The sequence below is a fragment of the Dermacentor andersoni genome, chromosome 10, assembly GCF_023375885.2.
Source record: "Dermacentor andersoni chromosome 10, qqDerAnde1_hic_scaffold, whole genome shotgun sequence".
In the NCBI taxonomy this organism is placed as follows: Eukaryota; Metazoa; Arthropoda; class Arachnida; order Ixodida; family Ixodidae; genus Dermacentor; species Dermacentor andersoni.
In genome coordinates, this window is record NC_092823.1 from 49605258 (window position 1) to 49664303 (window position 59046).

A 59046-nucleotide genomic window follows, 5' to 3' on the forward strand; every position below is an offset into this window, starting at 1 on the left:
CATATATCTGCCCCCCCCCCCCCCTTTTTTCTACTAGCCATACTGCGCGCCACTGCACCTATACGCACGTCAATAAACCTCACGACACAGAAATAAAAAAAAGCGCCAATCACCCATGCCTGCATGTTGTAGTGGGCCTAACCTAACCAAGCATGGGCTGTTGCTTTTTATAGTAAACACAGGCACCTTGCTCATTGCAAGTATGTATCATGTCGCTAAGCAAATATGCAATTTCATTGTACCACTATTTTTTTATCACATGGATATATCTGTTGAGAGGCAAGACAAAAAGCAGTCACTTCTCAGAACTAATCAGCTTTCTTAAAACACATTTTTAACTTTTCAATGACACTTGCTGCTATGTGTTTGTCTCCAGAGAGCATACTTGATTTGACTTTCCAATCAGAGACATTACATAAATATACCATGTTAAGATGACTGCCTGGAGCACGTGAGAATTTTCATCTTCGTGTAACATACTGTATCTTGATTTTGTTGACATTTGGTCAAATGGTACACCCAATATACCCACATACTAGTTTTCTTGTCCAAATAACATGCCAATGTATTTTGATTTTTTGGCATTGGCTCCTCTGCACTACGTGAAGTCGCGCTGCACTGGCTCTTTCACATCCTCGTGTCCTTGCAGCTGCCTTCTTGAGTTATATAAAGCGGGTGCCTGAAAAATATCGTATGCAAAAGTCAACACAAGGGCATAGTGCAAAACAACATCAAGACAGTCAAGGCCATGGCAATAAAAAAGTCTTAGCTCTTAGTCTTCCTAGTGAATGCATGCAAAACATCCAAATGACTGCAACAGTCAACTGCTAAACTAACTTCAATTTTTAGATTTTAGCAAAAAAACAAATAAACCACAGTTCATCCTTGTTTTTCATGAATGTTAGAATACTCCTGCTAATGAATAGAATATTGGTCATTTTCAGACGTCATAGGTCTGTCATGAGTCTGGTGTATCGCAAACACCACTTGTGACACATCCTAAGCACGTGCCCAGTGTGACCCCCCCCCCTCCGCACCATCCCTGGTTGTGCCCCTGCTGAAGCCATAATTTGAGGATTATAGCTGCAAACATGATGCTCAGTAGGGATGAAAATATTGTCCTTCAGCTCAATGGATATATGGATGTGCCTATAAAAAAGGGCAACAAGGCTTGTTATGGCAAGCTTACCCACATTTCAATACTAAAAAGTTCACTGCGGCCTGCATCTAAGCTTACTAAAAGGCATGAACTTATTTTCATGCATGAGGTGCGCAGTGGAGTTCATTTTTGACAGACCCGACTACTGCTGCAGTTTGAAATCTAGCATTTTAGATTCTTGTAGGCATGTAAAAGTTGCAGTTAAACCGCAGTTATTAGTTTATTACACCAACCTATTGTTCTGTGTACGACAGACTGGTAACACGGAATTAAAGCAACATTTTATTTTGATATTTTATTTCTCTACTAAAAATATTCAAGCGATAAACACATCTTGATCTGCCATGCTATAGCAAAATGCACACATTACGCTTGTAACCCCCAGAGGAAGGCTGATTTAGCTGTTCATATGACATAACTCTGACACACCAACTCATATTAGCAAATGCACAGGCATGTCCAAAACAATAAGCGTATGCAAAGCGCCCCTGCAATTGTAATTCCACACAGCAGCCGTTATATTCGATGCCGATGCGTAACTAGCTGCTCGACAATTCACCGAGTTCGTAGACATAAGCATCCTTTCAGTTTCGCACCGTGCACGAAAACCGCAACAGTAGACAAAACCAGACCTATAATCACACCATTTCAACATGAGCAAAAACAGTTCAGTCTTAGGGATAAACACTGTGAGAGCGATTTAGTGCGCGACGGCGACGAGCGACGGCTTCGAGCGACAAAACGGGCCGTCGCTTGAACAGGTGGCTCGGTTCTGGAAATCTAGAAATCGCCGCTCGTCGCCCAGAAATGCTATGAGCGACTTGCCAATAGCGCGAAGCCGGAACTGGATGTACATACATCGCTCAAATACTACCGATTGTCGCGCAGAACGAGCAAATGATTCAATTTTTATACGTGCAAGGATAAGAACGTACTGCAAGACCTCCGGAAATATTTCATGCTACTTTTTATAGTAAAATACATCAACGTAAATTACTAAAGCACGCGTCACGCGTGACTGCAGCCCTCATGCCGGCAACACCGGGGAGGCGTCGCTCAACATCGTCGCTCGCACGGAGTACGACTTGTAGGCGACGAGCGAACGCGACAGCCATCTCCGTCGCGTCGCTTGTAGCTGCCGCGCGCAAGACCGCTTATATGGGGTTGATACTTTTTTCAGCATAAAACATGGATTCCTCATGCGTTTTCAGTAAGTTCAAGATAACGCGCCCAACTGACCTCTTGCAGCATGCAGCTGAATGCCTGCGGCAAAGTTTCTAACTAGCACTGGTGCTGCACGTAACTTCAGTGGTCGCAGATTCCCCCTGCGCGAGACACCGCCAAGAGCGCGGTTTATTTATAAAAAAAAGCATGCTGCCAGCAAAATGACGCCTTCTGTTATGTGATTCCTTAGTTCAACAGCGTTCCGTACACAGTAGACTGCCAAACTGAATAAATTCAAACACACAAAACGCACGCTAATCACGCTCCGCATAGGCTCGGAATCACGGGCTGGTGAACTAACCGTTTTAAGCGTCCTCTCGCCTGGCGTCTTATTGAACATACCATAGTTCTGGCAGCGTTTGCGATTTTTAAAGCTCTTACGGACAACGGCAAAGTGATAAAATCACATGCAGTTATCGCGACGACTGGCTTTTTTGATTGACATCGAGAGACAGCGCGTACGCCTAGTCCTTTGTCAATCGCGTCGGCTAAGCGCAGCGACGACTTCCTGGCGATAGCATGACATATACGGACAATGTGCACCTAAGTTAGAATTCACTTACCGTGGAGGATTTGCTGTTATATCCAAGGCATGACGAACGACTGTCTAGTTCTCGCGGCGACGCGAGATCGCTGACATACGATCTCCCTTGGCTTGCCTTTGCTGCTGCTGTGCTGCTCGGCGGAGGGATCAGCTTTCTCCGGGCTGTGTTGTTCCGCGATCTTGAGCGCGCGCGCGCGCGGTGGAGCCACTCCGAGTGAAAAAGTAGAGCGCTCGCTACGCGTTCCTTTGAACTGCGGCGGCCTGTTCTCTTAGAAGCAAAACGATGTGTTCTTTGCTCAGCGTGCATGAATGATACATTGCCATGTTCGGGGCCAGCCACCTACAGTTGAAGCAGAAGATTACGCTACGTTTTGTTTTCTATTGCCGCAAGAGTCTCTCTTTTCTATTGTCGCAAGAGTCTTTTTACTCTCTCTCTCTGAAGGGGAGAGTGAAAAGCACATTTCACTCTCTCCTTGGTGACAGAGTGAACAATGCATTTCACTCTCCTCGACATTTTGCGAGAGTAAAACGACGCTTTGAAGAGTGAACCGGCAGCTTCACTCCTGCGATACCCTTCCTAGTTTTTAGAGTGTGCCAACAACATCTTTACTGAAGCCGGCATAGGGCAAACGGGACGCTGCCTTATTGAACGTTTTCGCGAGCATGAGTACGGTGTCAAGAATAAGAGTGGTAATCTGTCTGTTCATTGGACAAAGTGTGTCTGTGAACCGCGCCTAAAAGACACACGTGTGCTGAGAAGATACAGCGACCAGATGGGCAGGGAAACATTTGAGGCCTTTTCAATTTGTGACTTAGGAGCCACTTGCGTAAGCGCCCCTCCTAAAGTTCTTTCCGATAAGGAACTTAAGTTTCTTAAAAGCTAATTACTTTCGATGGTGTTTATATTGTGTATTTTACATTTTTATATTTTTACGTTTGACGCATGTGCAGCGGGAGATGACTGACGATCACTTGCCGTCCCTTTCTTCCTTTCTCTCTTTCAGACCGTTGCGAATGGTATTGTCACGTGGTAGTGACGGTGAAGAAAAGCAGCAATACGGTGGAATACAAAACTAGCTTTTATTGGGCGAACCTGTGCCCACAAAAACAGGCTACACTTATAGCACAACGATAGCGGCGAACAAGGTCGGCGATCGTCGGAAATCTGATCAGCGAGTCAAGCGCGTCGGCTTTTATACAGCAGTCGTCGAATGTTCCAGACTAATCGTTCGGACCCGCGTACCTTCCACAAAGTTCTACACCATTCGCGTCACACGATGAAATCAGATAACACAACGTTCGGCGACAACAGATAGCCGGGTAGAAGTATCGATAACTTTCCAGAAACTTCGGATACATGCAGGCGCGTCCCGTGCTGTGCGATTACATTTGTTAGGTGGCGAAACGTGGTCGCCCGATAAAGATAAGTACACGTGTCAGTATATATTTGTGTGGACTTCAATAAGGATGTTGGCAGTCAGCGCTGGTCCTATGCTCTCCTTTGTCCGTGTATTTTTGGCGATGCTTAAAATAACTGGCCCGTACCAACTAGCTCACGCCCAAACACTTCTAGTTCAACTAAGTGTTAAAGTTCGCCTCAAAATTGCAAGGCTTTCACTGTGTCCCAATATTTTTCCTTTTTGCCGCACCGTTATCCGATCAATCCAGCTCATCGCTTCTTACAACGCATCACCCATGTTAATGCTCTATACTCTCCACGTGGCCGCACCGTCACGTACCTTCAGTCGTTCTTTATCGAAACAGCCACCGAGTGGAACTATCTTCGCTCAAACATCGTCCTTCACGTCAACGCTGTTCTGTTCAAAGCCGCCGTTGACTCTCCGTAAACGCCAATTAACTTTGTAAACGTCTACTCCGCCCACCCCTCATGTAAAACTCTGTCTACATGGTCATTGAGGTATTTTCAATAAATAAATAAATAAATTAGGAGGCATGCAGACCAGCGCACACGTGAGTTCATCGCGGCCTTCGTCATTGTCCAGAGCAGTGCATTTCGCGTGAGGACAATGTCCATTCAATTGCTACAGAAGGAAACGCGTGTCTGAAATTTAACCCACTTGTTCGTGTGCTTATAATACCCATGTCTTTCAGACTTTCATTTTCCTTTAAGCGCTCTTTTTTTTTTTATTTTCTTGGCCATATATATGGTCCCAGCCCAATAAACCTCGTTTAAAATCCGCGCCCATTTCGTGTGTTGCCTGCTTCATTGTCTTCATTCGGTAAACTTTATTTCCCGAAAGAAGTCGGAGTTGATGTAGTCGGGACCCTCAATGCAGGGCTCCACTGGCCGTTGCTGCACTGTGCATGCATGACATGCTTCCTTCATTGCTTTGTTCTGGCACTGTCTACCATACCATACTTTATGGGTTTTCTTGAAATCAACGTACGCTACAGACACCCTGTTCCAGCAGCTGCACGTTTTGCATTTCCCTTTTTTTTTATCTCTCAGCCTCCTTCCCTCACACAGGGTGCGCACCCAGATGGTGGCTTAATTTATAAGTGCACATTCTAAGCCTGGTCTATTTTTTCTCTCTCTATCTCTTTGAGGTTTCTCAGGGAAAGCCAACCGCCTAACTACGACACCTCCATCTTCCGCATACCTTCACTTTTCTTTTTTTTTTTTGCTTGACGTTGCTTGCCACAGAGACTAGGTCCTCCACCACACAAGCAATATCTTGTTCTGGAAACAAGTATTTTATAGCAGCCCCAACCAGCACGAAATCTGTAAAACAGAGAGTGTTTGATTTGCACCATAGTATTCGAAGCTGTGACGATTTTTGTCACATATGGCACAATTAAGAGCAGTACTTATCTCTTAATAATATATGCTCTTGCCTATCTTTGTAAAGGAAAGCAAAAACGAGTTTCACTAGTTGTTCAGCACATTCATCCTCACTGATAGCAACGGCCATGTCTTTAGAGTTTAGTGCTTATCAACTTTACACACAGAGCGCCATGATTGAGCGATTTCTAATTCTAGTGCCTGCGGTTCTGCTTATATGATATCTTGAGAAAATATACATTCGACCAATTTCCCAGTCTGGCTAATCTACGCAAAAAAAGATTTTGGCTCAAGCAATATAATTCAAGGCATACTGTATGTGCCAGATTGATGCGGTCATGAGAAGTCAAATCAAGCTGTTGCATGTGGCGTGCTTTTTTGTTGTTAACATAGTTTTGAAAAATCCTTTGGGGCATATAAAATGAAATGTACAGGTAATATTATTATCACATAAATCAATAATACGTGCGGTAATGGCAATGAATTCTACATCTTGAGCTAAAATACTCTCAGAGGTAGACATTATTCGCATGAAAAGCAAAAATAAATATTTAGGCACCTAGCAAAGTTTTAATAATTAGCTCTTACGCTAAATACTTCACGCCACATGTGGTTCACGACCTGCAGCCAGTGACTTCGAAAGTCATATGCACTTAATACGCATTCAGAGGACGATACCAGTAGCGACATCTGCTTTCCCAAAGTTGATGACGAAACGCATTGGTGTTCCGGTAATTTTCGAGGATAAATGCACGAAACGACATTTCTTTAAAGAAAAGCATTGGGAACAACTGTTCACTTTCGTACTCTTTTTCAGTAGCTATTTGCAGCAGAGCGAAAACTGTGAGACATGCATATTCTTGCGAATGCAGATGTAGTGCCATGGTTGGAAAGCTGTTGCTTGAAAAATGTTCTCGAGACGTGGTCTTGCTACCAGGCGTCTACTTGGGAAGTTCTCTGCAGACCACTGTCGTGGTATTTTGGGTCATTTTTTTTCGGTTTGTAGCGCGGCTCTTAGGCGCCCCTTCTTGCATCGAGCGTCGGCGTTCCCTGCGTAATCGAGCGAATGAGCGCAGCGGAAGAAAGAGTGAAGGCGGAGTGCACCGAGGAAAAAGTAGCGAGAGCGAAGAAAGCGCCAGGGAGAAAGCGGAGGAGGAGGGCGTGGCGAAAGCGCGAGAAGGAAAGCCAAGTGCCCCGCAAGACACGCTCAGCGGCGACGATAGCTACGAGATGGCGATGGAGTAGGGCTCGTTGTCTTGAAGGTCTGTCTGCGGCGACTGTTGTGAATCGCTCCCAGACGTCACAGACGAGCTGCTTCCCACGATCTCCCAATTAGCGGTGCAGTGGCTCCACACTTCGCTCAGTTTGCAACGTACCGCACGATACAGGTTGTCCGCGCCAGCCAATATATCGCGAAATGAAAACCCGTATAGAGCTGCGTTCAAATTTTGTAATGAAGAGTATCGTAATCGTCAGGTAATTTTTTTTCGTAAAATATTTGTTGAGGCTCCGTGATACTGAAAATAGAATTTTACGCTTGTTCAAAACAAAACTTGCATAGAAATCCGTACAACGCTGCCCTGTAGATAATAATGTGCGCTTAAGAAGTACAATCTATTATTTAATTTCACACTAGCTACATTCATTACGCAGTCGGCCCAGCCATAGCAGGGCGGAAGACTCCCTCCTGGGTAGTTCTTCGTCGTTCCCAAAGATGGCATCCGCCGACTCGCTACTGTGGTATCGTTCCACGATGCACTTGTACCAAAAACGAATAAACTGATGCTAGGCACGCTTGGAACTCTGCAGAGGGAGAGCGGCACTGTTTCATAAACTCTGGTTAAGAAAGCGGCTACACTTACTGGACGCCAGTGACCGCACCATGAACACGTGGATGTTGCAGGAGTGATCGAGAAATGGCGCCACCCTCCCGTGTAACCGTGTGACACGCTGGCCGAGTGGTCATGACGCATCTTCCGCTTCCGCCGTCTGGGCAATCGTCGTTCTACTCCGTATTTCAAAGACCGTGTCACAAAGTATCCTGAAGACGCCTGCCTTGTTTTCTGTGATAGAGTAATCATGGAGTGGATTTTCTGCCGCTGCTATCACAACAGCTGATCTCGCTGGGTGAAAAGTGGCAAAAAAAAAACACGTCACTCCAAGTGTTCGCCCCATCCGTTAGATGACTAGACCGTCAGACAATTAGACTGTGGAATAAACTTACAGATAATGGTTAAATTTTTCTTATTCTTTTCCTCTAAAATTAAATATAAAAAGCTTTGCGCCTAAAAAGAACTTATCGTTTGCGAAGTATATACACGTGTGTATATTGCTTTACCGAGCAACAAGCTAACGGCACACCAGACGCGCGCATGCAAGGTCCATCAAAACAGGTCGCGAACCTTGGAACGAACAGCGTGCCGAAACCTATTGCCAGAAATATCAGTTAGCGGTGAACGATTGAAGCGCAACTAGGTGAGGAGGGGACAAGTACGGAAACTCGAAAACTTATATGAGGAAAAGATGTTCGAACATTTTTATTCAGAATACTGTCACACGAGTAAATATGCCGTTTGAAATACCTTTGCTGCGCTAAAACAAAAAAAAATCTACTTCCCAATATGTTATTTCGTTTTTTCTAACACCTATGGAACAGTGAGTCGGGCGCAAGACTTGTCAAGACTGTGCAAACCAGCTAATATGTCATGCAGAATGGCGCGGCGTTTTCATCCGAGTTTATTTCGTTGCGTGTTTCTTGAATGTGCCGCATGCGCTTCACTTCAAATTTTGCGTCACCTAACCCACGGCATTTATTGGCGAAAGGTGAGAGTACTGCTTTTGGTTATCGTGCAAGTTTAACGCTGCCGCATTCGACGCGCTGTGTCTCGTCGTAACGATAAATGCGGAACGCTTCTCGAGGAAACGTCGTGCTATGCTCGTTCACTCTCCGTAACACAGGCACTGCGTGACCGACGGGCCGCAAGATCAGTTAGTCGACTCTTTTCTAAATCGTAATATGGGGCATTGTTCTCTTTTCTGATAACTGTTGAATATGAATACATGGTGTAGCCCTTAATTGCAAATGATTCTTTTAAAACATTTCGCATATGTTGCTATACATCACGACTGGGTGCTGGTCATTGTACTTTTCATCCGTGGAAACATGCTTTGTTTGTTCAATTATATTGATTGCATTATTCCAGACGAATAAAACTGAAGTTGCTTTTGAAACCTTTCTGACACTCTCTTTGATTTCCATCCTATTAGCTCACCTTTCTGAGAAAACAACTAAGGAAGCTTATAGCCTACTAAGATGGGCGAAATGCGATAACAACCGTGTACTTAGATTTAGGTGCAAAGTGGTTTTGGTACGTAGAACCCCATATTTATTTTTTTAACCTACTAAGGAACCTAATAACAGCCTAATTATGTTCACATTAAGAGATACGCTATTCCTGTAGTTTAATGACACACTGGCACTTCAGTTGACACGAGTCCCTAGCTCAGCTCAGCCTCAAGAGAAAAGCAACTGCTGGTGTAGCGGTCAAAGTGCCGGAAGCAAAAGAAAATTCAAATATTCGCGCCAAGTGGCACACTATCTTGACGTCACTGCCATTTCCGGTTGTGACGTCCATCTTATTTTTTATTCTTTTACTCTTTTGCGTGCTGTTGTCCCCTCTGGTACGTAGATGGCGATGATTACAACGAAGTAAGTTACATAACCTCCTTGGTTTCAAAGAGCCGCCATTTTCTTGACATGTGGGCTTCTATGGAAACTTCGCTACCAGTTTACATATACCTTGCTAGATGCATGCGACACGCTCCAGACACACCACCGAAGCGAGCGGGGCCGGTTGCGCATCTAAAGTTCGCCTGTTCGGCGACCCGTTTCTCTTTCTTGTTTTTAAAGCGAAAGCTTTACTGGCCGCGAACTTGCAATTTCGCCGTGGCGGTGCTTCGAGGAGGCACATGACGTCACAAGGCGCGCCTCGCCGCGGATATTTCTTTTTGTCTCTCTCCGTAGTCACTACTGCGCATGCGCCACTAGTAGCACGGAGCCACACGTGCTCTGCCGCTGCGCAGCGCCGCGCCTTTCCGCCGCCGCCGTTTGGTACGACGACACACCGCGTTCCTCGTCGTTGCGCTCGTCTCCGTTCGCTTTACCAGCTGCGTCGCATGTCTGATAACATGTCGGAGGATTGAAAAGGAGAACTCGCGTGCGCCGAAACCCCAGTTGAGGCGGCAGTATGGACGGCGACAATTCTGATAAGCAGGAGGAGGCCTGGAATCGACATCGGAACAAGATGAAGAGGAAACGAATCGCCTAGTAAACAGACGAACAGTGCACCGAACGACTGGCTAAACGCCTCAACATGGCTAGACAACCAGACTAACCAGGACTTGCAATCAAGATTAACCAAAACTAATCATGCTATGCCTTAGCTTTCGCTACTTATATCCTGGCATAGCCGAGCTAAGCCACGGCCATGTTTTTTTTTTTTTTATGTAGTCTGCATTCTCGGGCTCCCGGCGTATTACGTTCGTTCTGCACTTCGACACGGCACGAGTGCACTATTAGACTGCTGCAAGGTGAGAAATTTTGCTTGACAGTATGTGGCGCATCGCAAGCTATTTAAGCTTTTGCCGCATGGAACCGACACTTGTGACGATGTTAACGAAAAACAGCTCCGCCGTACTGGCGCAGTTCATTTGAAATAAGGACTCGTACTGGGAGATGTTTGCGGCGCTTTCTATGGTACCCAACACTATTGTAACCTATTTCGGTAGTTTTTGGGCACGCTCGCCGCGTCCGGCTATGCGACGCAGTTAGCGAAAAGCAGCTCGACCGCGTGACGCAGTTTCGTGTGTACTGAATCTTACTGGGACAAGTTCGTGACGCCTTCTGGGAGCGCCAACTTTATTGAAATTTCGTAACTTTTTGATGATTATGATGCACGCTCGCAGCACACAGCTTTGTGACACAGCCAAAAGCAGCTCGGCCACGTTGCGCAGTTTGTCGTATACGAAGTCTTACTGGGACAAGTTCATGATGATTTATCTGACCCCAACGTTATTGTATATAATTTCGTTATTTGTAGCATACTATTGAGGCGCGCTCACCGTGCTTTGCGTTGTAACGCAGTTAGCAAAAAGCAGCTTGGCCGTGGTTACAACGTTAGTTTGGTATGTGCAGAATATTAGTGCAACAAGGTCCCGCAACATGTACATTCTTGGTCAAAAAATTTTAACCCCCTGTGAACGGCCGGGGAGCAACTGCGCTCCGCTATCGCGGCGCTCCAACCGTCTGCGCGCGCCGCTACTCGCCTGCGCCGAAGATAAACAGGGCGAGGGAAGCATGTCTCTTACTCTCAAGCGTCGTTTGATAACAGCGCTGCATTTTCTTAGTAAACGGCGGACTCGCAGTTTTCACTCACATCGACTTCCACTGCTACTCCACGTGAAGTTTACCAAAAATAGCAAGTACAATTTTTCCAACTTTCTGACACGTGCATTCAATTCTCGACAGGAAATGAGTTTCTTTGGCTTTCAAATCTCGAGTTTAATATTTTAAAAGAGCACAGCGCACGAAACAGTGCCACATATTCCCGGCGGCTTTTCATTACCTAGTCGCTCGAAACATCACATCGAGCGGCGAGCGACAAGCGATATCGTCGCGCGAAATTGCTCATATTGGGTTTTAAGCTGTCGAAAGGTTCTGGCGCGTGTAATTAGTAGCGTTGTGCAAGCGATAACAAAACACACGATACGTACCGTGGTGAAAAACTCGCTCTCGGCGTGTCGCGTTCTCCTCGAGGGTCGGACCCACAATCTGCGCCGGCGTTTGAGTAAGAAGAACTTTCTTTTTCAGTAACAGCAGTCTATTGCGGCGCTGAGTAAGGACCATTTCAGTTTCGCTCACGCCTGACTCGCGGAAAGCACGAAGCAAGTAGAAGCAGCACGGAACACAAACAAACACATGCTGGCAGTCCCTGCCTTCGTACTGCCATTGTTACTAACATCTCAGTACTAGTTTCTTCCGCGTACAGCCAATAATGTGTCAATACATATAATACATTGTTTATTTGCATAAATGCATGCCGATCTTAACTTATTTTAATTCTCCGCATCATTTTAATATATTTAATTATGAAGAAAAAAACTTTTGGCGACTTTTTTTTGTTGTTGTTGTTGTATGGTCGGTCGAGCAACACTGTTTTGGGCGGAGCTACAACTAACCGGCGCCGCGATGACTTTCCGTACCGTGTGTCTCGAATTGACGTGAGCGGCAAGCCGGAGCATCCGAAAACCGGATTGCCGCACGTCGGATCCATCGCCGCGTCGTACCGTGTGTCTCGCGCTTTATTGGAATTCGGGCGGCGGGCGGCCGTCGCCGGGCGGCGGGCGGCCGTCGCCGAGCGGCGGCCGCCGAAATTGCGACGCTTCTTCGCTCCATGAGGCCTGGCCTTTACGCGTTTCTCAGCGCTCGCACGCCCTCACGCGTCAGGTACTTCGAAGGCCACGCGCAGGCTTCATGGCGGCCGCGCTATATGGTGTCGCGTTCTCTTAAGGAAGCTCGAACAAGGAGTTCCACTGCTGTACACGCGTCATGCGTTACTCCTTTCGACAGTGGGAATAGGTTGTGTCCCTATATTGATTGCGGCAGAGACCATTTCACAACAACTGTCGACGGCAATGCGCTAGTTCTGAATTTTTAGTTCAAGGGTAGAAATGGTAAGTTATGGGGTATTAAAAGTGTTGAACAGCAAATCTTCCGGCATTTCGCATTTCGCCTCTTTCCTGCTCCTTTTATTCCCTTTACCCCTTTCCCCAGCACAGGGTAGCCAACCGGTATTTACACTGGCTAACCTCCCTGTCTTTCCTTCCCTTTTCTCTCTCTCTCTCTCTCTATTTCTGCGAGTGAGAGCGAGGGCAGACGTCCTGAAATCATGGCATAGATGATTGATGATGATGATGAGGACGATGATGATGGTCGTCGCGGAGTAACTCGAAAGCAACCTTTCGGTTGGTCCAGTACGAGTGAAATTCAGCGCCGAACATCTACTATTGCTTAATTCATGCATTTATGTATAGGGTGGCCTAACAACTGCCCCAAACATTCCTGGAAGGCAGCGGTCAGTATGCTTCATTATCTGCACACGGAGGCCACTAAAATGAAGAACCACGGAGGTTAACCAGGGGCATAGCCATTGCCTGCGCACATCTTGTGTGCCTCTTAAGTGCACAGGTGCTTCAAGAACGCATGCCCAGTTTCACGCTACCGCGAAGCTGCCCTTCTTGTATAGGGTCATGCCGGCACTGTTAGGTATATATAGCCCGCTCGACCGATCACCACTACCAGACGCGTGGCCGATTGGCTTGAGTTCCATTGTCCACGTGGATGGGAGGTGGTGTATATATGAACCAAGGTGCGGGATGCATCACGAGACTTCAGTGCATTGACCGTTGGGGTAGTGGACAGTGCGCCAGGCTCCGAGTTGGCAGTTCGGGGTAAGCGCCGAGTTCGAACGATGTGCATTAGCATGGTTCCAGAATCTCGGGTTCGGGAGAGCTCTACACATCCCAATACGGCTCAATATTTATTTATTGACAACCTTTTGGCCCCGGTTGGCTACGCTACTGATCAACATAGACCAATGCGCTTTAGATAGTATCCGTGAGGAGGCACAAGCGGACAAAAAAATGCAGAACAGTAGCAGACTTTGGAATTTATGTGATGTCATGCTTTACTGAAGTCGTTAATAACGCGCTTGAACTAACGGGGATTCACGAAATAATTAACATATTTTTATTGCGTTACCATTCTCAGGGTGCTTCCCGTAGTTCCCGGGGGCTGCTAAACTGTTTCGCGCCGACATGGGTCTCTGTGGACCTATGACTTGGTAGCCGGAGTTCGATGAAAATCTCTGACGCTTTCTTGCTGTGAAATTCGACTTCGCCTGACTTCGCCTGCTTCGCTGGTCTTTGATAACAACTTGAGTAACAAATATGTGTCATTCAGAATGTGTCGCTCATTAAAGTACACTTGGTTTAATTCAGCGAAGATACTCTTACACTACCAGCGTAAGTAGCCTAAAGAACACAGACATGTCTACCAATTCATTTTAAACAGCGGGGAAAAGCACACTGACCAGGAAGAGCACCCAATTTTCCGTGACCGAGATGGTCAATGGGACATGTGGGAAGCGCCTGGGCATTAGTGGTGGCGGTAACCTCAAGCACCCCCTACCTTTTATCTTCACGCCCGTCTCCCCGAACAGCCTTCAGCTCGGAGCGTCAACCCTTTTGTTCCGAGCGAGAGTGCATATATAGTGCCTCTTCTACGGCACAGCCACTAATCCGATTTCTTTCCCCGCGTGGGTGTTTCCCTCGTCCCCTCTTCGCGGAACCAACCTGCGTTCTTCGCTTCCGGTTTTTGACTGCTACAGCAACGTGTGAACTCGTCCTGGGCTTTGCTGTAGTCGCCTAGGCTGGGCCATACAACAACAGTAAAGCCAACTCCCTAACATCAAACTGACTCCTCCCCCCTCAAGAGTGTTACTGGGCACTCGATGTCCGCGTAACGTGATAACACGAATTAAAAAAAAAATCGCACAAAAATTCAGTGAAGCCCTTCCCGCAGACGGGACCAATCTCCATTTCACACACAAAATGGTTACCTCGTGTAATAATGACGAAATTACACACATGACTGCTTATAAGGCAGTAGACTTCACACTCGCATTACTAAACAAAAGTCTCGCTATCCCACCAACGTAAAAACAATGGTGATACACTCCGCGCTACAATAAACAACATTAATAAGTTCGCGTAAGCTTGGCTCCTCTAACACAAGGCATATGAACAGGACGGAGTCCCAATTGTTCTGTTGCAGAGTGTCTCTCACAGTCACCACTCCGCACTGTGATATTCTCAACACGTGAGGCCCACTCTGTGCACCCCGAAGTCCCCCAGAGAACACTCAAAGAGAGCGAAAGTGCATCAGCAGCCTTCTTCAGCGCCCCTCTGATATGAACAATTTCTACGCCCACCCAGCCCATCTTGCAAGTTGTTTTTATTTATGGATTGCCTTGCGGGATTTTTCGCTCACGGCCGACGCCGGCGACACCGGATTTTCTGCGACACGAGCTCCTTAACGCTGTCGCGTTAAAACTAGTGCGCTGAGCGCGGCGTGAACGCGATGGAGACGAAGCGGAAGCCACCCGATCGGCTAGCATGCCATTGGCAGCGTATGCTGGATGAGCGGGCGGGGGTCTCTGGCGACCGTTGTCAAACGCAATACGCTCAAACTTACCAATCCCGAGTATCGCAATTATCAGTTAACGTTCTCCGCGACTAAATTAAAGGAACAACGCTATGAATACTCCTGCGCATGCTCGAACACGGGCAATTTGCGAGGATCGTAGGTAAGATCTGACTCCAGCCCCCAGCTGAATGAAATATTAAATATAGTGCCGCAATGGCATGTCGTATTTGTAATTATGAATGTCACAAGTAGCAAATTAATCAAGACAGCATAAGCTTCAGGGTGGCACCTGCATCTCTAGATGAAATCACAGGGGAGAGCAAGCCTTCAAGGCATTGAGTACAGCTTGGTCAGTCATCATCATCATACTCACCAGCCTATTTTATGTCCACTGCAGGACGAAGGCCTCTCCCTGCAATGTCCAATCAGCCCTCTCTTGCGCCAACCGATTCCTGCAAGCGCCCGCGAATTTCCTAATTTCATCGCGCCACCTAGTCTTTTGCCGTCCTCGACTGTGTTTCCCTTCTCTCGGTATCCATTCTGTAACCCTAATGTTCCAACAGTTGTCTAATCTGTGCATTACATGACCCGCCCAGCTCCATTTTTTCTCTTAATGTCAATTAAAACATCGGCTATACCCGTTTGCTCTCTGATCCAAACCGCTCTCTTTCTATCGCCTAACGCTATACCTTGTTACGATCGGCCTGCAGGGGTACTTACCTGCGAACCTTTCCACCCCACTGCCGTTGTTTCGATCGACCTGCGAGCGTAGCGACCTTCGAACCTTTCCCAGCCCGCTCTGAGAAATCGCTTTGTAAAGCCAACAATGCGCCTCCTTCGGACAGCCAGTGGCGTCAGCAAGTCTAGCCACTTTCGACGGACCGAGTATTGTTAGTTGGTTCGCTGTCGCCATCACGGCCTACTTGCAGCAAGAGAACTCCTGGAAAAAGGTGTTTTGCGGTGCGTTTTCACGGGCCCCAGAATTCGTCACAGTCTGCTGACAGTCGCGGCGGCTACCTGAGGAGTCAACTCTGGAGTCAAGACACGCCAGCTGGGGTCAAGTGTGACAACCCATGTCTACGAGGGCCTTCTCCTCTCGGTATGTTCGGTGAATCTAAAGTGCAGATGTGAGTGTATGAACCCACCCCCTCAAAGGAGGGTAGACTACGCCTCCACGGACTGTGGACGGTCCGATTGCATGAAGGTTGTACGGCAGTTTTTCCTCACTTAGGGATCTAGGTAGGACAGAGGGTTTTTAAGCAGCAGTTTTCGGCTGCTCGTCGTGCTGGGTGCTCGTGCTGCTTCGTACTTGGTGCTTCGTCTTTCGTGCTCCATTTGGGAGGCATGGTAGACTTTTGAAATGTATCTCCTGTCTCAATGTAAATATTGTAAATACATCCCGTACTCCTAGTTCTCGATGAGAGCAAGTTCCTCCCTACTACCACGTCTCAAGCGTGGTTGAGTTGGACGACCGCATGGGCCAGCTACCACACATTTCATGCCCGACTCCAAATCCTACAACCTTGCATTCTTCGTTCGGTTGCTCTTTGCGCGGTCCTTACCTTATTCTCTAGTTTCTTTGTCAGTCTCCAAATCTCGGCCCCATATGTCAGCACCGGTAAAATGCGCTGATTATGCACCTTTCTTTGCAAGAATAATGGCAAACTTCCAGTCAGGAGCTGACAATGTCTGCCGTATGCGATCCAACCCATTTTTATTCTTCTATGAATTTCCTTCTCATGATCAGGGTTTCCTGTGACTAATTGACCTAGGTAAATGTACTCTTTCACCGACTCTAAAGGCTGACTGGCAATTCTGAGTTCTTCTTCTCTTGCCTGACTATTCCTCATTATCTTTGTCATCTGCATATTATTCATCAACCCCTCTTACGCACTCCCTGTTAAGCTCCTCTGTCATTTGTTGCAACTCATCTGCAGTGTTGCTGGATAGAACAATGTCATCGACAAATCAAATATTGCTGAGATTTTTGTCGTCGATCCTCATTCCCTAGCTTCCCCAGTTTAATAGCTTAAATACTTCTTCCAAATACGCAGTGAATACCTTTGGAGAGATTGTGTCTTCTTGTCTGACCCCTTTCATTATAAGTATCTTCCTACTCGTGTATAATTCGGGTGGCTGTGGAATCTCTGTAGATATTTTCCAAGGTATCTATGTAAGCGGTCTGTAATCTTCGATAACGTAATGTCTCTATGGCTGCTGGTATCTCTACTGAATCAAATGCATTTTTTGTAATCTATGAAAGTCATATATAGAGGTTTATTGTAATCTGAGGATTTCTCGATTGCCTGAATACTGGCATGGATGTGATCCATTGTAGAGTATCCCTTGCTGAAGCCACCCTGTTCCCTTGGTTGCATACAGTCCAGTATTGCCGCTATTCTATTCGAGATTATTTTGGTGAATATTTTGTATAATACTGAGAGTAAGCTAATGGGCCTATAGTTTTTCAGTTCTTTAACGTCTCCGTTTTTGTGGATTAGTGTAATGTTTGCATTCTTCCAGTTTTCTGGGACCCTTGCAGTCGATTGACAATTCGTATAGAGAGCGGCCAGTTTACCAAGCATTATGTCTCCTCCATCTTTGATTATATCTACTGTTATTTGATCTTCTCCTGCCGATTTTCCCCGTTTCATGTCTTACAAGGCCCTTCTGACCTCATCGCTAGTTATGGGAGAAATCTCTGCAACCTGCTCATTACTGTTTCAAATGCTCCTCATGGTGCTGTACAGGTCAGTATAGAATTCTTTTGATTTTACTATATCTTCGAGATTGCTGATGATATTACCTTGCTTATCTTTCAGTGCATACATCTTTGTTGGTCCTATGCCAAGTTTCCTTCTCACTGATTTCAGGCTGCGTCCCTTTTTTACGGCTTCTTCAGTCTTTCTCCCGTTATAGTTTCTGTCACATATTTTCGCCTTGTTGATCAGTTTCGACAGCTCCGCCTATTCTATCTTATCTCTTGAGTTGGACACTTTCACTCGGTCGTTTCTTTATGAGGTTCTTTGTTTATTGAGTGAGCTTGCCTACTGGTTGCCTGGTGTCTTGCCTCCCACTTCAATTGCTGCCTCTGAAACCAGTCTAGTTGCGGTTTCATTCATTACCTCTATGTCATCTTCATCTCTCTGTTCTAAGGCTGCATATTTCTTGGCAAGTACTAGCCTGAATTTGTCTGCTTTTACCCTTAATGCCTCTACGTTGACCTATTTCTTCATGACCAATTTTACTCTTTCTCTCCTTAAATTGAGGTGAATCCTAGCCCCCACTAATCTATGACCACTGCACTTTACTCTACCTATCACTTCTACATCCTGCACTATGCTGGATTCGCAGAAAATATGAAATAAATTTCATTTCTTGTTTCGGCCATTAGGGCTTTTGCAGGTCCACTTTCGGTTAGTACGTTTCCTGAGAGAGGTATTCGTAATTCGAAGCTCATTTCTTTCTGCGAAATCTATCAACATTTCTCTTATAGCATTCCTAGAAGCGACGCCGTAGTTTCCAATTGCTTGTTCCCCAGCCTGCTTTTCCCTTCTTTTGCATTGAAGTCTCCCACTACTACAGTATACTGAGTTTGCAATCACTAATTCAACGCCTTCATAAAACTTGTCTACATCATCATCGTGACTGGATGTTGGAGCGTAGGCTTGAAGTATCTTTAATCTATACCTCTTATTCGGTTTGATTACGACTACTGCTACCCTCTCATTAATGCTATAGAATTCGTCAATGTTGCCCGCTATGTCCCTATTGATTAGGAATCCTACTCCGTATTGCTTCTTATCTGGGAGACCTCTACAGCAGAGGACATGGCCCTTTGTCGGCACTGTATAAACCTCTCCAGTTCAAATATCGCTAAGGCCAATGATATCCCAAACAATGTCTGATAGCTCCTCAAAAATTCTTGCTAAGCTAGTCTCACTCGACAGAGTTCAGGCGTTGAAGGTTGACAGGGTCAATTGTCATTGGCGGCCTGTCCTAATCCAGAGATTCTTAGCACCCTCTGCTGCGTTACTGGTCTGACCGCCGCCTTGGTCAGATGCTCCGCAGCTGCTGGGAACTGGGTCGTGGTTTAGTTGTTGGAGTCATTTGGGAGGGGGTGGTCGTATACTGCACGAGGAAGGCCAATTCCTGTTCTAGTGAGGGAGTGTCTTTGTTGAAGCTTAGTGGGCCTTCCTAATTTGGTTGTGCCTGGATTAGTATAGCTCCACTCGGTATCGGCATCTTTTGCCGCTGTCAGGTGTCGCTACAAGCCTGCAGATGTAATGTAATGAAGGAGGTCAAATTCACGCTAACCGCCGTCCAATTAAAAAAGAGAGGGAGAGAGAGAGAAAAAGAGAGGATTCGAACTTTCGACCAAGGGAACCGAGCATTCGACATAGCTCAGTCAGATAATCCTGTAGGTGGCGAGGCTATCATCTCGTCGACAAGTACAACCCAGAGGGCCCTACATGCGTAAAACTTCTTTGATTTGTCCGCTGTAAATGTGTTTTGCTAATCGCGATGGGTAACTCGATATAGACAGAATTCTAAATAGTTCTGGCCACGTACTTCCTCAATCACACATGCGCAGGCGGCCGTGAATTCGGCTAAGCAAAAACTATACAGCCGACTCTGACTCGCGTTAAAGCTAATATCCTGGACGATGCGTTCGTTTCGAGTAAGGCTGTCAATTTCGTATAACTCAAACCTTTGAAAACATGCTTGAATTATCCGCACAGTAGGGGCTTTACTGATCGCAGCAGGTGGCACGACATCGTGGTTTCTGAGTCTTGGCTTGTGGTTGCCCTGAACAATTGCAGCTTGCCCATGTGTTTGACTGTAAACTAGCCAAGGTCTCTGGTTGAAAGGACTCTAGGTGTAACTCATTTTCTAAACTGCCTGTGAAGCCATTTCTCGTAGAGACGAACGATATCTCAGTAAACTATATCCAAAATACTTCTTCCATTGAAACCGTGACAGCGACAGCACCGCCGGTGTGACGCCTTCACTATGAGAGAATCCTGTAATCTCGTGGCCCTGGTCTACTTAACGCAATTCAAGCGCGTGGTGCCCAATACAAACGGGATGAACTTACCCTGGCTTCATGTGTGCACGAAATTGGGTCCTAACGACAATGAGGCAGTGTGCACGAAAACATAAAAAAGGCGAGGTAGTGGGCACTTTCCAAAATGCCGAGCGAATGGGTCTTACTCAATGGGCTACTCAGGCAGGGCAAACGTCTTCTAGTTCCGAAAAGTTCTCGTAATCTCACTGTGGGTTCAATTAAAGAACTTCAACGCTTAGTCCCTTAGTGGAGAAGGGCGGTCAGCGTACTTGAAATGTTGTAACGGTGGTTACAGGGCCCTTCCGAAGAGAGCCTTTCTAGACGAAACTACTGCTTCTCGTCTTTTCTAAACGAACGATGATATAATTGCCCGCACATTACAATAAAACCTGGAACAACGCTAGACAGCAGTGAGACACGTCAGTTAATATTTTATCTTTTGTTTTCATCGCACTCAGAAACACATTCAAAATGTCTATCAAAAAGAATAATGCCAAGGCTCTCGCCTTTAAATGTGTAGCGTAAAATTGTAATAGGAAATTTCGGATAGGAAAATAGGAATGATTCGGACAATTTTGTAGTATAACGCGCTGCATGGTAGGCGGGCCGTTTTGCCCAGGCGAGCGTATTTACTCGCACGAAGAGTCGTACCATGGCTTAACCTTGCATGGTATATCACTTTTTATACCAATGCCGCAAGTGTGCTAAACAAGCATGCTTCTCTGCCTTCTGCAATTGGTTTTCGCGCGGTTCATGCTATTCCTCTGAGAGAAACATTGCTTTAGGCGCATTTTCATGAACCTGAAATTATAGAAGCGCGTTATTATTCTGTTTATCGATAGGATCGTATAGCGATGAGCGGCGGTGGTATTTAGCTTGCTCTTAGTTAAGAAATTGCTTGTATTTATATTCAAAGTCTCTTAGAAGTAATTTTTATCTGCTACACTAGGTTATGTTTTAATATTCTCGGGAATGTGTTATCGTACTACTTCTTACCCGTTCACGTTTATTAAGGAATTACATGACCCACCGTAGAACACGGGCAAGACGGAAGATGGAAATTCAAGACGATGAGCAAAACGAGAACAAGGTACAAGCGGGAGCCATAGTCTAGGAGTGGACTTGTGTTTTTTAAGGCAACATATGATTTCCTCGGACCAGTATATATCGGTAGGGTTCTTCTAAAGGAGAGAGGGGGCAAGGTGGGTGGGTGAGGCAACGACCGAAGGTGTGTTAGCAGGGAGGGTTTAGAATTGAAAAGAAAGGGATGCTATTCACACGACCAGTGGCACGGTCGTCGGCCATGTTTTTCTTTCGCTTTTTTCTTTTTAAAGCGAAAGCTTTACTGGCTGAGAATTTGCGATTTCGCCGTGGCGGTGCTCCGAGGAAGCACATAACGTCACACCGCGTTCCTACACCGCGTTCCTCGTCACAGCGCCTTCCTCGTTGTTGCGCTCGCCTCCGCTCGCTTCGCCACCTGCGTCGCATGCCTGATAACATGTCGGAGGATTGAAAAGGAGAGCTCGCATGCGCCGCAACCACAGTTGAGGCGGCAGTATGGACGGCGACAATTCTGATAAGCAGGAGGAGGCCTGGAATCGACATCGGTACGAGATGAAGAGGAAACTAATCGCCCAGGAAACAGATGAACAGCGCGCTGAACGACTGGCTAAACGCCGTAACATAGGTAGACAACCAGACTAACCTGGACTTGCAATCAAGATTAACCAAGGCTAACCGCGCTACGCATTAGCTTTCGATACCTATATCCTGGCGTAGCCGAGCTAAGCCACTGCCATTTTTTTTTTCTGGAAAGGGCCTGGACAACTGCATGGAGGCGGGGGGAAGGGGATTATCTGCTTCGCTGGAGGTCAGTGATGAACTGTCGTCCCTGAAAGAGATAATAAAAGAAGGGGCAGAAAATGGCGCTCGTGGAAAAAATTTTAAAATTCAATAAATATGTACGTAAAGAAAAAAATACAGGGAGCAAAGAAAAGAAAGAACTAAAAATACACTAAGCAACCAAATGAAAATAACTAAGTGCTGTTGGCTATAGCTTGACATTTAGCTTAGCGAAGGAATTCTAAAGCCCCTTTGAAAGGCTTACGCTTATTCATCGCAATGTCCTGAGCTTACGGATGAGCTACAATGTTCTGTATCTTGTTCTCGAGCAGTACGATTCTCTAGAATCGTACTGCTACTGAATCGTACTCTAGGATGGAAGTTTGACTGTAACATGTAGAGCTTAAGTTCATCAAAGATATGAACTGGTAGGTTCAAATGCTGGGCGATGGCTTTGGGCAGCTTTCTAGCTGTGCCTGCGTGATTTCCGTTCGATCTGAAGTTCATTGGTTGTCCCATTTCAACCGCTATATATTTTCTTAAAGAAGGAACATTCAAGCGGTATATAAATCACATTCGAACTAGTCCAAGTGAAGGTACTTTTCACTCCGTGTGTATAACTATTTGCGGGGATTTTAATTTTAACGTCCCTTTGAAGGTACCTGTAGACTTTGCACCTGGGACAACAATATGGCTTTATTACGGGGGAATGATGTTGACTGACTTTTGCGCTCCGTAACCTATCTTTTAAGTTTCTGTTGCGGCGATAGGTCACCCTCGGTACCTACAGAAACGCTTTTCTCAGACGTTCGTTACTTGATAATACTGGGCGATAATTTCGTAGGGTATTGTTTATCGCATTAGAGTATGTTGTCATAAAGATTCGTGGTCTGTCAGATTTTGGTGTAGGCTGTTACGCTTGGAGCCGTACCAATTATGATGAACGCACTTTTGTCATCCGCATCTTCGAAATAACTGCCTTTTGCTGTGCATTGTGGCATAGAGTCACTGCGACGCTTTTTTTTTCTTTTTGTCCGCGTAACAATGGTCATTTTTTTAGAGCAGCGCTTTGCGCGAGAAACAGTTCTCAAGGTTCGAACAAGTCGGAGCAACAGTGCCATAACAGTGCGACGTCTGCTGCGGACGGAAAATGGAGCAAGTTGGGCGCTACCTCGCATGCGTCATTTTGGCGCTGGCTGGTAAGCACGCGTTAGCTGTTAACAACATTGTGGTTTCGCTAGTTTATTCGTCGTTGCAATCAGGATTGCATTGCATTGCCATTCATTGCAATCACGATTTAGTATCGGAGTCCAAGAAAGGAAATCGAATGTTTTTTAACAGCATCAAAGGAGGTTACGAACCCCTGTGCCATAAGCGACAAAACGACGCTGTAGATTTTATCAACATGGAACTTTCTTCACGTTAGTTTACTTACTAAGAGAGTTTGCTTCCGGTTGCTTAAGTACTCGTCGCTGATCAACCAGAATCAGACAGGAAGTGAACGAGAAAGGCGCATAAAACGTACCCTTCGCGCGTATTCGAACTTGTATGCTCTAATGCTAAGTGACCGCGCCAGTGTTGTGTCTGTGTTTGCATGTGAATACGCATGTGTTTGCGCATGCTCTGCTTGAAGGTTTCTAAGGTTGAAGGTTCTGACATTTTAGAGAAAGTCATGGCTTCGAGCATCCCCATTGGTGCCGAGGCATTCAGTAATCTCTGAAATCCCATCTGATGCGCAATAGTCAAATAAACTTAAGGTTAAATTTTTTGTCCCGTTTTTAAGTCCTGAGAAATAGAAAGATGCATATAAATTTGGAAGAGAGTGGTAGCTTGTAGTTGCATGCGACGACTGTAAGTTCAAATAAGTACTTCGTGCTGCATGTAAAGGTTCCGTACATTACAAATATAGAATAAGTAACAGGGACTGACGTCACCACATTGTACCGTTATCAAGGCTCCAAGTGACTTTATCAATTTCGCTCACTTGTCGATGCTGGCTAAATTCTAATACTCGTACTCAACTGAATCCGTCAATTTCGGGCAGCTTTTTTTAGAGAGGAGCAAGGGGGAGGGCAAATAGTGTACGCAGATAAACAATGCAAGGTCGCTTTATTTTTTTTTTCTTATGTTTATTCGTTATCCGCTGAAACTTCGCAAAAAATGTATTTCCTCTTCTACAACACTGTGACTGGTGAAATCAAATTTAATAGTTTTGCTGTGGGGCCCTTTAACGGGTGATTCCATCGCGTCCCTTTTCAGCATCTCACTCACGAGACGGCAAAAGCGTAACGCTCAGTTCGTTCTGGTAATCCCATTATTAGGAACGAGATATACTCGAACCTGTCCACGACGCCAACGCGTGTCATCTTTGCGTGGCCTTGGCAGAGTCGCAAAGACATTTTATTTCCAGTAACAGCGAATACATCGACCAGCCATGGATGATTCTTTAGCTGCTGTAGTGCGGCCACGTCGTCGACGTTCGTGCAAACCACGAGACGTACTTTGAGCAAGGGCAACGTTCAGCGACAATAGCAAGAAACAAAGAAACAGCGTGGCTAGGCTACAAGGACGTGTCGCCCCTTGTATGCATGACCAACAGCTCGCACATAATAGAACACCTGTGTGGCCGCGAAGTAACGCGCCGTGGCCGAGAAAGCGCGCATTTCTATGGAGGACGAGTGCTCTGCCAAGGCGAGTCTTTGTCTTTTACGAAGCATATGTTGGAGTGCGCGATAGGCGATCCCGCAGGTGTTGGCCGGGTGTTCGCATGTAGCGCGGTATAGCAAAGACTCGAAGCCCTGGCTTCAGAGACACGAAATGAAAAAAATTATGCATATCGGACACATGTGTTCGAGGGTATGTGAAGCGAAGCTTTGTGCTGTGTTTCTACTTGAGTTTATTGACGTTCACGCTTGCATTGCTGCACGTCTTTATGGAAGGAGCGCAGGAGTTGTCCGAGTCTGGCTGATGAGGCGCTGCATAGATGTTTATTTTACGTGTTGGCAGTGCCGTTTTCACTTCCCAGCATCGCACATTGCACGTCGGGGTTGGCTTCCAAAGCTGGCTCGCCACCCTTGTACGTTTTCGTTCCGCGGCATAAGGTTGACGTGCCTGCTCAGCGAGGCGCCTCTTCTTGGAGTCTATTTCCTGGGCAGTCGGAATGCGCTTCGGTCCCGTGACAAGAACCCACTACTAAGTTCTCACTCATAATGCTCAGCTGTTTTTAGCGATAACGTGACCTACAAGGCGACGAAATGATGGCGAAAGCCAAGTCCTTTGGAAGGGGCAATGAAAACGTCGCCTTAATACGCCATGCATCTTAGTGCACCATTCATTGGGGCCGAATGGCCAAAAAAGTGGCACGTCCTCACGGGCCCCAGTTCCACACAGACTATATAGATATATATGGGTTGGCGCACACAACTTCAGCCACGAATTTAAAAATGAAAGGCGCGTCGTAAGCGAATTGTGCCGAGCGCATACTATTCGCAATAGCCTTTACTAACTGAGATATTTTTCTGTTTCCCCATAACTCAGTAATCCATTTTATTACCCAACTTTTTTAATTATAGGCTAGGGACCCCAAGTATGATACACAGATTTGTAGAGCACCTTCAGAAACTACCGATCGAGTTGCTTCCTTTACGGTGCGTGTGACGTAGTCCTTTTTTCCTGGTTGCAAAGAAAGCACGCGAAATATTAAAAAATCCACGTGATGGAGCGCTTGCGCAGTGGTATCGTGCTGCTCTCAAGCATGGGTTCGGTGACATCCAGGGTGTCATCAAGGTACACGTACACAATGCAGGCGTCGTCTATCAGCAGGCCCCGGCACGCTGTTCATAGCGCTCTGGAACGTACTTGGGGCTATTTGCCGTCCGAAAGGCATTCGGTTAAATGCGTAGAAACTTGAAGGAGTAGAAAGGTCTTGTAATCATCCTCTTCAGCCAGCTTTATTTGCCAATACCCCGCTTTCAAATCTAGACACGAAAAGAATCTTGCATTTCGCAAAGTGTCAATAGCGCCGTCCTTACATGGCAGTGAGTATGCGTCAAGTATGGTGAGCTTATTTAGCTCCCGGTAGTCCGCGCAAAACCGTAGATTGCTGTGTTGCTCGAACGGTGTTGCTCATGGGCTGGAAGACGGCCTGTTGACGTTAGCGTCTAGTATTTGTTGTACTTGTTCGGTAATTCAAGCCGCTCTATTTCAGCGTATCATCGTGATGCTACGGACACTGGCGGGTGATTGTCAATGGGTAAATGGCGTTCAAGCAAACTAGTCCGGAGGAGCTACGTAGTAGTATCAACAAAAAGCGATCCATGCCTTTCGAGTACACCTGAGGGTGGGTGCGGCGTTGCCGGCTCACTTTGGGAACATTGAGCCGGGGCGTACTCGGAACCGCGGAGCGAAAGTTGACGCTACTGCCGTCTACGGTGAGCTGAACTTGCCCAGAGAGGAAGTAGTCTGCTTCTAGAGCCGTATCAGTCCTCGAAGACGGGAACCGTCCAAAGGAACTTGATCCCGACTTCCGTTTGGAGCTGCAGGTCCAGCGCACCGATAGGCAAATCGCTACCACTGAGGCCCCACAGGAGTGCCTCGGTCCAAGGCTGTAGATTGACTGGGCTGGGGTGTCGAAGCATGACCGTACGCTGGGTCCCGGTATCCACAAGAGCCATGAGCTCCGCGACGCCGTGGACGCGGACATAGACTGCCGGAAGTGGCCGCGACGGGTATTGGATGGTTTGATGTTGTTCTTGTGGGCAGTTCTTATAACCATGTCCGATGCGCCCACTCGAAAAGCATTTGCGTTGCAATGTAGTGGGCCCCTGTAGGCAGCCTGCGGCCACGCGCCGACTAGCAGTGCCGTGCAACTTCGCCAACCGCGGGACAAAAGTCTCGATGTCATCCTAGACCGTCTGCAGGGACGGGATGGCCGCGCGCGTCTAGGCATGTATTCCGTTGAACACATACTGTCTTGCTGCCGGAGAGGTCCAGGCTATGTCGCAAGCTTGCAAGAGGAGTAGCTTGTCGTAGATGCAGGTTACGATGTCTTGAGCTCCGGCTTGTCGGCGCCACCGCATCACCATGAACCGAGCGTCGAAAGCACTCGGAATTCGTGCAAATTCGGACGTCAGGGCTGCGTTCTAAGTTGGCCATGAGACATATTTGCTGTCTCGGAAGCGATGCCAGACTTAAGTCGCCCCTCGGTGACGCCCTTCCGCGATGGAAGTATTGACCGATTGGCAACAGAGTCGATGGTGCAGACCCAGGTGGTAGGGTCTTCCTCATACGCACGTAACTTTGTAACTTCTTCTAAGTGCACCGCACCCATTTCCGGAAGTAGAGGAACTTGCCATGGTGCTCAGTTGTTGTGCCAGCACAGAAAATGTTCCAGGGAATTTCAGCGTCGAAGTCCTGCGAGGAGCCACCGTGAAGGCTTGGACGCCGTCCCCAGATGGTTGTGGCTGCGAGTGGGAAAGTACTCGTCCACTTCGAAGGGCCGTGGACATAGACAGACTGAGGTCTTCAGATGTCTTTGTGTTTCCCGACTGCGCCGTTGTAAATAAGAGAACAGAAACAAGACCCATTCACTGGGTCGGCTGTTCTATTATGATCCCTGCTACGTCATTACAATATATATTGTAATGACAGCCATGTAATGACGGCAATGTACAATTATATTGTAATGCAGGGCATGTAATGAGGAGGGAAGATAACCGGTGGTCATTAAGGGTTACTGACTGGATTCCAAGAGAATGGAAGCGTAGCAGGGGGCGGCAGAAAGTTAGGTGGACGGATGAGATTAGGAAGTTTGTAGGGTCAACATGGCCACAATTAGCACATGACCGGGGCAGTTGGAGAAGTAAGGGAGAGGCCTTTGCCCTGCAATGGGCGTAGCCAGGCTGATTATTATTATTATTATTATTATTATTATTATTATTATTATTATTATTATTATTATTATTATTATTATTATTATTATTATTATTATTATTATTATTATTATTATTACATGTCATCAGAAGCCAACGCAGACGCCGTTTCACCAAACACCAATCAATTCAGCTACCGCGCCGCCGTTTTCTCATCCGCTTTCTGGGGCAATAATGTTTTACTGCTGGAAGTAACCGTCGGAGTGTTATCCAGCGCCGCCACTCACAAATCTTGGCTGCGGACGTGGAACTTCCTTTCTCTCGCAGGCGTCACGAGCAAGTTATCTATTTGGGTGACGGAAACTGGTCAATTTAATCCATACACGCCACCTGAACGCATTAATGCTGCTGGTTTCGGGACCATCGTAATGTAATGAACGAGAAGAAAAAGAATTAAGGGGCCCGATGTTTATTGATCATTAAGAAGCCATCCAACAAACACTCCAAGGACAACACTGGGGAAATTGTAGTTAAATGTGGATGGTTTTCCAATCCACATTGTTGGGTATTTATGTTTTACTACTATAACTAACCCTAGGAGTGTTAGCCAGGGTTAGTTCTTGTGATAAAACACAAATACCCCAAGAAGTGGATGGGAAAACAGCGCCGCGATAGCCCATTTGGTAAGAGAATGACACGCGTAATACGAGAAATACAACGTGTCGCAGGCGGGAGCCGAGCCCACAACCTCCGCATTACGCGTGCGTTGCACTACCAATTATGCTACTGCAGCAGCGTTCGCACGTCTACATTCTTGGTCATTTGTGTGCGCGTAGAGTATCCAGATATGAGAGTGATAGCCAGCGGCACTTAAGGTTGCAGCATCGAATGTGGCCGAAAACCACCCTTCATGTTGTCTTTGTTGAAAGCGAACGCCGCTCCCTATGCTCTCAAAGGGCTCCCTTTTTCTACTGGTGCGCCTAACATGGCGTTAGATAGGAATATGAGCAAAATGTATTCCTTTTGATGCCGTAGGGCAAACCAACGCATTGAAAGAACAAGAACACCGCTGAACACAAGAAAAAAATTCTTTTGTTATCCCTGGGTGTTCATGTCTCCTTTCGGCCGTCTCTGTGTAGCGTAATGCTGACCAGACCAACCAGTGCGCACTAACTACTCAGCAAAATACTGTATTAAGTTTCCCGTATGGCTATTTCTTTAATTTTAGTAATGCCCAAGGCCGAAAGCATTAGTAAGGCTAGCAGATGCATTCACTTCAGTATGTCACTGTGTACAATAATAGCAAGAGCTAATAGTAAATGACATTTGGCAATGGTAAGTACGGATCTTGTAAGGTGGTTTCACTCGAGTGATGTTCTTGGAACGAACAAATTTCCTATAGTTTTCGTACACAGTGGCTAACCCCAACATTTTTTATACATTGTAATTGCTAGTCGACACTTAAGTTCGAGTGGTAGGACATGAAAGGAAAATAGGTAGCATACATTGTTAAATAAGCACATACGGAAATGTTTTCGGCTTCATACCAGAGAGGGAGGCTGCAGGGAGGCTGCAGGGAGGCTTTTCGTGGTGCTTATGCTTGCGTCCCGTTTACAGGTTTGAGAAATGACGCAGATGTGAAAACGAGAAGCATTCGCGCAGTTTCGTTTACCATCAAGTCAAGTGCGTTTGTAATTCTCTCTCTTTCTCTTTCTCACGGCACACTTTCATTTTTTCTTGCCATTGCCGGGACGCGATGCATCCAATGCAAGTAATACAGCAATGTCCCGTCTTCTCTCCAGCAGGTAGCTTCTGCGATGCTTCCCCGAGAGACTTCTATCCACACCTGTGCAGTGGCTTCTTCTTTGGGGTGAGTGCGTTTCTGCGTTCTGCGATCAGCAGCATCACGGAGTGCATGCGTTCCGTGTCGTTTTGCTTACTACAGTTCAGGAACTTTCAGCCAAAGCCCAGGAGCATAGGGATACGAAAAAGGCCGCCAGTGCACCTATTGTATCCCCATATTCCAACCACTTTCCTGCCGCTATACGGCTAGAGATGAGGTCACATAAAATTTCGTAGCTGGTTATTGCTGTCATTGGAGCTTTCACGTAAAGAATGGCAGTTGTATTTTATTTACTTATTTGTCATACGGTGTTTGAGTAAGGAGAACATACTATGAAAAACATACAAGGAAGAGCCGAGCAATACCGGCTACTATTTAGAATACATCATACGCAGTATTACACTAGGGAATAAGAATAAGGCACTACAACCATGTTACTATTTCAACAGATATTTGAAGACGAAGTGGGACTCAATTTGTTAAAAATGTATATTAAAGAAACAAGCTTACACCGACTACAAAAATGAAGAAGCATAAAACTGCGTGCAATGAAAAGGCGTAATTTGCATATAAACGTTCACAGGAAAGATCGGGGTCTCCAATAGCACCAATGCCAGTAGGAAGGTCATTCATCAAGTTTCTCAATACGTCTAGAATATGTGGGAAAGTTCACAAGAAGCCCATCCTTAACTCCCACTAAGTGGAATCATTGTGTGTCGACGTGGGTGAATCTACGGCGAGTCCGTGAGGGCCAGGTAGCCTAAAATACTTCTGCGATTCGCTCAGAGCTGATTCAGGCGCGGGAGATGCCTAGCGCCCTCTCTCGTTGGGCGTCCGCATAGCGCTACCAACTCAATGAGCAAAACTATTGCAAAAATTTGATCTCACAAAGAAACATAGTTATGAATAAGTATTCGATTGATATGTTAAAAAAACCATTTGTGAATATCTTCGGAAAGTTTCAGCGATGTGGAGATAACGCCCAAGATTACTGAGCCTTTGGATTATTTCAATTAGGTCCCACTGAAATCATCAAACCACTCCGGAACCTAGAGCGTTAGTACATTTAGAGGTTTGTTCGAAATGACATGACACAGAGGAGTGAAGCAGAATACTTGAAAATACTCAAGATGATGTTGCCTACTTTCCTAATACGTGCTTACTAGCACGTCTTTTCTGTGTGTGTGTGTGTGTGTGTGTGTGCGTGCGTGCATGTGTGTGTGTGTGCGTGCGTGCGTGCGCGCGTGTGTGTGTGTGTGTGTGTGTGTGTGTGTGTGTGCGCGCGCGCGCGCGTGTGTGTGTGTGTGTGTGTGTGTGTGCGGGTGTGTGTGCGGGTGTGTGTGTGTGCGTGTGTGTGTGTGTGTGTGTGTGTGTGTGTGTGTGTGTGTGTGTGTGTGTGTGTGTGTGTGTGTGTGTGTGTGTGTGTGTGTGTGTCTTGCGGAAGTGGCGCATTTTTATCTGCAAGAATGGCTCGCAAAACGTTTTCCTCTCGCCAAATGCAGAATAAACGAGGTACAAGCAAGGATTGCGCGCACTGGGCTCACAATCTTCTGTATTTACTTACATTAGCCTGATTGTATAAGATGTTTTCGCCTAGAATTAGCATGCAGTTGTTTACATGAGTACGCAAAAATGTTAAGCTGAAGATCCATGTCAAATTATTTTGGGAAACACTGAGAACCGCAAAGATAACTCAACCCAATTCATTTTGTTTCATTCCAGCCGACACTAGAGTCCCCATGCGGTTACTTCTGTTACACATATGAGGGCTCGTTCCAGGGCACGTTACCAGATGGCGCACGTTGCCCGGTGAGTTCAAAGCAAATTGCATATTCAATTCTCTCCATGCCTTACCTCAGTACAACCGTACTGGGCCGTGGTAGCTACGGAAGCCGTAAGCAAACAGCAAGTGAAATTCGAGTTCCTGTAAAAAAGTGTACCATGACATGCTAGATACAGCTAAGTGCCCCATAGTAATAAACACTTCAAGAATCAGAGGCGAAGCTAGTAAAACAAGATAGTCATGTTTTATGAAATATGTATTTTTGATGGCGTTCGCACAGTATGGGAAATAATCCTGTAGAACAATTGCATTATTCCGAAACAATATACAAATAAGCAGGAAGACTAGCAACATGCTGTACGACACGTGAAAAGAGGAGCAACACATTCAAGAAACAATGCAATGACTGTTCCATTTTCATGAAGATTAACTTCTTGTTGCGCTTTGGACATACGCGATTAGCTTTGGTGAAACAGTGGAAGAAGCGGCCAAATGTGAACCATTCTTGTGGAAATACAGACTAACCTTACGCAACGAAAACGGCCTTGACAACGTTTTCTGATTAAGAGGTTTCTTCGTTTGTCATTGGCTAACGTAGTCAACTGTGAAAGACGATTTAAGCCGAGGCCTTTTTATTTAGGCAACCTACGCAGAAAACAGTGTTCCACTTGGCTGCGGCTAATTTAGGCATAATTTCTTTAAATATTAGCTCTAAGAAAGTTACTCTGAAACATGTTACTTTCATTTGTGAGCCTTCACTCGTTTCCGTACAAGGGCAAGTGTCATGTACCTATAGCAGATTGTGTTTGTACAGGTAATCCATTGCGCCCCCTTTACTGCTTATTTGGACTGGTAATCCCATCAATACTGTTAAACGTATATATGTGAATGTCTGCCCAAAGTACGCCTTGCTCTGCTTCCGCTTCCCTTCAATGCGTTGCTCCATCGAACCGCTCTACATTTGATGGGCTTTCTTGCGCACCTCATTTCTTTAGGAAGTTTGTATCACTTTCTCAGTCTTTTGAATGCAGATATATCAGCCTGTATTTCTAAAGTTTAATCGCGTCGAATAAACTGGATAATATGGTACTGAATGCTTACCAGTTTTCTGCATGCGCATGTTCTGCTTTACGAAACATTAGACAACGACATAAATATTGTACACATGTCAGCTCATATGGGTATCTACAGGATACAGAGCGCGGTATTCAACTGCCTATTTAATATCTTTCAATTTTTTTACATTTCATCTATGCCCTGGTTGGACATTTGAGTATCTCACATCAATAATGCGGCCTGTATACCGGGCGTTTATGCGAAGACATTAAGTAATATTTAAAAATCGCGTGTGGCGCAGAGCACAACTACAGTCCTTTGTATACACCAAAACACAGAAAAAAATTGAGTGGCGCCATATTGAAAGCGCGGTGGCGCCACCTGCTGCTCCAATGGCGTCGAGCTGTCAAGCGAGGCGACCGCAGGTAGACGCATTGCTTGCGCTTTAGCATTTCTTTGAAGTTCTCACGAAGGACGGGATGGTGAATTTTAGCTAGCGAATTTAGTTAGTGAACTTCAGCTTCTTGGCAAGATTGTGCTGCAAATCGGAATAGCTGTGGCAAGCGCAACGTCTGCAGACGGAGCGGATCGTTCGGTTAAGTCCGTGTTACCTTTGCATGCGCAAAGATTGGTTCTGCGGCTATTCCACTTTGATTTGCACGTCTGACAATACGTCATGAACTATTAAAAGCCATGCAGTACGCGATATACTTTACCTCGGCGTTGTAGTACCTGGAAAAATCTCGCAGCCCACACCTAGAAAACAGGCGGCATGCCGTAGGTTCGAGTAAGCGTAGCGCATGTGCGCGGATGGCCAGATGTGTCGGTTTTTTTGTCTCGGCACGGCGAAGAATGAATTCACATTAGTTCAACCGTGCCGGATCTACTGTACAAGGTATGCATAATTTTTTAACAAACATCGCCGCTCTTGCCCTCTGGCCATTAGTTACAATAAGTAACACAAACCAGCTTTCACACGAAAAGGATTCGAATAGTTGCTCAAAGGTATTACTACATTTCGTGGGCACTAACGCCAGTGCATGTAATTCTATCTGTTACGTATGCGTTCGATTGTCATGAGCGTCAGAACTTTGTAGCGGTGCGAACACTTTCGCGGCATTTACTTGTGAATCAGGTGCGGAGTTCTATGGCGAGAGCCGCTGTACGAAGCCGACCTCAGGCCTTTGTGTAATCGAGAACCGCAGACAGACACATACACATAGAGAGACACGCACAGATACGCACATACAGAGACAAAAGGACATGCACGGCTGAATATGCCACAGCTGCACAACTCTCGACGTACGTCGTGTTCGTCGCAAACAGTGCTCTGCAATCTGCTTCATTTTCGCTGGTTATTTGCGCATACATATATGACGCAGGGACGCCCCGATGATGTTCTGTACTTGGATGTTGCGGTCACATACATATTTACACATTGAACACCCCGTAACACACACACTCTACATGCACGCGAACGCGTCTTGGCAGCTCAGGGAAGGTGGGCGGTCCCTGTTTTCCGGAGTATGCGCTCAGCCCATCCGGTTCGAGACTATCGTGTTCTGGTCTACAAGCTGTATTGCTCAAACAGGCGGGCATTATGTGCGTGAGAAATTGAAATGCATAATGTAATAATGAACAAAAATTCGCCCAAGGTTTTTTTTCTGTAGCTACCTTACTACACATGTTTCAGGGCAAAGGCCACTCCAAGTAGTCCCAAATTACCCCTGCCTTATGCTAGCTGATTCCAACTTACTCGTACAAATTTCCTAATTTCATCATCCCACCTAATTTTCTGCCGTCCTTGTCTGCGCTTCACTTCCCTTTGCACTCTTTCTGTAACTCTAATCGTTCACCGGTTATCTACCCTACGTAATAAATGGCCTGCCCAGCTCTATCTACTATTGAGAGCGCAGCTCTCAGGGACCCATTCCTTGGTTGAGCGCCACCGCCAATCAGCGTAACCGCGCAAACGCGCTCGTACCACTCCTCGCGCATCCGTAGTCGTTTTTTTCGACAGCTGGCTCCAATGAAGCTCATTATACCAGCATTCCCGAATACTGCTCTTCCCTCTGCGAAGGCGCTGACGGCGTTGGCAGACTGCCAGTCGGTGCGGTGATTTCGGTCCCAAATTATTTGCCTCAATATGTCCCGAAATCAAAATACGTATACACCTGCACTTAAATTTTGCCTTAGGAAGTATAGTAATCGCTGGACATTTTTGTTCCCTTAATGTCAACTTGAATATCCACTATCTGCGTTCTTTCTTTCATCCACAGCACCCTCTTCCCGTCTCTTAGCGTTACGCCTAACAATTTTCGTTCCATCACTTTTTGAGCAGTCCCTAGCTTGTTCTCGAGCTAATCGCTTCGTTTCTGCCCCATATGTCAGCACCGGTAAAATTCAACGATTGCACACTTTTCTTTGGAACCAATTTACCGGATGACACCAGTTCCGAGGTATTATTTCACTAACTTTTTAGACAAGAACATTGGTGGCCCATTTACTTTCGTGCTTCAAGGCATAATATGGTGTTTCTTTTTAAAAAAAAAAATTGAGATGGCAATCCAATTTTGCTTCAAGTTTGACGGCGCATATATCAAAATGATGTCATTAAAAGAATAATTTTCAAGTGAGCATTCCTTGCAGGCTCACCGGCTACAATCTGTAAACTGCAAGATTTGCCGTGAGGGAACTAGCTCAAAACTTATCTAGTAGTTTTTTTTTTTTTTGTTATTTGGCGATTATGCATTTCGATTTCTCGTGAAAGTAATGTCCACCTTTTCAGGTAGACCAGCTCAAGGACTAGAATTGTGCCATCTGCCACAGGTGATTTTAACAAATACTTAGTGCGAATGCAATCTGGTTAGATAAGAATCTCGCGAGAAGATCGACAACATTCTTGAAAGCTTAGGTACATACAGCCGTGTCTTGCGCCGACCGATAATCTTGTAACAGTGGCTAGACGGTAAAAACCAGTCACGGAGAAGGGATGCAACGGCAAAGCAACGCCATTAAGGGCACTTGTATTCTATATAATAAAACATGAAAATAAATTCATATATCGTAGGTGGATAGGTTGGTAGGTGTGTTTAAAGCTCACCGCTGACTCAATGGAACAGAGCATGATTTTCAATGGCTTCTTCTATAGGAACCACCCGTTCTTGGCCCATTAAGGATTTACCACTTCGTGTGTTTTTGTTCTTGACCAGCCATCCAGGATAGATACGTGCTGCTTGGACACAGATAGTATAGAGTACATAAACGTACTTACTTGGGTGAACTATATTTCTTCATATACTTTTATACCTCTATATACCTATACATTTTACCACCATTCTTTTCTCGACAAACGATATACATAATCTCAGCCTTTGATGCATCCCTGTGTCGGCGTTAAACATTTTTGCACGCATTGCATACAGCTGTATAGAATTCACTAAGCCACTTCCCAACATTTGCGTCGGATCTGCACAATTTATTATACACCTTCAACATGGCGCGATACTTTCAGAGAAGTGGCGTGATGCGACGCGTGTTATGTAGTGGCGCGGCTGACTGAAAACGAACATTTTTTATACGTACAACTCGTTTTAATTTACGAAGCATCGCCGAAGAATACGAGCAGGTTGTGGGGCAAGATGACGGTTTTTTGTGAATAGTGCTTGAACAACCGTCGCCTGAACAGCCATATATCTTTAGCCGTATTGGTCCTGACCCACAACCGCAAAACAAAACACACCAAACGAACAGTCACGCATACAGGGAAACCAGCCATCCAACCAAGCGATCAGTGTGCCCAAGCGGTTTTTCCTTTTTTCCAGACTTCCTGCTAGCCGTGACAAAGAGGAAACGGCGCTGGCAAGGAGTCGTTGCGTTAGTTTGACTGCGTAGTTGAGATGCGATTAAATAAGTAAGCGTACAACTAAAATAGAGTGAGCCAAGAAGATGGAGCAACATATTTAACGACGAGAGACGCGTGTCTGTGCCAACGTTAGATTTAGCCCGATACGTCAGGCCAAGCTTTGTCTACGATTAGGCGCGCTGGGAGGCGCGCATGTTCTCCTACGTTCGAGCACGCCGGTGCCTCGTCAGGTCAGGAGCGGAACGCATGAGCACCAAGATCAACGGTAAATTCCAGGCGCGAAATCGCATCACGTGTTACGGGACAGTTTCGTGTGATCGCTAGGCTTTGTGTGATGGCGCTGCTGTTTACAGGCGATGTTGGTGGCCCTGGTTCCCCCATAGGCATACTTTATATACGCCATAATATTTCTGTAGATAAACGTTCTTCGCACAAGACATCGCCTGCTTGCCTTATACTTTAAAGCGCCCCACTTGTAAAGGCGCGGCAAAGACCGAGCGTACGTTTCACTTCCCAAGACATATCTGCACAGTGCGAGCAAGCAGGCGTTTGTTTGTCCGCGAGTGCACGCTTTCCAATTACAGAGCCAGTAGAGACAAATAGTCATATAAAATATATCGAATTGCTCTACTTCTGGACAGCCGACTAGGTCTGTCTCATTGAGGAGATCTAGATGGGCAAACATGAAATTTCTCAAATAAAAAGGCTGCTGCCGCTACTACATTGAACACCCCGCACCTGTCAGCCGTGGCGTCACAACCTTTTGCAGCGGCAGCTTGAAGCTAGTTAAGTGCTTATCAATCGACGAATACAACATTATTCTTTTAGGTAAGAAAATTTCCTTCTCCAAAAGTTTGAGAAAATGCGATCGGATCGCAAAAACGGCATGAAAGCGCAAAAATAGCGTGACATTAGCAAATTGCCAATAATATCAATGACGAAATAACTTACATCGGCACAAAAGTTATGCCTATATTTTTTTTGTTTCTTTTTTCACAAAAACAAATATGGCGAATACAATTTTCAAAAAGAGATAGAAAAAAGAAACTAAATGCTGCGATGTTTACCGGGTGAATGACAGTTTCGCTGCCCTGCACGGGGAAAAGAGAATAAAGGATTAATATAAATAAATAAAAGGGAAGAAGAACAAAGAATTCGCGTGCACAATAGTAAACCCAGGGTGTCTATGTATAGGCTTACTCCTTGTCCTGTTAATTTTAAGGCAGTCGGTAGTGCCCAGGCAACTTTTCCGAGTGATCGTGCGTTACGCCATGTACTCCGATTTTGTGTCGGTCTGTCTGCTCGACCGTCCTCCCAGTCCGTTGTAAAATTTTAAACATACACTCTGCGACACTATGCTAATTCTCAGTTTCTCTTTGCTATCGTTGTAACGTGGCCCATTTCTCGCATCGTTTTATGTACAGTCCGGAAACCGCGTTAAACCATTAGCGTGACCCGTATCGGTTTCATTCCATAGTGTGCCCTACGTTTCTTTCATTGTATTTTGGCGAGCACATTACTTTCAAGTCCTGGGATCCAATTTACTTTTGTGCGGGCAAAATGGAATAATCCCGTGTACCTAGGTTCAGTTGCACGTTAAAGAGCCCCGAGAGGTTAAAATTTCTCTGATGTTCCCCACTAAATCGGGCCTCATAACCACATCATAGTTTTTGCATGTGAATCAGGGAATTTATGTTTGTTTTATCACTTTTGTGCTTACCTCTGTGCTTCCAGCTTCGAACGTTCCCTCCTCGTTCCGGACGTTGCATCAGGGGAGTATGCATCGCCGTTTCCCGTAAGTATGACGTTACTCACAACGCACTGAACTGGCTTTCTTTGCCGTTTTTGTCAAAGTGGGGACCCGTATATGTGCAAACACGGTGCGTATTTTCTCTTGGGTGAACTGCAGTTGTTATTACACGTTGGCGATTAAAAAAGTAACTAGTTGAACAAGTGCCTTTCATTGTGGCATAATTGGTTATCGAGCGAATTATGCGGTCAGTTCACTTTCAACACAGTTGATTCAATGCCAGATAGACACGGCGCATGCTTTGCTACGGATGACGCATTTAGTAATTTGGATTCTTTTACAAAGCGAGAACAGTAATCCAACTAAATAGTGCAGCCCGTGGTGACGTCAGAAGCATATTCAGAAGAGCTTTTAGAAACAGTTATATTACGTAATGTTTCAGTTTTATTATATATTTCTTTGTTGTGTATTACACCTTACGTAGCTACTGTGATGCACTTCAGTGAATAAACCTAAACACACACACATGGAATTACGAACTTAATAATTTCACAGAACCTTCCAATAGCTTTACGGATTTAACTGGCATTCTAAATTTAGATGAACTGATTGTTTCAAAAAGGGAGCATATATATTTTGACTATTTCTTCTAAGATTAAACAACGTCAAAAGCGCCACTCTCGTGTATGCAACATACAGTTTGGATTTTGTTGCTGGTCCTAAGGCAAGACCTTGCTATTATTCTTACTGGGGTTATGGCTGAAGCACTGAAAGATTAGAGAACCGGTCTACTCTGCTGAAGAAAATTATATCTGCATCAATGATGTTTGCTTATTGTTTAATCATGCAGAGCTTTTAATCGGAAAATCTGAAACAGCATGCTTTATCGCAGTTCGTGAATATATGATGGGTCGATGTATTGTTCTCACAGGGCTAGATGGTGCAGGTGAAGCGTAGTATGCGATAGTCAGGCCGTTTCAAGCCCAGGTTTGCCCGAAGACACCGATGTCCTTATAGGGAAAGAGGTAACCACGTAAAATACACGAATACAGGAACACTGGAATACCAGAACAGACAACTGCAAACAGAACGCGCAGGTCATTGTTGTGAGGGTGGTGCAGGCATTCGAAAACGCAACTCCAACCAACGACTTACAGCCACAGTTCCAGTTCATCAATAGTTATCCGCCGTACCATTGACGGTGTCATTATGAATGTGTGGCCGTTAGCGTCAAGCGTGCACGAGGCCTGGCTTTCCGGAACAGGGATGCATTTCAGCGTATGGTCCTCTAGACAAGCAGCGACTCTAGTTCTTGCACGTCTTAAATGGGGAAGACAGCTCTTAGTTCGAAGGTGTATATCTGGATCTTGCGAAAATTTAGCTTTTTCGCAGATCTCGCAGCCCCCGAAGCACCTTGGCACCGATAGCTCGTAGAGACAAAAACGAAATGTCTGCTTCTACACATTTCGGAACCAAAGCCAAGCATCTTGCAGCCAAGGACACACCAAGGCACGGCATTTTTTTATATGTAACACAAGCATGAAGTTGTTCTAAGGAATGGCTCAGTTGCTAGGCTTGAACTATGAAAAGCAGTCACCATTTCCTTTTCTGCACGACAACAGTCACTACAGCCAGTGCTAAAAGACGTGAATCTTTCCTCAGCCATTAATATGTATTCGATAAAAGGTATTGGTAATTAAAGGGTATTGTCTTTTTTCAGGCCCGAAGCCACGAGAGTGCGATGGCATTTATCGAGGGGTAAGTTTTCTACTACTTCACTTGAATACATTAGTCAGAAGTGACGTTTATTGTTACTATACACGAAGCAATGGCCGCTAACGCCGGCATCGAGAGAATTTCCTTTAACAAAAATTTTGACTCATTTATCCTTCGCTAGGTTCAAGGAAGAATCTTGCGTGAACAGACGGTAGTGATTTCTCGGCAGAAGATTTTTTTTCCTACTACAAAATAAGCAACTGTTTTGTTTCGCACGAGATGTAGGTGGGCGAATCTCTACAGGCGTGACAATACGACATTGAACACGCATGCTAACGCGCACCGTTCCATACGAAGCCATCGCGATGCCTAAACAAGATGGATGCGTGAAATCCCCAGCGCGGAGTTTTCGTTTGCTTCCCTTCTCATCTCGTTATCGAAGCTATAGCCCTGTTTCAGCCGTGCTCAATCTCACAATGTGGCATCGTATGGTTGTTCTTCATAGCAAAATATTGCAAACGTGGGTCCAATTTCCGACATTCACATTACCACTACTATGCAAATCTAGAAGCAAGGGGCGCGAACATTGAACATTTCGGATAGCGCTAGATTAGAGATTGCCATTCGCTTCTCGAGGCAAGCAGCGCCGAACAAGGCAGTGGAGCCCTGGTGTTTTCCTGTACGTCTAGGTACGAAGACACGGTGAGATTGCCGAAGTGTTTTTAAACGCTGGTCGAGTGAAATGGGCGCTGCTATAGGTCGTCTGTCGCAATTGTATGTCTGTGCAACCGAGTATCTAGATTTGCACCACTTTTCTGCCACGTGTTTTTCGAGGATGTTTATTTGTAAGATTTCATTAATATCCTATAACTGTTAGTCGGCCCTGTGCCCGTCTTCCTTTCTGTCAGATTAACTTTATTCACGCTGCTTGCCTCAAGATACAAATGCCATAAAAAACTTGTTCAAGCCCGTTACAGACAGGATTTTCACGAATAAACAGGTAAAACAAATACAGCGCTACTTCAAGCTGGCATTTATTTGCGGGTTAACACAATTTGTACAGAAAAAAAAAGAGCAAGTTATATATGCCAATTGGAAGTATCGCGGTTTTTGTTTTACCTGTTTCTTCGTCAAGGGTCTGTCAGTAACGCGCTTTAGCAAGTTTGATAAGGAATAATATGTGGCCTGCATTCACACCTTCTTATTCAAATAGGAACTCTCCCCGCAAACCATCCTTCTCCTGCTATTTGATTCTTGTACGATCGGATAATAAGTTTCTTGAGCATAGTCTTCAAATACAAAAGATAGCAATACAATTTAGGTCTAGCAAGAGAAATGCTGACGCAAATCGTTACTGTTTCGACTGATTCTGGAGCAAAAGATCCATATTCACTACACAGTGGCATCACTTAATTTCTGCGCTAATTTCTCCGCAGCAACTTCTACACATTTGTTAGGAATGCCTCGCTTTACGGCAGCCTATGAATTTGTCTCAACTTATATGTTGCAAACTGTATTCAGTCGTCTTACTGCATTTGCATCTCTTTTAAAAAATGCACACTGCTATAGTATTGCACTGCCCTCCTTCCCTGAACACATCATTCTACGTGAATCTTTACGTTCTGTTCCTTTGTTTCCGTCGTCGTTATTGCTTTATGAGTGCTTTCTGACGCGACACCCCACTAAGAAGACAAAGCCTGCCAGATTTAGGGTCTCCGACAAATGTTGACGCGTCTTTGTGTCAATCAGTAGGTCGCGCCCCAAAACTACCTACCTTAATAGTCCTCCTACACAGTTTTTTTGTGGATGTTGTCTGTAGATTTTTTCTCAAGAACCTCTCGTCACCGTAAAGCCCCGATAAAACATTGCATAGCCTTTAACTTTATATGATGTTTCCTCGAATATGCGATACGTTTGTATTTCTAACCAGCGTAAACGCAGCAATGGTCATCATAATGCACAGACGCGACATTCAAAGATATCTAACCCAACATCAATTTTAACTTTGGTGAATGCATGCGTCATTCTTACAGTCAGTGAGATTGTACTACATTGAGGCCGAAGGGCCCGTTAAATTTGCCACATGGTTTAAAGAACGCTTGGCGAAGAAAAATGTTACACAGGGTCAACGAAGTTGAACCTCGGGGCAACGGAAGCTGTTTCTCTGCGAAGCTTCGACCTATACAAAGCATCACCATGGCAACAAGGAAACAAGACTCAAAATTTATTCTGAAGGACTCTATTTTTCGCAATAGAGGGCATATTTTCAAAAGAGCACGTAGTAGGAGAAGCCATAACCCGACCCGTCAACAAAAACGGCAGGAAAATTCAAGGTAAGAATAATGTCTTTCAAGGGTATTCCCAGTTTACTTTTCCTAAAAGCTGGACACAAAGCTCGTAATAGGAAATCCTGCTGTGTCGTCTACTTTGAACATTCTGGAGTGACAAAAAGTCTGCTCCCACTGCAATGTTTTGCGGCGACGACCGACATCACATAGAGGACGATAGGCAGCGCGTGCAAAGCTGCAACAAAATTTCCTATAATGACCATAGTAAATTTGTTTTTTCTTCGACTGCACTGTCACCTGCATCACTTTCTACTTTGCGCCGACACACGCTCGAGTCAATTACCGCATATTCGCATGTGTCGACACAACATGGGACATCTTACCAAGGCACTCTCACCGATTCGTTATATTAGTGTTCTCCTGTGTACGACCTATTCCGCAAGAAAGCAGCAGCAACAAGTGGCAGCTAGGGTTACCAAAGTCCGAGAGGGTTCACAAGGAATGCTTTAGTTTTAAAAACCCAGGTGTTAACAATTACTCCGGACGCCTTCTAGTACACTGTCACACCCTTATACTTTTTTTTCTGTTTCCCAGGTGTGATATGTATGTCAGCTGCAACACATTTGTTGCCGTTTCTGAGCATGGAACATCAAAACATGGTGCCTCGAAGCTTTGTGGTTTCACCATACTTATTGTAACAGTGCTCTCAAACCACACAGAAATGTGCTGCCAACATGCACTACCGTTGCTCGCTTGTATACTAAATGCAGATCACTAAAAGGAATTCAGCTGCTGTTTTAGGACTGAAAGTGCGTATCGCCCATGTATTTAGGTAATGGTCTTTGGAGCTAAGACATGGTTTATGGCACTACAAGATGGTTTTCATTTTCTTTCCGTTCTTTCTTTTCAGTCTGGATACGCGCCTACGTGTACTTATGACTGCACTGGCCCATACGGAAGACCCATCTTAAGGCCATACCGTGACGGAACACCCTGTCTTGTAAGTTGTATCTTTATTTCCCGCACTACATTTGTGAGTAGTTGGAACATCATTTGTCGCGCTAGAAGACCACGTACTGACACTCTCCAGCACATTAGAAAGAAAGAAAAGCAAACGAAGCCATCACAAGCTCCGAAAATTAATTGACATGTCGAGCAGTGACTTCATGGCAAGGTTCATTGCGAAAATCACGTGCACCTATGCCTCTTTCTCCTGCTATTTTAGCAAACCAGATAAAGGACAGAAAAACTATCTGCACAGAACACCACAGCAAGTTGAAAGCATTACTCCGTATGCGATAGGCAAGTAACAGTCAAATTCAAGTATATCAAGATGCGAAAGAACTGTGCTAGGCAATAAATAATGGGCAATGCCCCAGAATCTCTGAGTGGCACTCTCTCGCACCTGACGTCAGCGGGGAGGGGTGAGGGAACCACTGCCGCGTCGAGCACGCTCTCGTTGCGTGACAACTTGACTCTGTCGGCCGACCTGCTCTGCTACCAATTGTTTTGAAACGCGAGTCTGCAGGTTTGCAGAACAATATATACGGAATGTTCCAGGAGACTATTCCCAGCAAAATCGGATGGAGTCGCCGTCGTCACTGCACTAAGTGTGGATTGCTCCTTGCGTCGTCTGATAGTAATCAGTGCGCGTACGGCGTTCCTTTCTTGTCATTGCTTTTCAGTTGTGGCACCCGCAAACTGATTTTTCGGCCCTTTTCCGAGGATGAACTGCAGCATTTGGCCTTTATCTGCTGTCTCTGCGCTGTAAAACTGTGCCTGTCTGCCCAGCGCGAGCTGTGTGTTCGGTCGCCCGCTCCGTTCGTCACAAACATTCCAATTATGATGCTGCCCAGTGCGTTAAGCATGCCACGAAGAGTGTTTCATTACATTCTCAGGTGAAGAGGTAGTCGCCGCGGTGTGCTAATTCATGCACTGCTTTGGCAGAATTTCTGCGAAATGCGGTCTGTAACGTCTGATAGAAAGATTGACAAAAGTTATCGGGCAAAAGTAAGTATTTTGCTGCATTGCTGACATTCGCAACATAATTTGAAATAAACTTGATTACTTTGACCGTGACAGCTCGCCCCAGCATGTTAGTCGGCTTCGCGTAACCTTTTCTTTCTTTCTTTGCCCCTGCAATGGTTAGCGAGCGCATTTCGCGTGAGAGGTGCGTCCAGCAATAAGAATTAGTGCTATAAAAAGCATGGAGTCGTGCACCTTGACTCTTGCGACTTTTTAAAAGCGAAGCTCTTATTTGCGTACCTCGCCGTTTCTGCGTGACCATGGGTGCTGCGTGGCGGTTCTCTGGCCCGAACAGGCCACCCACTCACAGCGGAGGATGCACATAGTGCGCGCCGCTGGGTTCCTCGCACCACCATCAGATGGCGCTCTCTTCCCCGCCTCCGCGGCAGTGCATTAGCTTCTCTACAATGCCTGTATAAAGCCTTCCGCGTCACTTTGTGAGGGCATTCAATAAATGCAAACTCGTGTTTTGGTTATTTGCGCACTTACACAAAGCTTCGCTGTATAAAGATTCGAACTCGTTGGATCTGTTGCATATCTTTCTTTGTTTAATGCATAATGTTTCTCACTATATTTCCTAGAGGGAAATGTGGTGCTGCTGTGCTGTGGTTGCATGGGAATGCCGGTATACTGTGATTTCGGATTGGCATCATTCTCGGAGAGCCAGGCAAGCACCGTTCCGTCTGTCACAATCATTCATTTTCTACTAAAGCTGCACGTAAAAAGCTGTATTAGCTCTATTATTCAACAAAAACATGTTTAACTATAAGAACTTCTTATTGCATGTACAATTATATGATACGTAAAAACTATCAGCGGGCCGCTAAAGTTGCAGGACAGACGACAAGATTCGCGCTCACTTTGACACAGTTTGTCGTCTGTCCTTCATTTTCTTCCCTTCGTCATGTATTGTAGGCCAGTAAAGATTCAATTTCCGTGAATGGAAACATTTTATGAAGAGTTTACTTTAAAAATTGTGTAGCCATATCCACGTTTTAGACGAAGCATCTTGCAACACCAGCCAACACGAGCTTGGCAGACACGTATACCGTCATTCCCATGACGTCACAGCGCCCATTAAGAAACTCCCATAGACAGTGGCGCCACATTTCCCTCTAGGTGTTATAGTGAGAAACTCTACGGTTCAATGCCACCCTTTTTTTCAGTTCTTAATACTTGGCCAGTGTGTGTGAAAAGGTATAAATGGCGTCGCCTAGTGACGCAAAGCTATCATAGATATCGTGTATTATTCATTTAAACAGAGGTGAGTTGGAAATCACGTGCGGCATCAGACGCTGATACAGGTGCGACAGACGACCCGGGGCACATGAACGTGACTGAATTGGTCTAGTGAACTGCTGGTGGTTTGATACACTTTGTACGCTTTCTGTTGGAAGCAAGACTGCTACTGTTATCACGCTGCAACAACGTTGCTTTTGCATATGCTCGAGAGAATCGCCGAACATGCGGGCCCAAGTGTAGCTTTCGGATTTCGAATAATACGAAGCCAGGACACATTCCATATTCGGAAATCCGTGATAGAGCATTGCGCTCAAAGTGTGTGGGTCACGTACAGTTGGCTAATTTTTCTCGCATGGTTGCAGAACATAAATAGACGAGGAAATCCTGTTGGCGCTGCAGGTGTCTGCAAGGCTGGGCAATGCATTGAGCACGATGACTTGGGTGAGTTATCACAAATCTGTAACATTAACCGTTATGATTCAAATGCTGAGGGTGGGATCTGCGACAATACGCGCAGGCCAGGTCTGCTATCCTGGCCTGACTTTCATGACATGAAATTTTCCAGAGAGAAAGAAAGCACATTCTGGTCGACACATATATGTTCTCCATGGTTTATGCTCGAGTCCTCCACTGCGATATTGTTCATACGCGCTGCCAAATTCTTACGTATGCCAAATGTCGCGTGAATAGGTACAGCATGTACACATGATTGGTACTTGCGCCTAAAGCGCTAACTTGATAGCACCCAAATTTCACGCTCATCAGACATTTCGCGGTGCGCTTTGCATAATACCACGTTTCAATAGCGTCACCTACCTTTTTCGTCCCTGACAAATCCCAACTGCACATCGCATGCGGTGACACCTGGTACGGTGCCGAGAAAAAAACAATTGTGTCAGGGAATGGGGAGGCGGCGCCACCTCCCCGCAACAACCTCATTCTTAGCATTCTTAGGCTAGCAGATGAGCCAAGATATGAAACACTTTCCGCGCCATGTCTGTCCATTACATTGACAGATGACGCTACATTCACATTGGTTAGAAAATCTCGACTATTTGAACTACACTTCCATTGACGACGCGTTCTTCTAACTTATAAAGAGTCAAAGAAGTATTGCTTCCAAACGTGGCAATAAATTAAACCAATTACTAACTTCCCGAAACATGATCACTAACGAAGCAGCGGCTCAGTAAGAAGGCAGTTACGCGATTTACGACATATCCTCCTGCGACTCTTCCCACGTAACGTTACACATTGGCTTCAATCTTTTTCAATGTTATTTGAGAAACGATTGCTTAAAATATTCACTTCGAATATGAAGCCATGCCTGCGGTAGTATAGGGAAGTAGTTCAGATATGGGGGTTCTCGACGCCAGCATTCTGGAGCATTGGCACCAATTTGACATAGGCCATTTTGACATCACATACGACGAATATAAACCATGAACTGTGCTTCGAATGCATGAAAATCCGAGATTCAGCGCCAACATCGCGACCCACCGCGCCACGTTGAATCTCTATATTTATGTTTATGCCAACAAAAGCAATTTTTACGATATAAAACATGATGAGATGGTTACTTCGTCCACGTATTTGTAGGCCCGGCATCTGGCATCAAACTGCGGCGTTAAAACAAACAACTGCTTTTTTTTTCTTTCAGGTTTCTAATATATGCCAGTCGGTAATAAGAACTGACGCTAGAAGCAATTATTCCAATGCGCTAGTTAGATGGGATTCTATCTAAAGCTTGTCTTTTATTCCAATACTCAAGTGGATGTGGTGCAGTTAGCATCGCTAACAAGCTAATATGCTATCAACTATTGACATGCTATCAGGTTGGAACGAAGCGCGAATCAGAAAAAGTAAAGACGACTCGTACGCCTGAAATTTCCTATTGGAGTGTGTAATCTGGGTTTGGTCTGGCGTTAATTGCGCCTCTGGTCTCCCGACTACGACTCTTCGAATAAATCATCCCGAGTCCACACATAGCGGCAAATGTGAACTAAAAAATTTGCCACCTGCAGCTCACATTTTCGTATTCGCGTTTCATTCCGGCGTGATTGTAAACATGTCGGCCTACTGTGCACCCGGACGTTCTCAACCCATTATCGACTTTGGTGTAACCTTGTGGCAGTTTTCTCGCCGCGAAGCTGCACGCTTGCAAGCCCTATGCCCGTTCTTCGTTTCTTTAATAGTGTCAAAAAACGGCGTTGAAATTTGCGTGCGGAGGTACAAAACATGAGCAGCCCTATTGTCTCACTATGTGTATGTATCCGTAATTTTTCTCGCTATGCAGAAGTGAGGAGCCCTTGGGTTAGAGAGACGGTTTTTGGATCCAAGTACCACCGATGTCTCGCCAAGAAACAGCTCACGGTAAGTGACACAGCCTCGCTTCAACACTCCTGTCTCATTACCATGCTACGCTGCTGCCTATGGCTTTCTTTTTCGACATAGAAACATCACATCTGTCAGCTTTTTTACCTTTAGAAAGCCCCTCATCAGGTTTAGGCGTTGAAAACAGACAACTAGTGTGCAAGATCAGACGCTGATTGTCATGTCTGCAGAGTATATAAACGCTCCGCGGCCTGAACAAAAAAGCTGCAATTTTAAATGAAAGCCATTGCGCTCTTCGTCTCGAGCATGCCCCGCTAGCTGTCGCAGAATCAGCTGAGTGTGGCGAAATGGGCGTGTTGGTTCATCCTAAATGGCAGTAGTAGAGCGCTTAGTAAACACGAACACAAAAAAAAGACATACGCACACGCGGGCGCTACTTACAACAATGAAATTTGCTTGACAGAGCCGAACGAAACTGCCTTCGAATACACGTCACCGATCACGTGAGCCACGATGCCACCGGAGAGTTAAATGACAGGGTAGAGCATACAAACAAGAATTAAAATATTGTTACACATGCGCAAATATTTGAGTTCTTTGTCGGACAACGCCAAGGAAGTCTTGCTGATACAGGAACCATCGTGATTGTCAATCTGCTCACTCTCAATTATTGAACGGGTGATTTCACACTTGCTGCCTCCTACTATCTTCGGGTTATTGAAGATGGGGACACACACATACAAGCATGGAAATACGTAGCTAGGAAACCATCTGAAGGCGTTTCGGTAATTTTGTAGTTATGCTCCTTAAGCCGTCTTCCCAATTTAACAAGGGCCTCGGAAGGGATAGACGACTCCCGCTTTGCACTCAAAGAACTCATTTTTCTGCATCTTTTTGCAGCTGTACTTTCTCGGTTAGATCAGCTGCCCTACAAAAACAACCCAGCTTGCTAGGTTCTGAGAACACAACCTGTACATTGTCCTGAGCGGCTTTCATACGTCACACGCATGAACGCCTCTACGTCGGACGCGCTGCCTGAACGTCACCGGTTATGACACGTGGTTTCGGCAATTCATTGCTCGCAACGCAAGATCATCTCTGGAAGGCCACCGCGCAATACAAAGGAAGAGACGAAAAAATAATGCCAGAACCCATCTCGCTAGGAATGTCGAAGTTAATGCGTTTATCATTGCAGAAATGCAATGACACACCGTACTGCCACCGCCAAAACGCGTCATGTATAACGCTTGTCTGCAACCAGGCTCCTCTCCCACGTGTTTCATTGACGATGATAATCGTTATTATTTATTGATATCCCATTTTACATGGGGCGGGTACAAATTTTCACCTAGCCTCCTATGTGACTGCAATATTATTTGATGGAAATGATGATGATTTAGTGACATCCCATTTGAAAAGGGGCGGTGACAAATTGTCACCTAGCCTGCTTGATTTAATCTGGTATGCTTCACACGTTTTTACGTAGCATTTTTCGATACGTCTCCTTAATCTTTTTTCCCCTTCAAAATCTTCTCTCGTTAGGCTGCGCCATCTAGCGGTGCCGCCGCGATCTCCGCGCGTGGCTTGTCTGTGAACATATATTCTGACAAGATTGTGGTACTATATATTGCACGGTTTCGATTCCATTAAGCACTGAAGAAGTGGAAGATACTCAGTGGCACATGCCCTTGACCGAAGTTAGCGTCAGAGAGGCTCATTACAGAGCGGCACATACCCAATGGCAGATGCCCAGTTACCCAAGTTGGCGTAAAATAGGTTAATTGAAGAGCACACCTACCCAATCTCACGTACCCATTGACCAAGTTTGGTCGACTTGGTCGCCGAGATAGATAGATAGATAGATAGATAGATAGATAGATAGATAGATAGATAGATAGATAGATAGATAGATAGATAGATAGATAGATAGATAGATGCCGGGGAGTGGACGACGAACATCATCATCATCAGGCAGTTTTATGTCCACTGCAGGATGAAGGCCCCTCCTAACGATCTCCAATTACCGCCTGTCATGCGCCAGCTGATGCCAATTTGTGCTTGCAGTTTTCTTTATTTCGTCACCCCAGCTAATTTTCTATCGTCCTCGACTGGCGCGCTAACCCGTACTGGACGATGGAGCAAGGAGAGGAAGCGCCAAGCCAGTAGAGGCATGCGAGTAGACGCGTGGGAGAGCGCGCACGTAAGCGTCGAACGAGGAGGAGGCGAGCCAATAGCAGCCAGTGAGCAGGGGCGTGAGTGCGCGCGCACTGGCGACATACTCTGTTATCTTGACGGCCTCGCGTGTGGCCTTGGCTTCCGTCTAGGCGAAGAGACGACAGGAATCATGACGCAAATGTGGCGCAGTCCCTCGGCCTTGGTGCGGCAAAAGGCACGGATTAAGGGACGAGTTTGGCGAGTGCTAGTCCATGCGAAAGAAAATGGTGTCTGTAATAGAAGTGAAGCTGCGCTTCTGGCAGTACGACGACCCGACATTTCGATTTCTCATCTCTTATGATGGGCTACTTTAAATAATATTTGTCGCGGTGAGACGATCCCCGGACGCTGCTGTACAACTCCATATGTCTAACGTTAAGGGATAAGAAAAGAGCAGATTGGGTGAGGGAACAAACGCGACTTAATGACATCTTAGTTGAAATCAAGAAAAAGAAATGGGCATGGGCAGGACATGTAATGAGGAGGGAAGATAACCGATGGTCATTAAGGGTTACGGACTGGATTCCAAAGGAAGGGAAGCGTAGCAGGGGGCGGCGGAAAGTTAGGTGGGCGGATGAGATTAGGCAGTTTGCAGGGACGACATGGCAACAATTAGTACATGACCGGGGTAGTTGGACAAGTATGGGAGAGGCCTTTGCCCTGCAGTGGGCTTAACCAGGCAGATGATGATGATGATGTCTAACCGAACTTTCCGTTTAGGTCTGGTGAGGAGTCTTTAAATGCTTCCTTTTCTAGTATTTGTCCCAACCATTACTCTTCCCTCTTGACACAGAATTCAAGTGGCATCATCGGTCTGCCTTCCATTCCACGTGCTCACACACTTTGCGGCATCTTATATAGAATGAAACGCTGGAAAAGATGCCTACATTGTAACTCTGTAGTTCCAGTGTTTTATTTTACCGTTCACTCAGAATACGCAAGCTACGTCAAATTATGAGGTTTAACACCCCCAAGTCTACACACGACCTGTGAGAGGTCTAGTATCCAAGGGGCACCGAATTAATTTAGACTACCTGGGTTTCTTTATCGTACTCGTTAATCTAACTACACGGGTGTTTTTTTTTCCGTTCTGTTCCCTTTCAATCTGTCATTCCGTCTACTAAGTGCGACGATATATTAAATAAATCTGAGAGAAAATCCCACTCCTACTGAAGTGCAATCGCAGGCGATGGCCAAATAACAATACATGAATAGGGGTTGGGAAATAAACTCGAAACGCAAATGATCACGGAGAATACCGTATGGAAGAATGAACTGCGGTCACGGCACGGTACGCTCCGCATCGCAAAATTTAAATCATGGAGCACAAATGGTACTTCTGTTGAGATTTTACTGCGCTGATAAATTAGTGATGCCTTCATAATGTCGCTCGTCCCTGGATCTGCCCTTGGGAGACTACGATGACATCGACACATGATTCTTTAAATCTCACGATGCCGCGCCTTGACGCCGCGCCTTACGCGTCATCGTGAAACCCTTATGACTATGACATAGCCATGTGAATAAACTAGGCCAACACTATGATACAACACGGAAACGGTCGCTCTTCCACAACCGGTCTTCCTACCCAAGCGACCTCGTGAGCAGCAGCGTAAAGCAGTACCCAGTGAGCCACCACGGCCGGTACGAATAATACATCGAGGCACATTCACTTCCTAAGCTCGTGGGCTCATATGTGTATCTCTCTTTTTATGCAGAAGAATTATCTCTGGGATTGCCACCACTACTGCAAGAGGAACAGCGAATGGTACTACGGCGTATACGAAGACAGCAGCAGATGCCAGGTAAGCTGGGCCTTGTCGGTGACGACTCAACGCTGCTCGCATTTGGCCGAGCCAGACCAATTGCAGCGTATAGCACTGTGACCAAACCCGTGACTAAGCCTACAGTTGACGTAGTGCACTCTTCGTCAAAAGTATACGGGCTACGTTGCCGGCGACCGCCGGGACAACTACAGACTTGGTAGTTACTGTGGTATGCCATAACTTAGAATGTCCTAGGAAATGGAAAAGAACTCCCGTATGTACTCACCATCAAGAAGTCTGGAGTGTCAGAAACGCGAAGGAAATGGCGCCACTCACCCGTGTGTCATGAATGAGCTGAATAGCTTGTGTACTTTTCACTAGGTATGTGCATATATCATAATAAATGAAAGCTCGAATGGGTAGCTATGATACAGAACGCGCTTTCTAAGTCAGTAACTGCAGATTGTGCGCGGTATCAATTTATATAGCAGCTATTCGCAGAACTTTGTAGAGCGTGTTACTTCTGAGACCAGCTTTTATTTACCCTTTCACTGCCGTAAGCCAACGATACTCTTCCGGCAGCAGAAACTTTCGTGTACTCCTATGTTCGCTCCCTCTTCAGGCGTCTAGTCATGTTCACAGTGCCTGATAGTGTCTGGATTATGTTCATAATGATGTTGGTAGTGTTAAGCACCAAGCTTTAATAATGCACAGACGGCGGCTCTATATATGTCAGTTCCTACTACGGGCCACAGGGTCCCAGTAGCTGATTTTTCTCTACGACGACTTGCTTCGTACAGCAGCGAATATTCTGGCATAGTGTAACATGAAACTGCAATAATTCAAAGGGCTGTTACAAAGGCATTCCTTTGGAGTTTTATGATTATCATATGGCCCCATCATATGTCGGAGCTAACATTTGAAATTTCCGCTCTCTGACAAAAATTGCATCCAAATAATGTGCGAAGTTGAAGCTGCTTCTTTTTTAAGAGCCCGTCAAGGCGTAGATTCCATCACACGCGCTGGATCGGCACAATTTTTTTCATCAAGCAAGCTACAAAGTTCCACAAACTGGGTGCACAACCCGTCAAGCCTTCGTGGCTTTTTCTATGTGCCCCCAGCATATGCATGTATTCTTGCATTTATGCTTAAGATAAATGTGATTAACTCTGCTGGCGTGGTCATCTAGCAGGCTTTCTCATTGCTGTAGGGCCTTTCTGTCTCTGGAGCAAGAGACGCGAGACAATAGCCCCACAACACCATCGTCACGCATTCCACTTCTGGAATGACTCTCCTCCGAACTAATATCCTATTTGTCTGAGGAACTCTTTTACTCGGGGAAGAGGAGTTTCGTCGGCAGTAGTGATGCGGTTCCCTGTCAGGGCAGATGGGCACGTGCGGCTTGTATTTTTCAGTAGCGTTGCGCGAAGGGTGACCTTTGAGACCGAATCGAATATCGAACAGTTTTTCGAATAATGAACAGCCGTTGGCACAAATGATATAAAACCATCTTCACATCCTGGTATTCTTAAAGTTAGCATGTTTGTGTCATTGCATAACATCTTATGAAGCGTTATTTATTAAAACGACTAATCGAGAATTAGGAGCAAATAAGTAGTTTCTTCGCATGCAGGGCTCTTCAGAGAGTGGGAATGATCGCTGTACAGCATGTAAAGTATGGCTACTTAAGTGACGTAGCCTGTTCCACTACGCAAGTTCTCATGTTTTATGCCTATGCTATGCCCACGGGGGTGAAAATTTAACTTACGTTTGCTTCAGCTTAAATGGGTGTAGTTGATGCATCGAAACATTAGAAAAGTATTCGAAAAAATATTCGCAGTTACGAATAGTGATTGTTCCATTCGAAGACCGAATCAAATAGGGCATTATTGGATTCGTTATTCGAAACTTTCGAATACTCGCACCCCCTATCTTTAAGCAAGTAAGCATGTGCTCCAGATAGTTGCGTCCGCACTCTAATAGGAATATAAAATATGAGTATTATTTTTAATGCGAATGGTATTCTTTGCCTATTTCATCCATTTGAGCCCATCGATCTAGATCTATCTATCTATCATCTATCTATCTAGGCCTGCTTCAGTCGCACTTCGCGCCTCGAAAAGGCAGGACGTGGCAGTAACACATTGCAATTTGGTGAACGCGGTTACAGTCATGGATTCGGGACCTCCAACAGGTGCGGCGTAATTCTAACGCGTTTCTCTCGCATCAACTGTAGATCACCACTGCATTTTAAGCAATTTCTAGAAGTTAACACAATACTGAAGGTACATTTCTGTCTGTGATAAGCTTCGTGCGTTGGGCCGCTGACCTGCAATGCCCCTCAACCTAACAGAGGCACACCGCTTCTCTTCTTCAGCACCCGGACAAGCGTATACCCGGCTGGTGCTGCCATGGACGCTGCCGTTCCTCGGATTGCCAGCGAAAAGAATAAAGGCATTTTCCTTTTTGCCGCAGCGCGGGCGGCCATTGTGAATAACGAGGCCGTCATTTATTCTTGTACGCTCTTCGATACGCAGCTCGTATGCATCTCTGCGTTTCAAAGATAGCAAGAAAAAAATTATTTATTGACAGATACCTCACAGGCTCCATGTAGGAGTATTATGTGAGGGGGACTAGACAATGATTTTTAACAAGAACACGAAAACAAACAAAAGAAATTAAAGAACCAGCTATTACACAATGGTAAAATGCATTAAATATGGTGTAAGAATGTAATAATAGAATACTTAGTAGGTTTCATACAAAATTAAGTGGGTCTACATGATATCCCTAAAAATATATAAACATGATTTTAAGTGATCATGTGGTTAGCAAAAACAGTCATAGATGGTTAGTATATTATTGCTAAATGCCATATGGACATGAATACAGACGACATCATCAGGGAGGTCATTCCACTGGCCAATTGCACGTGGAAGCGCAGATGTGTTAAAGGCTTGGGTACGTCCGATAAGACGAGTAAAATTATGCTGATTATGAAGCCTGCGAGATATGCGATGTGGTTTTGATAGTGGCAAGGTATTTGAGTGCGCACTGTCGACTATTTTATGCATTAAACAGAGAGTGGCTATCTTCCTACGTGATTCCAAGGATGATAGTGATAATGAAGTCTTCATGTTAGTCACATTGGAGCGACGGTTATAGTCTCGAGCGATGAAAGGTGCAGCGTGGTTTTGCACAGATTCCTCTAAGTTGATTAGATAGACTTGGTGAGGTGACCAGATAGATGATGCATATTTGAGTTGTGGACGCACAAATGTCTGCTATGCTGGTTTCTGTGTAATGAAAAGTGCCGCATGAAGATTACGTTTCAAGCATCCTAGTGTGGGCGATGCCGTGGCAGGATGAAGAAAACGCAGGGACGGGAAAGCACACACAAGTTGGCTTTGTTACTTAACGCAAACAAACAACTGGATTAGGGTTTCGAAAGAAACAAGCCTCCTGCAGAACCTATCACACGATTAATTTCAACGTTGTTTCGATTAGCATTGAAGCGATGCAGCGACACGCCATATTTGTCGCCGCAGAGACGCGTCATGTGTGAGGCGCATATGCCAACAGTGTGCTCACTCGCGCTTCTCTCTGGGCACGCTGCGCCAGCTAGCGGCGCCGCCATGAAGTTCGCGCGTGGCGCGTGTATGTATATGTATTTAGACAAGATTGTCTCAATATCTGAGACCAGGATTGTGTTTCTCTCTGCACTGGAGACAATTTAATTTTTTTTGCCATTGAAGAGTTGTATATACCCAGCGGTACATATCCAGTAATCCAAGTTGGCACCAAAGAGGTTTAGGCATTCTAAAAACGCTGATCGCATTCAATAAAAGGAGGGAGGACACTCGGGATCTTGCAGCGTCCGGAGTTACACATCGAAACTATACTGTCGTTCACTGTGAACAGTAACTGCAGCTATGCACCTGCCTCATTCTGGGCTTACGAGTCACGTGGACTCAAAGCGAAGATTCGGTTAAAAAAAAACGTATTGGCAAGTGTTAACTGCTAGATGAGTGCATTGCCCACGAGGTTTGAGGTCGTATTTCTCGAAAGTGATACTAAGCGCCATATTTCAATTCCGTAATTGCGATTTGTGCCCTAAGAACGAGCAATCAAAAATTAACGTTTTAACCTTCGTTAATGACCTCAAGTCCTACTGCGATCCATCCTTCAAAAGTTATCCCCATCTTCTAGTAATCGAAATGAAGTGATTGAATTTCGCTACCACTTGCAGGATATTTTCCCACCACAAAAGGTGTTCATGAAACGAAAACCTTCGATGGTGTATTCTAATCCGAACCACTCATACAGCAAAAACAGCGAAGCTGTACAAAGGAGTTCTGAAACCTTTCATAAGTCCTAGAGGACTGCCCGAAATCTACACAGGACTTCTATATCAGGTGTATCAGACACTTTATATATAAGGTAGTATATCCGGTGCAATTTCTTCGTTATGCCAGAGCATTTTCATATGCGTCACTATACTCGAGATTTGTGCAGAGACCTGCTCTTTCTCTTCCATAATAGTCCCTTTTTAATAAATGGTATGGCACGAACCCATTCACAGATTACTAAATGTATGTATATTATGGCCATATATGACTTATAACTTGTTCTAGCTTGCATTTTTAAGTGCATTGTGGCATTTGGTCAGCATAATCACTGTGTCATATGAGTACACCTGCAGTTATACATGTACGTATACTTACGTACAAGAATTTCTTGGAGCCGCAACGTTCATATGAGGAGGAATTACCAGCAAAGATGTGCAAGCTGCATAAATGGGCTCCATACATCGGCTGCATACATTACGAAATCTTTTTTTTTCACACGGCACCACACTACGACGACACAACCGCCGCTGCGGTCACAGCACCTCCCACACATCTGCCGCAACCGCTGCTGCAGCCGCGCCGGCACAACCCACGTGCGTGACGTCATAACCGCAAAACTGCAGGTCACGTGCGCAGGCACCGCCGCCGCACTCTTTCCCCCTCTCCCCTGCCCGTCTCCATTCCTGCCCACGCGCCGTGTCCCCGATATGAACAAGCCGCCTATGGTCCCCCCCCCCCCCCCCGCCTGGACTGGGGCTAGAGATAAACAGTTTCGCTGTAGTAATAATCCAGCATCATATTAATCGGCTTTTAAATCGGGCAAACATACTATTATGACGATGCCGTAAATTGTATTCTACCGCTTCGAACACTGAATAGCCAAACATTAAACTTTCTCAGAAACGCCTGTTTACCATTTTTATGCTTTTTTTTTTTTTTGCTGCACGAATCTTAGCCAGAATGTCCAGACGCAACGCCTGCACAATAGGGAGCATTATAATAGGGTCAACCAAACTGTGGGTGACCCAAACAGCGACTATATTTGGTTCCCGGATTACTCGTAGTAAAGGCTTGTTACTATAGGGCTGCGGTAGGCCACTCTGTAGTAGCGTTAACATGAAGCGCTTGAACGTGGTTACGGCTGCAGAAGGAAGTTCTGGATGCTGTACCTCGGAAACAAGAGCACAAGCTATTACAAAAGGTGCACTTATTTAGAGGTGTAACACTCTAGGCGAAAGTGCCTACTAGTTCGCGGGCAAATCAACTCATAGGTAATAGAATGGTCCTTCGCTGAAGCAATAACTGTAGCGTTCACTTGGCAGACGCAATAACGGTGACACAACCAACGCTGCCAGCGTTCGTCTTAGCGTAGTCTAGCATTCATGCCGTCCACTTTCTTGTCCTGTCAGCACTATCGTTATGACTCTACTAATCACTAAAGAGGCAGAACTATGCTAAATAATATCTCCTCAGAATTGACGTTTGCAGCACCGGCAATTCTGTTTCTTCTGTCAGAAGAAACGCAAGGCAATTATCGTTATCAACCAAGGCAATCCAAATTATCGTACGCTAACTGAAAGCATCTCGCTTTAGACCTACATGCTTCCGATTCCCACGCAACTCGAAAATAGCGACGATTTATTCTTCAATTTCTCATACTGTACGTGAAATGAGTGAAAGCGATAGCATCTGTCTGCATTTAATTGGCGCAAACGTACGAGTTGCTGAGAAATTGGGTCAGCTTTGATGCTACGCGAGAACTGACGCAGTGATGAGGGCCAGCATGTTTGTTTACGCAAAGCTTACATATAGGGGGCTTCCGAGCGTGAACCAAAACCCAAGGAAGCGGTTTGCGTTCAACGCAAACGCTCTGTCTAGACGCTGTTCTTTAGGTGCAGCCTAGACTTTGATAGGCTACGTTGGACGCATCTATTTTCAAATTCCTTATAATGTTTATCGCTTCGTGCCCTCACTGATGACCTCAAACAAGGAGCCGATGTAGCGCGACGTGAGAGACAAAAATTATTCCTAACTGGTTATGATGCGCACTGACGTCTGTTCGAGTGAGGTGTACGCAAGGGAACCTTCATTTTCTAACTCTAGCACTACGACCCTGACATTACGATTCAAAAATTTTTCAAATTCTAACTCTTATTGCGACCCTGATATTACGTTCGAAAGCGTATTCACGGCTGACAAGCAGACTGCGTTGTCGGGGCGCTCTTCGACATTCAACACCCACTCCGCCGCCGCACGCCGGCCTTCACCGGCACCGCATGTAGAACCTAAACCACACTTACGCTTGCGGACAACGCGCAAGCGCGCGACAGCGCGCCTATGCGTGCGCAGAAGGCGCAGAACCATTCGTACGCGTCGAGACGCGGCGCGCAGTCCCGGTGACAAGCAGCTCCACTTTGTTGTCGCGCTTTCGGGCTTCCTTTCGTCGGTGCGCCCGACTACGCGGCTACGGCCAGGTACAAGAAACTCTCAGTGAGGCAGATCTATGTCGTGCGAGAAAGTGTTTCTTTTTCTTTCGTTCTTGCGATGGTTTAATAACCCTAAATTAATAACAAGACATTCAACAATACTTGAGCATTTTGAAGCTCTGTCAATAAATCAGTACGAAACGAGGTCTGCCAGAACGTCTATCTGTGGGCGTGCCATGGAGGAAAGAAAACGATATTAGGAAGCATTCCGCAACGCGATTGAAGCCAAACTTGGTGGCCCAAAACGTGATTGCACGGCATATTGCGTGGTTAGTTTTAGTGTTCCCCGCTACGCAGGCAGAGCTGCGGCAGGCCAGCCGAACAAGTGCGCACCAAATAAAAACAAAAAAACTGGCATAGCTACTGCGAACCAAACGTCTCAGGAAATCTCGATTCTTGCTCCGTGAGCTCTACGCAAGAGACGAGTTTGCAAGCGTCTGCAAGCGTACGTGGGGTGTGGGCTTGAGCCGCTGCGGAACTCCCGTTAACAGTTTAACTCTAAAATCGCTTAGCATGCGTTGCACCTTGTGGCGCCTCCCATAAGCTGATGCCTA

The 59046-nt window shown here is 45.6% G+C and overlaps 1 protein-coding gene and 1 long non-coding RNA gene across 3 annotated transcripts in view; one reads left to right on the forward strand and one right to left on the reverse strand.

Annotated features, from left to right (window-relative positions):
• LOC140213795 (uncharacterized) overlaps window positions 1–62 on the reverse strand; it is a 4212-nt gene extending 4150 nt beyond the window's left edge. Inside the window, exon 1 of the long non-coding RNA XR_011890771.1 lies at window positions 1–62. This exon is cut by the window's left edge and continues 502 nt beyond it. This is a non-coding gene — a long non-coding RNA (uncharacterized lncRNA).
• Window positions 63–22990: 22928 nt separating this feature from the next.
• Window positions 22991–54154, forward strand: LOC126543515 (uncharacterized). Of its 2 annotated transcripts, none has more exons than XM_050190629.3 (10): window positions 22991–23104; window positions 29581–29645; window positions 31341–31427; window positions 38057–38117; window positions 39793–39830; window positions 42987–43076; window positions 45706–45784; window positions 47640–47716; window positions 51610–51696; window positions 54035–54154. In XM_050190629.3, exons 1-10 carry the CDS (start codon window positions 23056–23058, stop codon window positions 54107–54109), a joined length of 708 nt encoding a protein of 235 aa, XP_050046586.2. In that variant the 5' UTR covers window positions 22991–23055; the 3' UTR covers window positions 54110–54154. The 2 variants fall into 2 exon arrangements, with proteins under 2 accessions (XP_050046586.2, XP_054918274.2); XM_055062299.2 differs by having other exon boundaries at window positions 22992–23104; window positions 29578–29645.
• The last annotated feature ends 4892 nt before the right edge of the window (window positions 54155–59046 follow it).

What these genes read in the sequence shown, in the direction of transcription:
- LOC126543515 (XM_055062299.2), top strand. Translation starts at nt 23,056, where the DNA reads ATGGAGCAAGTTGGGCGCTACCTCGCATGCGTCATTTTGGCGCTGGCT. An exon ending in CGTCATTTTGGCGCTGGCTG is followed by an intron (nt 23,105 to 29,577) that starts GTAAGCACGCGT and finishes TCTTCTCTCCAG; the next exon opens with CAGGTAGCTTCTGCGATGCT. An exon ending in GCGATGGCATTTATCGAGGG is followed by an intron (nt 39,831 to 42,986) that starts GTAAGTTTTCTA and finishes CTTTCTTTTCAG; the next exon opens with TCTGGATACGCGCCTACGTG.